Genomic DNA, 72,089 nt, shown 5'->3' with positions numbered 1-72,089 from the left:
TAGTCCAACGTAAGTTTAGAAATGTAATGGAGAAATCATGACTGCAAGATTACGGCTAGGGTAATAATTATGTTCACATGTTGGATTTCCTAGTTGTTTTAGTAAGTTATAATGAAGAAAATGATGTTATCATAAAGTAAAGAAAAACAGGTTGTAATGACTTCGAGTAAAATATGCTTTTTATGAGGTAATGATCAAAAAGAAACATAATTGAAGGCAAAACTGTACCGGAAGGAGTTCAAGACTTAGCGCTCTCGCATTAAACATGTCATATGACGGCAAACGCCTGTGCAGTAACCAATCAGAATAGGTAGGAGGGAACATAGAAAATAAAGGTACAGGTATTGACAGAGAGGCCATGTTCGGGAAGATTGGATCCATGTCTGTAAGCAAACAACAAATGTTAATATGACAGAATTTAGGTATGGCTTGTTGTTCCAGGGTCGAATGAAAAGTTCTTTTTACTAAAAATGACATAGAGTTGGGGTATCACTTCACCATATTCCGACATTGGTCAAATATTCTGCTCTTTTTTATCATTATATATGTAGCAAGTTAATCTGGATGTCGATTTATCTGTTTTTATAAGTACTGGACTGACGCTCTCTTATTCAAGGTAAAAAAAATCCCGTTATACAAAGTTGTTGCCATCTATAACATTACTGCCGAGGTACCGGAATATTGTGTTGTCTTCTTGACATATTGGTGTTCCATATCAGGTATTCACGAGGTGAGAGCTTAGTCAGCAAGTGTTTGAGTATGCAGAAAAGACTTTTTACCTGGAATAAAACGTACGTACATCCTTTCCTTCTTTTAAAAACACCGAATGAGAAGTTTACAAATGATGCCAGTTCTAGGTGTTCGTCAGTTAATAGACATTTCATCAACAGTCCATTCTGTATATAGGTTAAACTATTCACATTGTCACAGCAGTTCGGAATGCATAAATCAGTCATGACAAACAATTTGAAATTTACCAATACAACTATTTTTAGATTTGCTTATTATTAGGAGACGAAAGTAAAGCAAAACCATTTAGACTGTTATCTGACGAGATAGGTTGGTTCAGACAAGTTGTATGTTAAATAACCGCTTACTTCGAGAAAGGTTTGTTATACGTACATGCAGCCAAAATGTTCTGTCTCAATGTCAAGGTAAAAACAGGGTAAAGTGATATAAGTCGTCCTCACATTAACATCGCATATTTTACCGTTACCAAAATAAAATCGAGATCACAAGATATTAAAGTCTGGTAACACACATACGTATATTTGTTAAGAATCAAAAGTTACCATAGGTGTTCAGTTACACTGGAAGCCACACTCATTTAATGACATGTCCATAATTTTCACTACATGTTATTTTCATGTTATCCCTTCCATGGAAAATACGCCTATTTTCCCATAAACTAGTAGTTAAAATATCATTAGATATTGCCGAAATGAACGCAAAGATACAAAGTATAACAAATCGCTCCGTAGATTGGCAAAACCGAAAGGTACCTCTCTTTTTAGAATTACATTTTAATGTCGTTTGGTAAGAAATTGCTTTCAATTTGTTTAATTTTACACTACATAATAATTAATAAAGGATAATGTCAATCACATGATACCCCGTGTAAACTATTTTCTTTTATCTGGAAGTGAATTGGTTTTTTATTAACTCGTCCTGTAGAATATACTGTAAAACTCTAGCTTTATAGTACTTAACAGTGGTGACATTTTAACCTTCAATCTCCCAAGCTGGAATCAGTGTCAGTGTCCATCACGCCTTACTATCGTACATCCTACCTCTGACATTAAAGACGATCTGTAACCAATTGGTGTCAATTTCTCTCTTACATTTCCTAATGGCATTAGCGATCTTTACACGAAACAGTTATAACATCTAACAAAAGATTAGGATAGTGATGGTCAAGAAGCTGTTCTCGAGTTGTTTTAAATTATGTATGACGGTTTTTACAAAACAAAAACAAAAACCAAAAAAAGAATGCATATCAATACGAATTTTCGATTTCATCAGGTTTGGTGGTAGCATAGTGTTTTTTCACACTTCCATCATTATTTATTCTTACGTATAGAAACCTTTCAAAAGACCAGGATGATGCATTCTATTAGGAGACTACTGAATCGTCTTCTTTGTTACAGAAAATACGATATGAAATGTTAGATTTCTAATAGCATTAATTACGTAGAATTTTTAAATTACTATTGTACTTCTACAGACTGATTTTTATCAAATATCTAATGTGCTTGCTTTATAACACGAGCGTAATTACGATTTGTCAGTGACAACCCACCATTCATATAATATTTTGTTTTTCTTAAGACAACGTCTTGAGTATTGATTGAGACACATAGTTAGGAATCGTTTTGTGGAAAGAATGGACACGAGATACACGAGTATTCGAGTGAATAGTTCAATTCAAAATTTTGAATGATATATTGTCAAATACTGAAATTTAAGCGGCGGCATCATACAGTTATTTCGTCCTTTTAGGTCTCGTCGGTGATACGAAAAATTTTCATAATTCAGAGTTAGATACAGCAGAGCCAAACAATGAATTAAAGTGCATCATACAGTTATTTCGTCCTTTTAGTTGCGTCAGTGATGCTAAGGACCTAAATTTAAAGCCTAGGAGGCGGCCGAGGAGAATCTAAAGTCAAAATCTAGACGGGGATGTGCAGCATACCCATTATCAAATATATTTTGTTAATTTTATATATCAGATAATTTTAGAACAGCGTCAAATACATGTATATAATCTGAACAAACGTCGGGGATTTAAAGTCCACCAACAGTGTCTTCCAGTAAGAATTATCCGTAATACATCAACATCATAACCTAATCAATTTTCTTTGAAATATCTGGTGATCGCAATAATAACAAGTACATGTGTATATTGCCTCTGTTAAAATGAAGCCGGGCGTGAAATGCTGGGTTACGAAAAACCTCGGATATAAAAACCACGCAAAGGATCACAGTGTGAATAGCACTTTCAATTCTAAATAAAGGTAATGTGAGTTTTTGTTAAAGACAAGTTATCAAAACGCTATCAAATTATGAATAAGACTTTACGTCTTTGTTGCAGTTACGCGCAACAAGTCACTTTGATATGTTAAGACAGCAATACATATAAAATGCATAGTTTTACAGCGGGTCGTTCGGAAAATATTTTTTCCAAAAAACGAAAATGAGTTATAAATAACGTTTTACTATGTGGTAGAACACCAATTCTAGTTTTATGTGCTGATCAACACATGGAGGAAAACCAGGATTTCCTAATGAGAGCAGACCCGTATAGTCGCTGATTATATTAAATCTCCGTTACTAAAACTTCTTTATAAATCAGTCAATATAAATCTAACAGACAGGTTACTGTAGAAGAATGTTATATTCTATTCAAAACCAAGAAAAGGTTTTATCTTGTTTACGCAAGATATACACATAAATATGATTGGAGAATACTTACTTTCACGTCAAAGATATATAGGATCCAATTGTTCTGTAACGTGGTACATGATAACTGTATTTGAACCGACTTGACTTCAACTGTAATCCAGAGAGTACAACGGTCACTGTAATGTCTACATTCAGCAAAACGTCTTTGGCATGCCTGTTAAACCCCGCATGTGGCGAACCTCTTAGTGGTTCTTCCTTTGTGTTTATAAAAACACCCACGTACTTTAGTCAACTTGTGTTTGTCCAAACTTTCTCCAAGTAAAAAGTTAGGCATTAATAAATATCAAACATACACGACATGAATAAATGTAATATGACACAATCATCAAAACAAATTTTTCCGCACCAAATTGGTGACAGCGGAGAAACAGCGGCCACTAATTCCCGCAGTTAATCTCAGGCTAATAGTAGTGGGATGTCGCACACCGCTTCTCAAGCACTGGTGATAGCTTCAGCATCTGGTAATGGCGGGACGTGTTATGTTTCCGTGCACAGAGATCGGCAGCTATTGTTTAACAAGGTATACCGCGGTCGGCCAATAGCCAAGTTATCATATATGTATACATGGAGCTAACTATACATAAAGGAAACCAATTTGGGATGCATGTTAATGAAGACTTGGTCAGTTGTAAGGTTGTCGTGTTTGTAAATCCTTGGAAGTAACTGTCTTGACTTAAGGAGAATGAATGTATTCGTGCTCTTTTATAGCCCTTTTGACTTTTACACCAATTGTATTCAATCAATTAGTATCCGGTATGAATAGCTTTCCAACATTTACAATTTCTCCGTGTACATATTTCTCTACAACCGTTATTTGTTACAGGATCATAATTTAGATTTGTTTCACGACATTGGTTTCCACACATTGGCAGTCAAATATGAAAAAAAACCATTTCTCTCTTACATTTCCTAATGGCATCAGCGATCTTTACACGAAACAGTTATCACATATAACAAAAGATTAGGATAGTGATGGTCAAGAAGCTGTTCTCGAGTTGTTTTAAATTCTGTATGACGGTTTTTACAATAAAAAACAAAACAAAAAGGAAAAACAAAAAAAAATGCATTTAAATCCGAATTTTCAATTTCATCAAGTTTGATGGTAGCATAGTCTTTTTTTCACATTTTCATCAATATTTGTTCTTAGGTTCAAAAGACGAGAATGTTGCATTCCATTATCGATATCATTGGTTTATTTTTCAACAATACAGTATGACAACACCTCAAGAACAATCTCCATAATCGAACCATTTCTCCATTATTATTTTAAATTGCAAAACAAGGTAGTTTCCTTCGATACCTAACGCCTATACGCCTACATAATCGACAGTCATCCCAAACCTGACTACAATACCAGCATTTCTTTCATCGTCACTTATCACCAGCAATTACTCTTTGGATTTATGCATCTATCGCACTTTCAAATGTTATTCAGTCTAACATTGACCATTAAACTAAAGATGAAAAGATCTAGAAGTTAAGGTTGGATCAGTTGTTCCCACAGGGACAAAATATTATAAAACATGGCATCCCCCAAGTTATATAACACAAATGAAACGAGAGTGAATACCGATAAATGTGAAAATGATTTAAAATTTTCATGGAAAATAATCTGAGAAAATTATATCTATTATTGAAATAATAAAATGAGATAGTGCATATGACATAACAAGGAGACAAAACAGCATAAAGGGGCGACATTGGTATCGACTCATTATTGCCTCACTCACTACTTATTTCCCGGGTTACCAATGTTTTTATCAGAGGAATTTTACTACATGGTTATTTACACGCGAGGTCCTTATCCAACGCTCTGTAAAGGGAGCTCACACGTCTGTACCTATCTGATAATGTTATTGAACACGTAATAAAGATCACATACTCCCTTAACAAATGATGTTTATCATAAAATGTTGTATGAAGTAAAATGATGCAAGTTTTCAACGTACTGCTGGGAACAGTAGAAACGATACCGGTGTGATATGGAGGGGAACCAAAGGATTCAAACCTCCGCTGTGAATCAAACTGGCGACATCATCTCTCTGTCATTCACTCAAAGGAAACTTTGCCTTCGCAAAAGCTGATAGATTGGTATGGAGTGTAATATGTTCACCTAAGTAAGTGTTATGTGATCTGTAAGTGTTATATCAAAGTTCCAGAAGTAAGTTGAATTATTTGAAATGAACTTTCTGTCTTTAAATCCTTATAATTACTTGTCAGTACATACGCCTTCACACTATGGGTTTAACAGTAAGTAATGAAAGCAATACAATATGGTATCTTCTTCCTATTTTGCATTTCAGATAATGAATAATATTTATAATAGAGTTAAGTTCAACATCCTGGTATGTGTGGTATATTGAATAAAGGACAAACAAAATATTTTAAGGCAGATATCGATATGTACAAAACAAAAAAGGACTAATCGAATTAAACATTATACTGGTGGTTTTATGCGGATTCCAGTCTCATAACCATTTTTACAAGAACGTATCCTTGCAACATATTTCAGCTTCAATCAACTGAAAAAGTTTCCCCGTTCAGAAATGTCCACATCTATGCTTAATTGTTGATAACATTCCGTATCAGGAACCTTTATGCGTCTGATATAATCGGGGAGTGTTCTCTTCAGATTGTGACAAAATATCTGCAAGCTTTTAGAGGAAGTGCATCATGTTACAAGGCATACAACGATAAACAATGCCGTCACTTTGAACATGTGTACTTAAAGATATATCTTCCGGTAGGAGATAAACATATCTAGTTTAAACACAAGATCTTTATTTATTGCGAAAATATGTTGAGCAAACGAACACCTAACCCAACGTTCAGCTCTTAACTTCACCTATAAGAAAATCTTGACGTCATATAAACTCTACAACAATCAGATTTACTTATCGAACCATCATATTTTGGTTGGAATCTTTAAAAAAAACTACACGAAAACGTCATGTTGTGTATAATATAATTTAATGTTTATCTCTTAAAACAACTCTTTACAATTCCAACAGTTTGTTCCATTTTTACAATTTAGCTTAACCAACATTTTTTATTAATGAATGCATTGTCAAGTAGAATTATGACATGAGAAGTGGTATGTATAATCAGGAATTTTGTGTAGATATAATGTAATTACCATGTAAAATGTAAATTGGATTTATAATGATGAATCCTTTTAGAGATGTGTAAACATAACACCTTTCACTATAGAGGACTATGTAGTCACAAACAGGATACAGGTGTCGGTGTACACAAAAGCTGAGAACCAAACGTGTTACAAAGTCGGACAAGTTATGTTTTATTAAAATTGATACCATTACATGTTGCAAGAACGTTAACCCCATTAAATGTGAATCGATAGCATCGCTTCATAAAAACAAATGCTACGGCGCCTGAGATATATCAAGCACTTTATCTATATTAACAACATTGAAAAAAATAAACATAATTGCTGTTTTATTGCAACCACTTGTTTTCTTAGCGATTTTGTACGAGGGTTTTTTTTTAAATCCAACTTTCTTTCACGTGTATCGCTATATAAGAATAAACTTATCAAGCTTGTTTAAAAGTTTCAAACGATGTCACCTGGTATCACTGTCAAATCGTACTGTTTGTTTAAATAAGTAAATAAGTCATTTTAGTCCTCTTTTCCGATTACCTATGTACACATTTGTCATTTGTTGTAGTTGTTGTATTATCATATATCTGATGAATGTTGTTGATTTTTTACATCATATGGTGTAAACCATTCTGTGAAAAAATCAAGAATATACCAACATGGCAACATCAGCATAATTCAAACTCAAACTCCATAAAACTTCGGCGAAATATGAACAAAAGAAAGATTTATACGGAAACTCCTGAAAAAGTACAAGGTGAAAAGGCCAGATGTTCCGGAAGAGTAAGAGTCTTCTGCTTCATCGACGAAACTCGCCGCCACGTAAACATTGGCCAATCCCAGTGAGTATTGCCTGGTTTTCAAATGAGAACAAGGTATATAACAACGGAATCAACAGGCAAACTAACGAGCATCAAATACGTCCAGCTTCATGTCGCACAAAGAAATAGAATATTCAAAAATGAGATCATCAAGATTGGAAACTTTCTTAATAATGTTCATCAGCCTGCATCCATCTCTGAAAACTTAATTATTATCAACCTGCAGCCCTTATGTTACGACTTTCTTCACTTTCGTGATAATGGGAACAGGCCTTTGAATAGCGAATCAGCTGTGACATGTGAATAACATAGGTTGGAGATGCATGATATTGCTATTCAGAAATGGAAAATTCACGAAGAGGAAATTGAAATCACGTCTTTCTTCATTCAGCTTGATGGAAAGCAGTCCACGTTCGTGTAGACATCTACAGCTAAAGTTAAGTTCAGCGACGCGTAAGTCAAGTAAAGAACGTACAAATGGCCATCGTTCAGCTACAACTTAAGGAACACTATATTAGACTTCTTGGCACTACTGCGCCATATGGCTGCAATGACCGCTTGATATTAGTCCAGTCCTGGATGCAATAACACTAACGTTATAGCTTCATTTACTCCACAAACTAACTCATCATGTTACAGATAATCAAATGGCTGTTCCCATTACCACGTTTTTCATGCAAGAAGTCGTTAACACAGCGTTTCAAAAGACGCAGGTTGATGAAAAATATGAGGAATATGAGATAATCCTTACCCAAAATTGACTATTGAAGTATTCACGGTGATCTGTCGTAAAAATGTTTTGTTGTATAGTTATGAAAAATTCATTTTTAGCAATTAGGTCAATAGGACGAACTTTCATTTTGTAAGGTTACATGCAGGCCAAACGTCGGTATAGTATACGCAACACTGATCAAATGAACAACTTCGTTTACATTGTATAAGTTTTCGTTCATTCTATATACGGGGAGGTTTTACAGTCTTCATTCTATTATCTTCAAGAAAGATTCCGTTTATCTGTGCGATATGAAGTGCTACACGTTTGATGTTCCGTATGTGACATTCCTTACTTAATTGCATTTTGCCCTAGTTTCACGGAATTTATATATTGATTATGATTCGGTCAACATGTTAGTATATTACTTGTTGTTTTTATAACCAGTGATATCACAAGATTTAGAATTTGTTGATAGTCAATGTTTTGGTGTTTTTGTTTTGTTTTTTGTTTTTTGGGGTTTTTTTTTTCTTCCTTTTTTGTTTAAGGACAGCAGTAATTTGAGAGGTTGTTCTATAGCTGTTCTATACATGTTCTATAGATGTACACGCTGTAACGTAGTGCAGCACTCAGCTGTGTATGTCTTTCTGTGTCTATTAAAACTTCCGGCATCTACACCGTGATGCAATAAGATTTATTTATTGATCTGATGAATGTGCACTTCACAACGTGGGTCAAAAGACAGCCACCTGCAAACACTCTAAAACAATCCAGTAGTCTCATCTAAATTGAATCTATACACGTTAGGTCTAAACGCGTTGCTTTGTCAACAAGAAGGAGTTTAATGTTTATGTCGACCGTAGTAGAGGCCGATCTATAATGTCTGACTTTAAGTGTTATGAGTGAAATAGTGTGAAAAGGTAATTAACTGATTAACAGTATGATCGCCACAGATTGTGGTCAGCACAAATAATTTTCTTATTCATAAATTCTCATGTACAAATAGTACTCGAAGACTGCTTCTAATTGTCTTCAAATGAATCCACATTAGTTTGTGGTACCGCTTGAAGACCATTTGTCACTGTAAAAGGGTTAACACTGTTACTTTGTTTTGTAAAAATAAATTATTTTCAAACCAATAGTGGTAAGTCATCCATTGGTATTATTTGCAAATTGTTTATATTCTACATTGGTGTCGTGCTTCATTGTACGGACGTGATCTTGTTGTAAATTCTTGACATATATCATAATAGTATGTCTTTGACTATAACGGTCAAACGTTGTGTTATAAATATCTCATTAACTCGCAGATTCCGACGGTGCACTTTCACATATAAACTTGTTTCTAAAATGCAATACTTTTCCCTGCTAATCGGTCCTGCGAAAATATTCATATAAAACCAAACCTGCTATATCATCACGAGATCTTTGCATTTTTCTTCAGATGAATCACGTCGGGGAATGTTCTTTACAGAATTGTACACGGTCGGGACTTGATTTAACCGACAGAAAAAACCGAAAGAAAATAAAAAACGACAACAAATACATAACAAAATAAACAAAAAAGCAAAAATGCAATAATTCCGGGCTTGATCTATAAAGCTTTAACGTGTTTGAATACTATATCCAAGTTAATGGAAGACTTTCTCATTTTTGTGGACACGATTAGAACATTAAATTACTTTAACGAGGCGTGTTTTTTAATCAAAACATGAACCATATCTTTTACAAGCAGACAACTTTATACGGTCATTTTTTTAGCTTCATAAAACGAAACACACCTTTTGATGTATTGTGTCTTTAATGTACTATCGGCTTTCTTTTTGTTTTAACCTTACAATTTTCAAACATTTCAGCACCTAATAGTCCCCGCTATACGCCACTTTCAACTTTGTAGTTTAGAATTATCCCTCCTGCATCCTCAAATTGTGAGTAAAACTCGCAGATCATTCAATATTAAATGACAAACTCAAGACATGGGGTTTCAGATATGGATGCAGGCTGGTGAGTATTATTATTCCAGTCGTCATGATGATCTCATTGATAAATATTCTAATCTGAGGTCGTGTCATTGTTTATTTAGATTGACCAAGATTTACATGATGGATGTCGTCGATGAAGCAGAAGACGTTTACACTTCCTGAACACCTGGTCTAATTATCTGTGTCTTTGTTCAAATTTTGCCCTACTGTCATCGACTATGAGTTTGACTTCAGCTTTAGTTGACATGTCGGTATTTTCTTTGTTATTTTTAGTCCGAAAAGATCCGGGCTATCGAAAGGCTGAAGAGATGTTTATTCTGCTAGGCAGACAGAGTAAACTTCATTTGTTACTTTACTTGTCAAAGTCAGATATTTTTCTGTTTGTATTGCCCTGTATAACATAATAGCATTGCTTAATGTCATGAATATTAACGAATGTCCCGTTACATCATCCAACAGGAAGGATATTTACATTTAATTCCATAATGATTTCCGATGGAAAAAATTACGCTTTGGAAGGTCTTAACTAGAGTGTGTGTTGTTAAGCTCCTTTAGTCTTGTTGTCTGTTTATTACAATCTATGAGATGTGCACTAATGCTGTTGTGCCGACAACTACAGTTCGTGGCCCTCGCCATGACGGCCTGGGGTTAGTATTCCAATTTCGTGCAAAATGAAGGATCGGTTGATTAGTCAGTTAGGAAACATAATATGTCATTTGCTAAGACCTCGCCTGGTGTCCTCTTATAGATACGTGTGCGAATTCGGTATGAAACCTAATTATGGTAGTCTAATCTACCATCTATTGACCAGTGTAAATGACGGACAATTTGACCGATTAATTGACCACGAACCGTTGCTCTAATGCCGTATTCTGCTGTAGTACGAATAACATGGTTAATGTGAAGGTATTGTAAGCCTAGGAGTAATGGATGTTAAATCAGCCACACAAAGCAAATCCAGAGTCAGAAAACTACACATGGTTTCCATGGAATTAATAGCGAATGAGGTCATCACAAATACACTACTAAAATTACTTATTTATGATAAATATGCGGAGGCTGCTCAAAGAGATAAAAACTGTCGGATATATTTGTGTTCTACAAATCGGCGCCTCGGTCACAGTGTGAACTTATTTTTTACAATAGTAAAGGATATGCATGTAAGCATGTACTTTAGAGAAGTAATGGCCACTGTAACAGCTCTAACTGGAATGATATCTTCTCATGACGACCTGTAGAACTACGATTACCAACATTCCAAAATGTCATGGCGGTCAATCACCCACTGAATGTAGAAATGTCTTCTCTTCAGCTAGACATATTGTAATGTTGTAGGGCAAATGTTTATGACGAGAAATTCTTTGTGGTGTGGCAGGGAAAAGGATATATAGTTTCCCTCGCGAGGTAAATGTAGAATTGTTTGTGCTGTGGTAGCGACAAGTTTTCGTCGCGAGGTAAATGTAGACATTTTTGTGGTGTGGTAGGGACAAGGATATAAGGTTTTCCTCGCGAGGTAAATGTAGAGTTGGTAGTGGTGTGGTAGGGACAAGGATATAAGGTTTCCCTCGCGAGGTAAATGTAGAGTTGGTAGTGGTGTGGTAGGGACAAGGATATAAAGTTCCTCGCGAGGTAAATGGAGAATTGTTTGTTAGTAGGGATAATTATATCAAGTTTTCATATAGAGGTAATTGTAGAGTTGTTTGTGGTGTGGTAGGGACAAGTTTGCATATAGAGGTAATTGTAGAGTTGTTTGTGGTGTGGTAGTGACAAGTTTTCATATAGAGGTAATTGTAGATTTGTTTGTGGTGTGGTAGTGACAAGTTTTCATATAGAGGTAATTGTAGAGTTGTTTGTGGTGTGGTAGTGACAAGTTTTCATATAGAGGTAATTGTGGAGTTGTTTGTGGTGTGGTAGTGACAAGTTTGCATATAGAGGTAAATGTAGAGTTGTTTGTGGTGTGGTAGGGACAAGTTTTCATATAGAGGTAAATGTAGAGTTGTTTGTGGTGTGGTAGGGACAAGTTTTCATATAGAGGTAAATGTAGAGTTGTTTGTGGTGTGGTAGGGACAAGTTTTCATATAGAGGTAAATGTAGAGTTGTTTGTGGTGTGGTAGGGACAAGTTTTCATATAGAGGTAAATGTAGAGTTGTTTGTGGTGTGGTAGTGACAAGTTTTCATATAGAGGTAATTGTAGAGTTGTTTGTGGTGTGGTAGTGACAAGTTTTCATATAGAGGTAATTGTAGAGTTGTTTGCGGTGTGGTAGTGACAAGTTTTCATATTGAGGTAATTGTAGATTTGTTTGTGGTATGGTAGTGACAAGTTTGCATATAGAGGTAATTGTAGAGTTGTTTGTGGTGTGGTAGGGACAAGTTTGCATATAGAGGTAATTGTGGAGTTGTATGTGGTGTGGTAGTGACAAGTTTTCATATAGAGGTAATTGTAGATTTGTTTGTGGTGTGGTAGGGACAAGTTTGCATATAGAGGTAATTGTGGAGTTGTTTGTGGTGTGGTAGTGACAAGTTTTCATATAGAGGTAATTGTAGATTTGTTTGTGGTGTGGAAGGAACAGGTTTGTTGAATGATAACGGCATTGAGAGGATAAGTATATTTGCCTGTAGAAAGGAAGGTGAAGTGGTAGGGGCACTTATGTTGAAAGGATTGGCTGTCTCCTTTCGTCAGTGAGAAGGTTGTCAATTTACCATTGAATTCAAATTAATCCTTGCTTGCCCTAATGATTATTATAGAAAAGGCATCTCAGATGAAAATGAGTAAAATCCTCCTTGCTAAGTACGATGTAAGTATGATGTCATTATTACAACAAATCATTGGACATATCCACATATGTGAAGGATCCAGGACTTAGACTAGTTTCCACTTCATTCTATATGGCAGTAGCTTAATCTGTGATTTTTTTATTCTTCTGAAGTGCCATAAATTGGTCAGTTTCAAGTCACCACACTTTTGTGTTGGTGATACAACATACACCACTGGTTTGTTTTTAAACATTCCGTACACTTATAAGCTCCAGCTTGTTGAGGTTGGTGAGCACCCATTAGAGGTGCATCAAGTTATTTTAAGCCTGTTATGAAAATTAAAACATCAATCACGGCATGTTGGATTGTAGTTTTATATTTGTAGTTGACGTTGATCTGAAATTATCTGATATTTGAAAATCAAGAAATTTATTAAAATATGGGGGTAGCGCACCTCCTCATCTACATTTGGAATTTTCCTTGGCTTCAACATAGCATCACTGACGTGTCCTAGAAGGACGGAACAGCTGTATGATGCAGTTCAATTCAATGTTTGGCTCTGCTGCATGTAAGGTGCCATTCATTTGTCTTTTTTACAATCTCCAGGTGACTGTTATATTTACAGCAGACATCACCATCTGCTGTTTTATAATGGTACCACTCACCAGGCACTGGAGTCAGGTCAGGTGATCGATTCGTATTAAAGACGAATTAAAAGTTATATCTACACGAAGTTGTTCCTGTCATAGTGTTGTGTTTAAATAACAATAGTAATGTAATTTTAGTGATTAAGAAATAAAATGTGAGCTGATGTTGATTAAAGGATTGATTGAACATGATTGAGACATACTTCTGCCATCTTGGTGATGCTTCAAGTGTGAAAGTCAAGAAGGGGGATTCGAATCGACCGCAACAGATAGATATGTTTGTTGTTTTCTTCCGACCTCAAAAGAATCCAGATCAATTGTTGATGTGGTCCAGATCTGCCAACCACATGTACTATAATACAATACTTTATAAATATTTCATTCCAACCAGAATATCTCCAAAGCGCGTGCACTTTCTATGAGTGTCCCTCAAGGACATGGATACGTGCATAGTGTGGACATGTTAATAAAAAAATCGCATTTAGCGACGTTTGGGTCACATCCTAATACATATACATATACTTGGCATGTGGGCTGTGTATATGTCAGTCATGGTCTGTAAAAAATGACAATAACTCGAGATAATCTGGCCTCTCTTAAACTAATATTCGTTTGTTATGAATACAAATACGTTTATAACTTTTTTTTAGAGATCACCTTGTTTTAACCTTCCTGACTTTTTCAGGAATTTCCGTGTTCATATTTTGCAATAGTTTAATTGTTTTATTAATTTGGAATTTGGAATATAATTACGTTAACATGTTGGTATTTTCTTGATTTTTTATTATTATTATTATTTTGTGACATACACTTGTCGTACAAATATTTGTCCAATAAATATTCTTGAATAAAATTAAGAAAATTTTTTGTAACATCCGTTTTACACCTACGCTCAAACCAGATGCACACACGAGTTATATATATTCTCACAAGTACAATAATTCACACGTCGACAAAAGAGCTTTAACTACCTGGAAGACAAATATAGAAACTGATAATATACATAAAAAAACTTTCTCAAACAAATCAATTTTTCACATTGAATGTTTAATATAACACATAAACAAATATATACCAGCCTCACAAACATGCACTGAAAGCCTACATATTAATGAGTTCATGCAATATAAACTACGTAATAACCGAGTCCCTCCAACGATCTTTTCAGTTGATTGATCTCTGTTCAGTGTGTATTTCCCTCGTGTATGGTAAGACAAGATTAAAGCAGGACCAATGTCCTGGTTGATTGAAACGACTGTTGTGAATTGATATATGAAATAACCATCTGTGTTTTATAAATCATTGATGAACACGTTTCGACGAAACTTTGCTGCCAGTGGACCCGTTACTTTAACAAAGTGTACATCAGCGAAGCGCAACAGACTTTAGATGTGAAACGCCTAGTCCCATTACGGACTCCCTTTGTTTCTAATCATTACACATACATTATTCACACTGCAATTTCATTTTTTTTAAATCATCAGATATGATATCCTTTATGCTTATAACAATTTTTTCTTATGGTATTCCCAAAACCTTTTAAGTAATTGTCACATACCGCACTGTTTATCATTATTTTGGCTGGTGAACGCATGAGTCCATATCCATTCGGTACATTTCTCATCGCTGATGCACCCTTCTGTTGTCACGGCTAAATGACTGATTCAAAACATTTATAAAACAATGACTTCATAATTTCCACAGACAACGGGATACGTTTGTTTTTGTTTAACACTGTGTATTAACTGACAGGGTATATTACGCGTTTTACTAACTACATTACCCACTAAGAGTGTAACATCCCCTCTAACAAAAAAATGAATACGCGTCGGGAATATTCATAACAGCGATTTCCCTATTCCTCGTAGTTAATACACACACAGAGGAGTTTATTTGATTTGTTATTACTATGAAACAAAATTAATTTCCATATCAAAGTAAGTTACTTTCTTCTGTTTTTATGAATCATCTGAGAGGAAAAATGTTTTTTTAATATTTCAATACGATTTCAAACGATAAGAAGATGCTTCAAATTTAAATTTTGTTTTACAGGTTGTAAATCAGGCATTGTTTCACCTAATTCAATATTGGATCATTCAAACATTGGCAACGTCTCTTGGTTGTAGGCAGTTCCCGAGTCTATACATATGAATACGTGGAACCATTTCCTTTCATCCCTTTAGTAAAATAATTGATACTAATAAACACAAAAATTGCATTATCTAAAGTAATTTAAGCTGTACAGTACCATTATTATCGCTGATGTTCTGAGAGCCATTTTCCAAATTATACGTTGTCGAGACTTTAATATTGCCATCGTTGTCACTTCACGTTAATGTTACTCTTGTCTTTCAGCATCTCTTTGAGAGTACAATCATGTAGATATCCGCTGAATGTTGATGTCGTCATAACCAACTCATCAACGAAGAAATAGTCTATTTCCTTGTTGTGAACTGTAGGTGGACGAGCTCGATGCTTGCTAACAAACGTTGTAGTTTCGTTGTTGTTTATCTTGTTCTCAATTATTAACGTGACATTACGTACTTGGATTGACCAAGGTATAAATGGTTGTCGATGAAACAGAACATAGTTTCTCTATAGGAACACCTGGTCAATTCTCGATGTACTCTCCGTGTGAGTCATTTTCTGTAATTCATATTTTGTCCTAGTTTGATTTTGAGTTTGGATTACAATTGACATTTTTGTTTTTGTTTTTTTGGTTTTTTTTTCACAGACGGTAAAGTTAATTGCGCTTTCGTTTGAAAAAAAATATCACAGAATAATTATAGTTTTCAATGAGAGAGAACTACCGTTTTCAATCGAGAAATCACCATGACGAATTGACAAAGAAGTGTCGTTTTCAATGAACGAGACATCATGTTTAATTTCAATAGAAAAACCAATATGCTTTTTAGGAATGATGTTTTATAGGAAAGGCAGAAGAAGAGAGATGATTACTTTCAGCATGTATAATTACTGATTCTGCATTGCATTCAACCTTAATGTAAATCAATATTTTTCATTATATACAACATTTAAAAGATAATATGTAGTATTATTCTTAATTTGATCTGTCTCACTCAGTTAACGGAACATGGATATTAAAGTTCAGTTTTATAACTACATGTATATATTATCACACTGGAGACCATCGTTCTATTCATTCGTGTGGGCCAATCGATAAAAACGGTACTTTAACCGATTTCATTATAATACTGTAGATCGAACCTGTCTGGATTAATTGACATAAACCTTCTAACAAATGGTAAATGGATTCCGAAATCTACCTGGATAAGCCAAACAACCAAATCATCAGCTAATATCTAACACGGAAACAATAGTGCACCTGACTTTGTATGTCTTCCACATTCTTCACTTAGAGACATTGCGGAACACAACAATCGCTGTTATACTTCTTTGCACCTCATTTTAATGGATCAAGCTTGTTGTCGGAGAGATCGGATGGTTTTACTGGTCTCGTGTACGAATTCAGCGGAAAACCCACACATTAATGAGTAGCGAAGCAGTGATATCTGTTTAATCAGATTGGTGATGTGGGTCCTATTGATCAATACAAGCCCGCCTACTTCGATTTACTATCAGTATTATTTCGGTGTTTTCAATAAATCTAGCGGATATACCGTCACGGTTGAAGATCTAACGGATATTTTACAGAAACCAATAGGATTTCATCATGATCAAAGTACGTTGTATTCGCTTCCTCACTCTGTTTTAGGGAAACTTCAATACTAATACCTCTTCTGGTGACCTGTTGAAACTAGCTTTAAGACTTCATAAAATTGATGATATGTCAGGAAAAAATTCAAGAAAATACCAACATGGCGACATAATCACAATTCAATCTCAAATTCTATAAAATTAGGGCAAAATATGAACAAAAGAAAGATTTACATTGACAATCCTGAAAAGAGAAGGAAAAAGAACGGGTATTCCATAAGAGTAAACGCCTTCTGCTTCATCGACGACACCTACAATGTCAATCCAAGTACATAATGTTACGTGTTCCACTGAAAACCAGGTATACAGTAACGGAATCAATAGGCAAACTAATCAACATCAAACATGCGCATCTTCGCACAAAGGAATAGAATTTTACGCCATTCGATCTCCATACCGATATCTCCGTGTTACGTATTTGTCAGTTGATGGCATTTCGCACGACAATCGTGATATTTGGAACCAAATCAACGAATCAACTGCCGCACGTAAACACAATAGGGAGGAGATGCCGAGATAGAGCTATCTAGATGTAGACAATTTACAATAGGGAAATTAGAATCATCAAGATCATCATACAGTTTAGTGGATAGCTGTCCACGTTGTTTACGTTGTTAGAACATATCGAGATAAGTTAGTCGTGTTCTTGATTTCCCATTTTGATGGGCATATTTTCTGGTGGCATGTTTTGATAAGCTCTTCGATGAATTCAACTTCGATAAAAACAAAACCAAATCAGTCAACTGAAGGGCACAGTTATTTTCGGATAGAAGATATTACCACAACACTTGATATTGTAAACCAGAAATTGATTGTTCTGCGATTTCCCTATACCTCATTGATTTAGGAGAATTTCAAGACATTCGCTTCGATAAAGCATATTCACATGTTCTTGTCTATTTTATATCATGTTTATAAACTTCACCAGCCGTTCTGTGTATCAGTCTGCGTCAACCATTAACACTAAAAAATGTACATCTATATCATTCTGAGTCAACCATCAACATTAAATAATGTACATTTATATCAGTCTGAGTCAACCATCAACACTAAATAATGTACATCTATATCATTCTGAGTCAACCATCAACACTAAATAATGTACATCTATATCATTCTGAGTTAACCATCAACATTAAATAATGTACATCTATATCATTCTGAGTCAACCATCAACACTAAATAATGTACATCTATATCATTCTGAGTCAACCATCAACATTAAATAATGTACATCTATATACTTCTGAGTCAACCATCAACACTAAATAATGTACATCTATATACTTCTGAGTCAACCATCAACATTAAATAATGTACATCTATATACTTCTGAGTCAACCATCGACACTAAATAATGTACATCTATATCAGTCTGAGCCAACCATCAACACTAAATAATGTACATCTATATACTTCTGAGTCAACCATCAACACTAAATAATGTACATCTATGTCAGTCTGAGTCAACCATCAACACTAAATAATGTACATCTATGTCAGTCTGAGTCAACCATCAACATTAAATAATGTACATCTATATACTTCTGAGTCAACCATCAACACTAAATAATGTACATCTATATACTTCTGAGTCAACCATCAACACTAAATAATGTACATCTATATACTTCTGAGTCAACCATCAACACTAAATAATGTACATCTATATACTTCTGAGTCAACCATCAACACTAAATAATGTACATCTATATCATTCTGAGTCAACCATCAACACTAAATAATGTACATCTATATACTTCTGAGTCAACCATCAACACTAAATAATGTACATCTATATACTTCTGAGTCAACCATCAACACTAAATAATGTACATCTATATCATTCTGAGTCAACCATCAACATTAAATAATGTACATCTATATACTTCTGAGTCAACCATCAACATTAAATAATGTACATCTATATACTTCTGAGTCAACCATCAACACTAAATAATGTACATCTATATACTTCTGAGTCAACCATCAACACTAAAAAATGTACATCTATATCATTCTGAGTCAATAAGATAAGTATGCCAACCGTAACACTTCCCCATAATTTTCCTCACCTTGCATCTTTGAAAACCCAGGCGCGAAAATCGTCATAACGGGAACAGAAAATGAAATATCGAATCAACTGATGCATGTAAACATCATAGGTTCGGGATGCAGGGATATTGCTATCCGGAAATTGAAAAATCACAATAAGGAAATTGAAAGCATCAAGTTTTTTTTATACAGTTAGGTGGAAATATGTTCATGTTGCATTCGTTGTAGGAAAAGATCTAGATAAGCAGCTGATGTAGAAGATTTTATTAATGACTAGTGCCATAAATACCTTAACAAACCTGTTCTTTGTTCATATTTACCCTTGTTTGATTTTGAATTAGAATTCGGTGACATCTTGATATTTTTACTGCAGATTTGTCTCGACAACCAAAAATGCTGAGTTTGACAACACCCTGAAAATTAAACACATCCTCTTCACTTTTATTCGTTGTTGGGGGTTTATTGTTTTTGTCCCTGTGACAGGCTTTGAGTTCTGCTCCCTAGCGCAAATAAACCAATTTAAGTCTTTAAAATTGATACACGTAGTTACTTCCTCTGCGTAACATTCAGTATTATGTTAATGCAACGACAGATTTGACCGTTGTCAATATAATGTGACCTAGTTAAGTGTCCCCGTGAAAAGTTAAAATTAACCATTGGTTTCTGAAAAAAATTAATTCCTGACACTGAACAAACAAGTGTATTCATTTTTATATGCAAAGTAACTATCAACATTTCTCAACAAACCTAAAGCTATGAAAAGGTAAAGAATGTTTCTAATTTTGTCTGCTTCATTTTTTATTTTTCACAAACTTCGGCAGGATACTTCAGTGTTGTAGCACTATGAATTCGGCTTTAGTTCCTTACTGTCTCATGGGAGCTGACACAAACCTATCTTAACCTTCTGTAAACCCACACATTCAACACATGCGCTCACATCAGAAGAGAGTATTTCGCCCTAAATTATTTATAGGATGTTAAACAATATCAAACCTAAATCTTATCTGTTATACTTCTGTATAAGTCGCTATATATATATGCAAACTCATTACATCTAGCAATCCCCTCAGTGGCGGATTTGATTAATTAGTATGATAATAAAATATTGATAGCTGATTATATCTGCCTGGTACAATGTAAAACCAATCTCACAGGTAATGTGCATTTCGAAACATTCCGACCCGTGTCATTATAGGTCTTTCGAGACACCTCGATCCGTGTCCTTAAGATTTATGTTTGTTTTATGTCATCTATAAATCTTGTAAAAGGGAATGTGACATTAATACATCCTTGTTACTCTGGCGATAAACTTTTTTTATATTACAAAACAAATAAATAATCTCGCACACCCAACATATTCTACCTAAAGCATCGACTCAACATTCCATGACAAATAGTTATACTACTGGTTGGCGTTGGGACAAATACGTTTTATTCGATATGACTCTAATCCATAGAGACTATAAACAAGTGATCAATACTGAGATTGAATCTGACAAGAAAGTTCATTTAATTAAATCTAATTAAAATCAGATCGCGCGGTTGTTTGTGCAGTAACGGTGTTCATGCTGGTCTCAAAAAGGTATCTCCTGTCTGTCTTAATGAGTACGTAGATATGAAGAGAGATTTTCCAAGCTATTGTTACAATTAACAAGTTAGCCAGTTATCAGTAAGTCGTTTATATGCATTAGAAGACCTTACTTTAAGAGATTTAGGAGATAGTAAACAAGATATTTCTGAAACATTTCAACACATCTAGATTCAACCCCGATATTGAAGAAACAAGAGGGTAATGACAATAAAATGAACGACAACCCTTGAACAATTACAAGGATAAGGGTTTCTACTTTATCGACAACATCAGCTATGTAACCAAACCAAGTAAGTCGTGTCACTTTCCATCCACCAGACATATAAATTTTTTTTTTAAGACTTATACGACTGTGGTCTTCTCTTTAATAACATCCATTCAGAAAACACACAACATCCGAATTCCATAATTTGACAAAGTTTCCGATAATTTCAAGTATATGTGAATAATCTGAACCTTGCAACTTAACGTCCACCTCGCAGCGTCTACCATCTCAAGGATTAAACAAAAGACACCAAAAAATATAGAATCAGATACGGTAGACCAAAATAATGAACTGGACTACATTTTGTCCTTCTAAGACTCGTCAGCGATGATAAGGGCCCTAATTTTGAATCCTATAAGTGACTGAGAGAAAACAGTATTGATTGAGCGAGAGATACGTTGCCAACTAATATGAACGAGACAGCACAGATTGATTTTCTGAATTCTTAATGGAAGAAATAAAAGACAAATCTAGAAAACAATAATCAGTTACATTTCCTTGTTAAAGTGGTCTCCTAAATGAAGGATAAAAAGACAGGTGTTTCTCAGTAATTATGTTCTGATCATATCTACCTGGTAAAGACTTCAGAATTTCATAATTGTAAAACCAAAATCCTACTACATTTTGTTTGTTGATAATAAATGTTCGAAAACAAACATAAATATTTTCTTGTCTTTGTTACAGAACTTTTGTAATGATACCACAGATTAGTGAACACGTGAAGACGTAATGGAGAAGCAGTCAGCAGTATAACCCTTATATAACTACAACCGTAACAATATCTAGTCTATTGTCGCCAGGCTTTAATTTGTCATTCATAATAATTAAGCCCAATACTTTCCTCCATAATGGCATCAATCTCTCAAGAACAAATTGATATATTGCAACATACGTGATTTTTTTACACTGAACTGCCATATGACTTGAGTGTCGTAGTGAGAGTTGTAAGGTGAGAACAAACCCAGGGGGAACAATCCAGACGTCATTATAATTTGTCATGTAAAAGCAATCAGTGAGCACAAGAATTCGCTAACTAATAGGAAATCTCCACAATAAATTCTCGTTTGTTTCCTCCGTAGAATTAATGGAATACTTTATTATTGGGATTCCTTATACAACACGATATCAGAAACACTGACAGGAAGGAGGAGCGGGTAAAAATACAGAATGTCTCTGTATTAAGTGGTTAAACACATACAGCTACTTTAACACGTGGATAAAATAACAAAATAACTGCACAATTTAAAAATGGGGATTTAAGACTCGTTACGCATTGTTAGAGACTCTTTTGGCTCAAAAAATTCGTTTCATTTTAGATCATTCCTGGCATGATGAGTGCAATAACACAATAAAGAACGCTAAATCTGTACATGTCCGGTATCATACAGGTAGATCATCCCAGAAAGGTAACAAATTCTCCTTCCAAGATCAACTCCCATCGCCACCAACAATTCACCACTACGTCACACATAGACTCAGTCACTTAATGTGAAAGTTTGAAAGGCTTTCAAGAACCGGAAGTTGTTTGAAATTTGATATACAATAATGCAATAAACATTCAGAATTGAAACAATACAAGAGGCAACTCAATCGATTATTGATAATATTGGAAGTATTTTGTGGAATCAATTGTTAAAAACACTTGGAACTATATCATCTTTTTATCATCATGGTTTTAATGGTGATGTGGTGGTGACGTTTAATCCTCTATAATTAAATTTATTTTATTATTTGTTTGTTCGAGAAAACTTTTAATGTGCCTCTATTTATCTTCCTGTAGTGATGTCCATAAAAAACTTGCAATGACATCGTTTATACATACTTACCCATTTACACCAATCCTATACAAATCCCCATACTCATTAGTAGTGGTCATTATAGGTGAATTTATATCACTGTTCACAAATGATTCAAAACAATATTTATACATAATATAGTCAACAATGAAGCGATATTCTCCATTTTAACATTTCAGTCATATAATGAAAACTTTCATGTAGATACTATTTGTTGTTGATACTCATAGCCTTTATGATAGGGATAACTGTCATGTCCTGAAAGATTGGCAATATTTGTTGACAGCTTTGTCAGTAAAAAAAATTATACCATTAATCTACAATCAGGAAACGCGGCTAACTAGTTATTTTCTGCCGGAAAATAGCAAAGTCGATCAAGAAAGTAGATACCGTCATTTATTGCTGGAATAGCATCCATTAGGGAAATAGAATGTTTCATTGCAGAACAATTTACATCTATTACCTCTGTTAATCAGGAATACAATCTATCGAGAAAAAAACACGAACGTGATATTCATTTCAATAATTGAGTTATAACCGAATGGTATTACACCTGCATTACAGGCACAACAAACCCCAAAGGTTCTGATATCAAAACGTCAGATCTAGCGACAATAAAACAATTCGGAAACTACTAGTCAACAACGTTCTTCCTTAAACTATAAAACAAGTTATACTAATTTTTAAGTTGTTTACATCAGTACTCATTCTAACTAAACTTCTGTCTTAAATCCATCTAAACAGCAGTTCTCATTCTGACTAAGACATGTCTTATATCCAACTAAACAACAGTCCTGATTCTAACTAAAGACATGTCTTATCTCCAACATAACAACAGTCCTGATTCTAACTAAAGACATGTCTTATCTCCAACATAACAGCAGTCCTTATTCTAACTAAAGACATGTCTTAAATCCGACTAACAGCAGTCCTTATTCTAACTAAAGACATGTCTTATCTCCAACATAACAGCAGTCCTTATTCTAACTAAAGACATGTCTTATCTCCAACATAACAGCAGTCCTTATTCTGACTAAAGACATGTCTTAAATCCGACTAACAGCAGTCCTGATTCTAACTAAAGACATGTCTTATATCCAACATAACAGCAGTCCTTATTCTGACTAAAGACATGTCTTAAATCCGACTAACAGCAGTCCTGATTCTAACTAAAGACATGTCTTAAATCCGACTAACAGCAGTCCTTATTCTAACTAAAGACATGTCTTATATCCAACTAAACAACAGTCCTTATTCTAACTAAAGACATGTCTTATATCCAACTAAACAACAGTCCTTATTCTAACTAAAGACATGTCTTATATCCAACTAAACAGCAGTCCTGATTCTAACTAAAGACATGTCTTATCTCCAACTAAACAGCAGTCCTTATTCTGACTAAAGACATGTCTTAAATCCGACTAACAGCAGTCCTTATTCTAACTAAAGACATGTCTTATATCCAACTAAACAACAGTCCTTATTCTGACTAAAGACATGTCTTAAATCCGACTAACAGCAGTCCAGATTCTTACTAAAGACATGTCATATATCCAACTTACAGCAGTCCTGATTCTATCTAAACACCTGCCCTGATTCTAAGTAATTGCCTATCATAGTTTCATCTAAACACCTGCCCTGATTCTGAGAAATCGCCAATTAAGGTATGATTTAAACGCCTGCCCTGATCTTTAGTAAAAAAACCGATCCTAATTCTAACTAAACAACATAACCTATATGTAAACAATGCTGGGACTCTCAATATCTCAGTCGGTTGAGCGTTGGTCAACGCAGACTCAGGGCAATACCTGAGGTATGTGTTTTGACGCGCCATAGCCGTGGCGGTTTGTATTTCAAAAGAAGCTTGGAAACAAACCGATCTGTGTTGTCGTGTTTGTCACCTTCAGCAAGACGCTTTAACGAAATTGACTCCCGAAAATGTTTTTCGGTGAGAAACTACCCGGACCGATGAGACAGACGGTAGGTGACAGCGCGAGCCCTTTAAAGCCATAATAAAGTCAAACAAGGTCCTTAGATGTATGGTGATATGTCGGATAGTCATGGTGTAAGTACTGCTTTCTATGAGGTATACGTGGTAATCCTGTTAACACGAGAAAGGCAGGAAATCCCATCGTTCTTATAGGTCATCACAGATTGATGAGGAATCTTGTCAAATCTAAATCTCTTCACCGGAAAGGCACGACCAACAACATGTAATGATGACCAATTCTGTTTGTAACGAACATTATCATTGGCCATTAATGATGACCAGTCCTGTTTGTAACGAACATTATTATTGGCCATTAATGATGACCAATTCTGTTTGTAACGAACAATATCATTGGCCATTAATGATGACCAATCCTGTTTGTAACGAACATTATCATTGGCCTTTGTTGCATTGTTTGGATAGTGCTGACTAATATTTCAAATGACACAGGGAAGCAACAAACCCGGATGTGTGATTAAGATACAATTTGAATGTATTGATTTGAATGATTTTGTTTCCCAGTATTGAGGAACAAAAGTTTGGAGCGTGTTGTCTTACCGATTCACTGTTTGTTTATATCACAGTTTTTTGTGCTGCAGGAATGTAACACAAACTGAGACCAAATCCAGCTGTATTTGCCACTGTTGCAAAAATTAACATCAATGAGTATTGAGTCGACGTAGTAATCAGTGAGATAATGTTATTGTCACAGTTTCTTCATTATCACCATAACGCTGTTGATGAAGAGGCGACTTTTATTATTCAACACGTGTGAAATTGTCTCTGATGTTTTTCATTTTCTGGTTTTCTCGTGCCATCAATCTTATATTCAATTTTATAGTTTGCTGTGTTTATCGTACTTGTGATAATGAAGAAACTGTGACAATAACATTATCTCACTGATTACTACGTAGACTCAATACTCATTGATGTTAATTTTTGCAACAGTGGCAAATACAGCTGGATTTGGTCTCAGTTTGTGTTACAAATAGCACAAAAAACTGTGATATAAACAAACAGTGAATCGGTAAGACAACACGCTCCAAACTTTTGTTCCTCATACTGGGAAACAAAATCATTCAAATCAATACATTCAAATTGTATCTTAATCACACATCTGGGTTTGTTGCTTCCCTGTGTCATTTGAAATTTTAGTCAGCACTAGCCAAACAATGCAACAATGGACACTGATTATGTTCGTTACAAACAGGATTGGTCATCATTAATGGCCAATGATAATGTTCGTTACAAACAGGATTGGTCATCATTAATGGCCAATGATAATGTTCGTTACAAACAGGATTGGTCATCACTAATGGCCAATGATTATGTTCGTTACAAACAGAATTGGTCATCATTAATGGCCAATGATAATGTTCGTTACAAACAGAATTGGTCATCATTAATGGCCAATAATAATGTTCGTTACAAACAGGATTGGTCATTATTACATGTTGTTTAGCCGTGCCTTTCCGATGAAGAGATTTAGATTTGACAAGATTCCTCATTAATCTGTGATGACCTATAAGAACGATGGGATTTCCTGTCTTTCTCGTGTTAACAGGATTACCACGTATACCTCATAGAAAGCAGTACTTACACCATGACTATCCGACATATCACCATACCTCTGAGGACCTTGTTTGACCTTATGATGACTTTAAAGGACTCGCGCTGTCACCTACCGCATGTCTCATCGGTCCGGGAGGATTTTGTATGATTAGATAAAATTCGGAATCTAATACCTTGCCCTAATCATATATTCTTGTTCTCAGTGATCGCCCGTGTCAGTACACTGACCTTTTCCGTTAAACACAGAAAAAAACATACACTGCGGCTTGTTGAATATTACATTTACTTTCATACGTGTGAATGGTTGCCTTTCAGTCCATGATCAAAGAAAACTTATATGGAAATAATTCGTTCCGTTAGTGAAAAGGATTCCCACATTTGAATTACTCTAATGACTACGTTCTGTATTGATAACAAGGGCCACGACATACATTTGTAATACCATCGTTAGAACCAGTGGTACTTCAAGAACATGTGTATGCATTATTTGGACTTACATTGGTACATGAGCATGAAAACATCTTATTTATACAACATCGATATATCGCACTATAAAGAGGGGGAACCTTACTGTAGGAGGAAACCCGGGGAACATCCACGTAGTCAGGCAGGTGACCCCTACCTTCTCACGTGTACTCCAGGAATCCAACCCCGGACGTCAGGGTGAAAGGTGTTATCATTGCGCCACTCGACTACACATCGCACTATTTAAGATGTAAAGTTAGTCTAGTATGGAAAACTAATCACAATCCTTCTAATGATACGCATGAACCGAAGCTTATAAATAGGAATACAAATTAAGCATATCTACAATACGCATAAATCCGTAAATACACAGTATCATCAACGTGTGCACGGTTCTACTGTTCTAAAACCAACTTAGAAGTTTCGTGGAGTGAACGGCCATTATCTACTATGTCGGTTCCTATATAAACTAGGAAAAGCTGAACATTAAAAGTGTACACATGCATTGCATTCCCTGCTGTACATCTGACTAGCTGTGAATAGCCATTTGTATCACCTGATGTTTTTTAAAGGAATGACAGTTAAATGTATTTCACCTATTTAAACGTTTTGGCTTTTTTCTAACATTCTCTCCCGAATATTATTTAATCTGTATGCCACGTTTTGAATTCTTTTGAATACACACATGTACTTGACGTTCTTCTAAAATTATAAGTTACGAAACATATTAAATTATGTAGCTAGTACACCTTCCCATCTAGATTTTGACTTTTCTTTTGATGAATTTCGATTTTCCCCAGTCGCTTCATAGGTCTAAATGGAGGCTCTTGGCATCACTGACCAGTCTAGAAGAACGCAACAGCTGTAGGATGCGGTTAAATTCATTGTTTAGCTCTACTTTCTCTGATTTATATTTGTATTAAAAGGTGTTATTCACTTGTTTGTCTTCTATACTATTTTCTATAAGATTTCAGATTTGTACACAAACACATTATGCAGTTTAATTCATTGTTAGGCTCTACTGTATCTAGATTCCATTTCTCAATTTGTATTGAAACGTATTATTCACTTTTATGTCGAATTACCAAAAGACTACTTCTATAGATATAGAAATAAATCTTGGCCTTCTGATTTTCGTTTTTACGATAAGTTTATCGAAGACACAGGACACAAACACCGTTTCTGTTCTTCAATGTTACTTCCAGATATTGTGATGACATCTTGTCAATAGAAATATTAATGATTTATTAACCATGAACATACCCACCAGAATTAGAAATTACAAACACGTCCAACTCTTCTTCGTCATCCGCTTATCTCGATCTTTTCCTTCAACGAGACCAACAGCGACGTAAATGCCTGTGTGATGAACGTGATGCTTTCGATCTCCCTATTGTGAATTTTCCGTTTCTAGCTTATAAATTACAGCTTATAGTTAAGAATAGACAATCTAGCGTTTAGGGAGCACTCTCTCGTGAGCTGTATGATAAGCAGAACGATTGCCGGTGAGTATCTATTACCAGTATACGGGAACCTCCCTCACTGCATAATAAGGGGGACAACTCGTACGATCTAAACTGCTTTGTCAGTGATCTGTGACTTTTCATACCATCTTTATGAAGTTAATTTCCATTCTCTTTGTATAGTCTTATACTTGAAATGTGAAGATGAGAATTTCATTAGTCAGTATGTATGGGCTCAGCCAAAGGAACAGAGTAAACATCATAACAAGAAATGTCATACAACCCGCTTTATTCTGATTACTTCACCTCAGCTTTATCTTATCATAAAAAGGGGTAAGAATGCTGACTGGATATAGAATTAAAATGGCAAATGATTCAGATTCGAACGGAGTGTATTTTTCTGATTATCATGGGGTTTTTCACGTTTCTTTTTTTCTCGTTTCTTTTTTTCTCGTTTTTAGGGCGGGGGTGGGGGTGGGCCAGGAGGGGGTTCTACTTTTTGTTTTAAAGTACAGGTTGTCGTTTGTCCTTATCATTTGTCATTAACATGAAGCATAAATTCAATAATCATGTTATATTTGTTGATATACTTAGTCTCACAAATCAAAAATTCTGTCTACATTCGAATAACTCAAGTATGGTCATAAATGTATTTGCAGTCTACATTTCTATATGAAAACGTTCCCGCGAAATCTAAGATGATTTTAATAGAAAAGTACTAATTTTAATCTTAAGTGTAGACGCCAAAACTCACGACCAATGTGTGTTTACTAAACAACCTTCTAACCTGATGACCCGTCTCCCGACCAATTTTTGTTTACTAAACAACCTTCCAATCTGTTGTCCTTCTCTCGACCAGTGTGTGTTTATTAAACAACCTTCCAATCTGTTGTCCGTCTCTCGACCAATTTGAATTTACTAAACAACCGTCCAATCTGTTGTCCGTCTCCCGACCAATTCGTGTTTGCTAACAACCTTCCAATCTGTTGTCCGTCTCTCGACCAATTTGTGTTTACTAAACAACCTTCCAATCTGTTGTCCGTCTCCCGACCAATTCGTGTTTGCTAACAACCTTCCAATCTGTTGTCCGTCTCTCGACTAATTTGTATTTACTTAACAACCTTCCAATCTGTTGTCCGTCTCCCGACCAATTAGTGTTTACTAAACAACCTTCCAATTTCCAGACCAATTCTGAAATACTACAGAGCCTACCCATCTTTCTACCTACCTGTGTTTACTATACAACCTTATATTTACAAGACAAACTACCCATATAAGACACAAATCATAAGCAATGTGACAGGTGTTATCTATGAGAGGTTATGATACAAGCCGACATTTGACAAGCTTGATCAAATGAAGATATAATTACCAATGTAGAATTAGGACAAGTCCTGTTAGCATACACTCCTTAACATATGTTTTCTGCGCGATCGTTCATCTTCATGTGTTGCTTGTATGTAATGAATATATATTTTGCTTCCTCATTAAAATATATCAGTAGCATTTAATTATCAATTATTGACCTGTTTTCAGATGGATATGATGATTTATCAACTCAGGAAAAGAATATTACACGTTCATGTGTTTTGGGTTTTTTGGGTGGTTTTTTTTTTCTTTTAATTTGTAAAAGATCATAATACTAGAGTTATCAGTGTCATTGAATAAGATCGGTTTAGATAAATTGTTCCCGATAACGATTGTTGTGTTTTAAGTGAAAATGTATATTTCCTCTTGTTGATTAAAACTCACGTAACTACTTTGTTATAAATTGCCGTATATTGTAACAGTAACTAGACATAATGTATTTTTGTAGGTTTATTATTCGGAAATGATAATTAATATTGGTCACTCAGTATCAGCTATACATTCCCAAAGGTAACTGTTTATACTACAAAGTACACAATTTATCCTTCCTTTGCCATGATGAAGTATGCTGTTGATACCAAAAAATAACTGTATGTTCCCCCGATATATATACTGAGTACACTCTTCTACCCTTGAGGTGCACTTTACATACAAGTGCATGCTTTAGAATACATCACTATGAAATTTCAGGCTGTTACCATTTAAAAGTGCAACGTATTTCCATGGAGCTTAAAGTAATGTCGTAGATTGTACTATCCATTCCTAATGGACGTTGTGCACCTCCTTCAATACATAATCACGGTTCATTCTAAGTAAATTGTATACCATCTTACCAAACATTTCAGAAAGTAAAGTGCTGTCAAAGAAACAGACATAAATTAATATTCATATTAGGAACTCTATAACCATGCTATGTCAGCTGTACAATATATAGCCGTAAAGAAATTGTCTAGTATATATATGCCATCGGTACCTGGACGCGTGCCTCAGTATTGTCTACCTGTCACAAAAACAGTCAACATTTCTAAAAGAACAGCGATTAAACAACAGCTTAAGGTAATTGTATCAGAGACTCTTTACCGATAGACTATGTAAGTAAAGACCTACAAATACATTGTAAACTGAGTTACGTCCTTACAGTTTGCAGACCACGGTCGGAAATGATTGAGATGGCCCTTGACATTAGCATCAAAATAAAATCCTGATGAAATTCAGTCAGGAGCTTTAGTACACCTGCATTGTCATTGTAATGGATCAGGAAATTTAAAGATAACAGAATTATTCAGTCATACAGGTGAACGGCACTATTCAATAGTTATATCAAATGAGATAGAGTAAACTTCGTATATTATAATGAAACAGTTTATTACAAGACATCTGGTGTGGTGAGATGAACATAAATCCCCGACAAAACCAATGCTTTGTGTTGGTATCATTTCCCTTTAAGGAATATCCTTTGTTACTTTACGATAACAGTATGGCACCTCTAACAGAAAGTTTGAAAAACGTTTATTAATGAAAATAATTTGTCGTAAGAATTCCTGTTTGACATTTTAATCGTTTTTATTACGGATGAATGTACATATTTTAAAATATATGCATGACATTAAATAATACAATGGAACCATGACTTAACTGGGTACAGGCGATTCCACACAAAGAAAATGTTTCTTCATCTCTGCCTGGTTAAATAAAGCAAAAGAAGGTCCTATCTTCCCTGCCTGTTTTGAGGGACCACAACACCTCTGACGGTTAGCTGCTATAAATTCCCAGAGTCCTGCTGTTGCTAGTATCCTGCTTTCTAACACGCTGTCCTACCTGTCTCCCTCAAATGTCATGGCATTTCAGTCCTTTTATTTTTTATAAACTCTTTACGTAGCTGGCTGTGCCGTCATGTATTTCTATTGTCCTTCAGTGAAACCAACATGGTATGAGAACATTAGCCAAGTGAGATGGTTATCAGTACAATACATGTGCAGCGTTGCCCTAAATAATCGGAAAATTGGGTTCGAAAGACTCTGCAACAGATTACTTTTCGTTTGGTGTTATACAGTAGTGCTTACATTATCATTACAACTGACACCACATAAGATACGAAAACCTATTGAAAAGCACGCAAATACTGTTATGTTAGACGGCGTAGACTAAACACGGCCGTTACAAACAAAATGACGTCATTCTAATGTACGAATATATCAATAATGACCCTCCAATTTGGGAGCAGCACCAACTCCCATGCAGATTTATTGCCTGTGGACATGTTACTTAATAGTATGTACTATCAAAATGGTAGCTTTATTGTATAAATTGATCCGAGCTAATGTGTCCGAAAAAAATCTCTCTTACAAAACAATATCATAAAGGGAACATTACTATATCATCAACTTCTGAATATAAACTTAACATCGATTAAAGGAGCCAAAAGATACGGAAAGAAACACTGCAGTCCGAACCTCATGAGTAAGAATAAAGAGGATAAGACCATGTGTTCAGGAATGGTAAGCATCTTCTTCTTCATTATAACAACGTTCATTATTGGGCACAATTATCATGCATTTGACATTAATCATTATCTTTAACTTATTTGCACATTAATGCTATCATGACAAATGATTTTTATTTGATTTGCACGTTGATGCTATCTTGACAAATGTTTTTTATTTTACTTGATTTGCACCTTGTGTGAAAAGACTTGTAGATTATCAAAGACATTTATTGTACCATTGCCAAAGGCCGCGTGTTTTTGGATCAACGCGAGTTCTGCCTAACACTTACAGTACACCACTATGTTAATACATATCTCACTATACAGCGTAATCATATGATATAACACGACCGATACAATACCACTTAGTCGCTTCGGTGCTCTTTTTATTGTCTGTTTGGCACAGCATCCAAGAAATGTGGGACTTTGACACTTCTTTTTACAGGTGTATTTTTCAGGTTCATTGACAACACTAATAAATCGTAATAAATTGTCACTAGATATTCTCCTTTACAGGTGTTCGTTTTATACATATTTGTTATATAAAGAGTGAGAGACAGGTGACTTGTGTGAAGTTTTCTGAATAATTAGGTATAAATTTACCGACAGCAACATGCTCATTTATTGATATGATGTTGGACTTTGCACTTTTTTATATTTAATATTTTCCGTAATACTTGGTTTTTATTCTTCTTTTTTCAAGAGTCCCCGTGTATACCTTTCTGTTGCTCATATTTCACCCTGTCCTCCTTGATTTGACTCTTTATCAAGTTTCTGTTGCCATGTCTGCATGTCGGTATTTCCTTCGTCGGATTTTTGATCTGTGTTAACAATTTTAAGTGATATTATTTGTCTTGAATCTGTATAAACAATAATTTAATTTTTTTTTCTCTTAATGAAATGTGATGCATTTATATGTCAAAAGAAAATTGAGTTATTTCATAAGCAAGACATGAATGGAAGTTCCCACAAAATGCTCCATACTGTCATTATATATTCAATACAATATTTCTGCAAACTGTAATGGATTCTTAACACATGTAGGTATGTGCTACTGAATTGCAACGTTACTGAATTTTCGGTTCCGTCAAAATTCGTATCGGATAATACATACATCCGTATACAGTAGTAGTGTGTATGACTGTAGAGTTAGTTTAATAGCCCACTCTATTTTAGTTTGATTTGATTATTAGTATATTTTTGTTTTCAAATTTTCAAAGTCACGCAGACAGTAAATATGATAAATAGACAAGAAAAAGACATTGTTATAAAAGCCGACTGGGTATTTAAAATGATTAGTCATTGATTTAAATTAATTTACTGTTATTGTGTTTTCTTTCTGTAAGTATATATATATATACAATGAAGGGTAAGGGGTATGCCATATTATTTATATATCAAGAACACTCTAACGGAATAATTAGTTAGAGGACATGAGGTCAGAGTCCCATGACTGTAGTCAGTCAAAACATGTTGAGTACAAAATCGGAATACATGCCAATTAGACCTAATCACGGTGTATTACCGTGATATCAGCGTGATATCAAAACATAATGTTCATTAAACACACCAGGCTTAAGTCATTTTGTCTAGCGAAGACAACAAAATATCCATCATAACAATCCAGGCTTTAGTCATTTATGTCTAGTGAAGACAAACAATATGTTCATTAAACACACCAGGCTTAAGTCATTTCTGTATAGCGAAGATAAAACATAATGTTCAACAACACTCCAGGCTTAAGTCATTTCTGTCTAGCGAAGACAACAAAACATCCAGCATCTTATGGCCTCCTTCAAATTATTGTATCTGTTCGTGACTTCTGTTTCCAACTCAATTTTTATTTTGTTTTACTGGTGTATTATATACTACCTAATAATCATTTCTGTTATAAGGACTTATATACCCAGTGGATTCGTAAGAGCGATAGTTACATAGTGTGATACAGATAAAATTAATTCTGTATTTTTTTTTATAATTGATCACACAGATGGTCTCGAGCTTGTACTGATAAACCGTATCACTAGTGTTCTATGTCTATTGAGAGACACCTATATTCTACATTACCTATACGGCATTCAAGAATTACAATATCTCAGATAATACGTCTAAATATTTTTCTTCACATTTTGCACGCTACTTTTTTCTTATGGCCAAACAAAATGAACAGTATATTCCAATGTGACTTATTTTCTGTGTACGGGTTAAATGACTGGCATACAAATATAAACAGTGACTTTGTAGATTACATGTTTGCCGACCAATGCAGTTCTCGCTCTGGTTTATTTAAGTTTATCTACTCTAAATAATCCAAGGTAAACATTCTTTTGACTCCCACATCGGAGGGTAAATGTCGGAGAGTCCAGTACCTGTGATCTGGGTAATTTCATTTTCATTTATTTTTAGCTTTTGATTTTTTATTCTATGTTTAAAACATGTATTAAATCAATCTATCAATTAACATGATGTTTTGTAATTATTGATTTATAAATCTGTGTAACATTGTTTCATAAATAAACACACTTATATTATATTCAAGCTTACTATGCGGGTTAAGGAAGTAAAGAGGTCGATGGGGCTGGAAATGGATGGACAGCTTTTCTACTCATTACGTGAAGTATTTCTCCTCTAACTTCGGTATGTAGTCATCGACCAACACACACTCTTAAGGGCATCCAAAATTACACCATATGTGTACATAAATACTCCTTCTAAGAAGGGTTAGAATTATTACAAACTGAAATTCGCGTAAAGACTGAGGCGAGGATAACTGTCGCGCAAAGATTGAGGCGAGGATAACTGTCGCGCAAAGACTGTGGCAAGGATAACTGTCGCGCAAAGATTGAGGCGAGGATAACTGTCGCGAAAAGACCGAGGCGAGGATAACTGTCGCGAAAAGACCGAGGCGAGGATAACTGTCGCGAAAAGACTGTGGCGAGTATAACTGTCGCGAAAAGACTGTGGCGGGGATAGCTGTCGCGAAAAGACTGTGACGAGGTAAACTGTCGCGAAAAGACTGTGGCGAGGATAGCTGTCGCGAAAAGACTGTTGCGAGGTAAACTGTCGCGAAAAGACTGTGGCGAGGATAGCTGTCGCGCAAAGACTTTGGCGAGGATAACTGTCGCGAAAAGACTGTGGCGAGGATAGCTGTCGCGTAAATACTGTGGTGGGGATAACTGTCGCGTAAAGAGTGAGGCGAGGATAACTGTTACGCAAATACTGTGGCGAGGATACCTGTTACGCAAAGACTGAGGAGAGGATAACTGTCGCGAAAAGACTGAGGCGAGGATAACTGTCGCGAAAAGACCGAGGCGAGTATAACTGTCGCGAAAAGACTGTGGCGAGGTAAACTGTCGCGAAAAGACTGTGGCGAGGATAGCTGTCGCGTAAATACTGTGGTGGGGATAACTGTCGCGCAAAGATTGAGGCGAGGATAACTGTCGCGAAAAGACCGAGGCGAGTATAACTGTCGCGAAAAGACTGTGGCGAGGTAAACTGTCGCGAAAAGACTGTGGCAAGGATAACTGTCGCGAAAAAACTGTGGCGAGGATAACTGTTACGTAAAGACTGTGGCGGGGATAACTGTCGCGTAAAAACTGTGGGGAGGATAACTGTGGATGTAACGGTAATAGACTATTTTTCGGTTTTTGTACACTCTATAATTTTCCGGATTTTTTTTTATCACGGAGCCGTGTTTATTGTGATTTATGCTTTGCAAAACATGTAAAGTCAACTGACCAATTGTTCTGTTATTATCAAGCTGTATTCAACACTGAAATGCTGTATGTGTTTATTATTGATTCCCAATGACAGGATGGAGAACTTGTATAGCTCAGACAAAAGGCATGAGAATTCTGCTAAATTAAGAATACATACAGTATCCTGACAATTTTCTATCAGAGTGAGAAGACCCTAAAACGATGGAGAGTATAGATCGTGTGTGGTTAGATCAAAAACAACAGTAAAGCACCTAATCATTATATAGCGTGTGTAGAAAAACGGCTAGCTTATTATGAAGTCTACAATTATTAGCTAATTGTGAGGTGGTTCATATAGTTTTTGTGTGCTTTAGGTTTAAATATTGATGTTCTTATTGACTATACGATATTGTTTCTTCATGTGAGTCCCAATTAACGTTAATGACAATGATTCAATGTTCCCCGCCAAGTAGGATGAATGGGAACTTCTACAGAAGTTTCTCACATGATTAACAAAATAAAAATGATTTGTTAAATCCTGCCACATTAACATTCCTGTGTAGGTAAACAATCAATATTTCCGACTAAATACTGTAATTTAAACCTGGTGGGGGTGTATCACACTTGTCCATATAAAAGTTTTCGTCTGAAAGAAAAAGTAACAGGTTTAAACAAGTCGATAGCGAAAGCGTGTTTTTATGTAACAATGAGTTGATATTTAATTAATGACATTAAAAGAATGTCTTATTAAATCCTTATTTATTGGTTCGTTGAATATCTGGCTGCTTGTCCTTTCTGTAGTAAATCCTGCTTAGTGACAATGAAATATTTTGGGGTTGGTTGGTTTGCTCGGTTTGTCACCAGTTTCATATTTGTAGCAGCTGGTGAATACTTCATTGAACAACATACGGGAGGTCCGTCACATGTACTTCGGAGTAACTGGGGTTAATTTTCTTGCCCTGGGGCAAAACAGGCAGTACTCTACAATAACTGTTAGTAATCATAACGAAAACAGAATGTTTTCAATATATCATATTTAATTGGTTGGACTAGCATCAATCAGTAGGTGAAAATTAAAATCACAAATGTGCAAAATTAATAGTTATCATTTACATGTAACAATCTAATACATAACGATACATCAATAAGGCATATACAGGTACACGTATTTAATATAACACTAATTAATTGTTCTATAGATAAACAATATGATAAAGATGAAGGCATACACAAATACACGTAATTAACATAACACTAATTAATTGTCAAATAGATAAACTCTATGATAAAGATGAAGGCATACACAAGTACACGTAATTAATAGATCACTAATTAGATGTCATTTAGATAAAGAATACGATGTAAATGAAGAAATACAACACACTAATATCTGGCACTGGTATCGTCACCTGACAATAAATGTTCATCGTTCTACTCACTGGTTGACCAACGTCTAATCTTTCTAATTTGATATTAACGAATCATCACTATAAAATTAACTTCCTATTTCGTTTCATTCAAAAATAAATTCACCAGTTTGGAATAATCCGTTCGTATTGTTTACACCTTAAAACTATAGAGGCAATGCAACACAATGTGCGTATATGATTTTTTCTTTGATTATTTATTCTAGGGTGATAAAATTTTCAATCTTAAAAAATTACCATATACAAATGTATGTTCCAATAATATGAACCTATGTGTTACAACGTTGTTTAGTCTACTATGTAATCAGTTCTTAAATAATATTGCTTTAAAGCGAAAAGGCCAAAATCGCATATAGTTGTCTTTAAAATTAGGTCAAGTTGTTTCTTAAATTAGAGCAAGTTGTTTGGTCAAAATCTGGGTCAGGTTATCTGGTTAAATTTGGTCAGTTTGTCTAAACACATGATCTAGTAATGAACCGGATATGTTTTTATAAACAACACTGGTATAAACCGATTTTTTGAAAACCAAATTTAGAGGGCAAGGTATGATCATTTTATGGTTTCGTGTCTGTATGTTTTCTAAAATTTAAAATTCGATAAAGTTTACCAGATGAACATAGTTACCAGCCATATACAGCGGAACGTTTCTAAATCGATCTAAACGTAAGCCAAAAATATTAAAATGGGCCTCCAGTTCGGTCAGTGTTAATCAGAGTATTAAAAAACCACCGACAGCTCAACAAAAATGAAAACAAAGGGCGCGCCTGTGATTAGATTCTGTCATATATCACTTAGAAGGCACTTGTAGTTTTGCACACCTTGAAGTGTTACATTAAATACCGCAGGAAGCATTAGATGATATTGACATGCGTATATTTTATCTATATAAGAACTGTTAGTTTATATGTCATTTAGAAACAGAGGAACTACAACCAGACTTTACAAAATGAATTGTTATTTCAACAGTTATCATCAACAACTACAATTGTTAACGTGCCATTTTCAAGTCACTAATATGTAAGAAATAATTTTAGTTTCTTTCACAATTATTTATGTGTACCGATTGATAGAAATCCTGTATTTTCTAATAGATACTTACAAGAATCATTATGATCCCAAATCGTACACCAATTAGAGAAAATCTTTCAGTTTCTATACCGTTCTATACAAAGTCAAACACATGTATATGTATGATAACGAGGCTGTGTCACAAATAGTTATGTCGTTAACAGATACACATGAAATTCTATTGTACAGACATGAAGGGCGTGCCAATATTCCATCTATGTATATACTGGATGATGTTGACCTTACTCCACCAGTAGATATTTCATAGGTACCACAGACATTCACTGAGGACTTATTCTCCAGAGAAATATATCGGAAATAGAAACTAGAAAAATCTTTTCTTCATGAGGGAAATCAGTTACAATGATTATTTCATCCGAAAGAAATCAGCGTTAAGCTTGGATACATACCTCAGCCAAGTAATTGTACAACGGACAATATCGACTGTGTCTTGGCTACAGTAAAAACATTATTTTCGTTCTGTTCTGTCTTTTCCTGGTGTCAATAACATCCTGCACAGGAACACCTAATTTCAACAGACCATATTTGCTAAAAAGCAAATGGATCAGGAATCAACTAAAGTCGTGAATTTTTCGCTTATCCTCTTTAGAAAAAGGTTGGAATATAAATACAACTGAATCAATGTTGAGCGGCATGAACATTTTTTGTTTATAACGTAAAATATAAATTGATCTCGTGAAATAATTGACCTAAATATCTTATCTCTTATCCACACACAGAAAGGAAAAATTGGAAATCAGTCATCTCCTCTCCGTGATGTAACCATTCCCATATATGTTGATTTTCGTCTAAACTTAAAAATTTTGATTGGAAAAGTTCTGGAATGGTTTTCTTTGGCGTTTTAGTTCTCTTTAAATCCTCGTATGATTTATAGTTTTCCGCAGTCAATACTACACGCGGTTGTTTAGAATTTAACCCAGATGTAGCGACACCATCACGGTATGTAATAGTACTTCTCCTCGGTCTCAACACTTCACTTCTTCGTCTCTGGTAGTTCGTGCCCTCCACCGAATCAGTATCAGATTCGGTTTCTGTTCGAACACTTTGAAGAATAACTTTAACTTCTTCACGGAGTTTTGCCGCTTCCGGATGCTCCTCTTTTTTCATAGGAAGGAACAAACTAGATCGCGTGCGCATTTTGTCAGTATCCACACCAGACTGTCTTCCGCCTCGTGCCGGAGCCGAGCGTACATACACTCTTTTGGCTTTTTCAGATTCAGAATTCAGTTTTATAGGGATGGAGTCAAAATGTCTTTTTGACCATTTCGTGTTAACTGTATTGGTATCAAAATGGATTTGAGCACTGAGTTTAACTTTATTATCATCATATCCACAATCGTCATTCGCATAAGGTTCCTGGAACATGGCCCGGAGGTCAGTCCGGTAACGGTTATTTATAGAGTTTTTGCCCTTGTCAACCGGAAGTAGATAACTTATTCCTTTGCTTACTTTTTGACGCGTAATTGCATCCTTCAGTCTCGGCAGTGGAGGTAAATCTGGCCATTCGTACTCTAACAGTTCCACGTGATATTCCTCGTCCTCCTCCTCGATGTCATTTGACGTTCCATGTGAGACACCGTGTGAAGTCCCACGGGAGTACGGTCGCGAGGAAGTCGCCCTTGACTGGTTGGTAGATCTATTGTAGGCAGGGCTTGTTTTAGGCCGACCCTCCCTCGAATTGGATTCAAAACCTGGCATTTTCCCTTACACCATTTTTCATCCTATCGCGAAACTGACTGACTTTGACATGAGATAATGTTCTGAAAAAAACACATCAGGCATAAATATCAAGTTAGCATGTTATTATTAAAAAAAAGGTTGAAGCTGTTCATATAGCTCAAGTGCCTTAATCAAAAGATTTGATGACTATATACAACTTTAAAAATATAGAAACTTATATTCAGCACCAGAAGTGGGAAAAGGCTAAAATTGTAAAATCAATTCTAAAACGTTAAACAAGTTAGACGATTTCATGCTGTGGATGTTTGAAGCATAATTCTACCTTTTAAAAATCTTCAATAGACATTTAAATCCACAAACGGAATTAAGCCTGGATGTAAATGTGTACAATCTATATTTAAAATGTCTTTACGAATAGCTAAGTACTTCTATAGCTACAATGCGTTAGTGTATAAATTTTAGCGACAAGCCTGTGATATAAGTCATTCTGTCAACACACAGAGGACATTCTCACAGATTAAACACCGCTCTGATGGTAATTGAATTTCACCGATTTACAATTTTTGATTTGAGACGAATCCATGCGGTTAATTTGTAATGGAGAACCGATTGATATTATCGAATACTTGTATAAATCTTTATCGATCAAGGTTGATTCTGACTGAATTATACAGGGTTACAATGTAGGCGTACACCATGTCTGTCCCTCTTTATACCACATTCAATGATTTAGAAACTGCCATTCAGGTATGAAATATGATGTTTCATAATTTTATAGCCGGATAATCTCCAGTCATAGTTGCTTTGTGTGACATTGACAAACTACCATTCACAGACTTATACATAAATGTAATTTATTATAGAAATCAGTAGAGTATGTAATAATGTCTCGTATTTATCTCGATACTGGATATCAGTCGGTAACAAATGTTTCACGACACACCATCAGTGACAAATGTTTCACGACACACCATCAGTGACAAATATTTCACGACACTCCATCAATGACAAATATTTCACGACACTACATCAATGACAAACGTTTCACGACACACCATCAATTACAAACGTTTCACGACACAACATCAATGACAAATGTTTCACGACACACCATCAATGACAAACGTTTCAAAACAAGCCAAAGGAATGTCCCATTATGAACCAAAACGCAAGGGAAGACAACACAAACTGTCGAACAACACAAAGAAATAAATGTCGTAATTACACCAAAACACAAGGGAAAACAACACAGACAGACAGCCAACACTATAAAATGGCTACCATGACGACATCAATGCAGAGAGGTCGTTAGTCATGCAATCTAATACTTAGTCCTATCTGTCAGTAAGCATTCTATAAAAAGGTATCACCTTTCCAATGTTAGAGTTTAGATTACCGACACACGCTCGGTAAACAGAGCCAGGCTACTTTAAATGTGTCCTCGAGTAGGTGTAAAGTATAGTTTAAGTTGTTGTCTATATGGAAGTGAGCTTTTAAATGGAAGGAAATTCATACTGCCGTCATTATAAGGATTGAAATTTCAAACCAGAAAAAAACTGATAAAATGAAAAATAATGTTTTTATAAGAAAAAATAGATCAAATGAAATACACAAATAAGCGCAATACACTAGTCCTTTCATTTACTTTCTCATCTCATTTCCATTGTAACGATACTTTAATATTAGATTCTTTAGTCTAAGACTATTTATAGACATTGTAAATAATCGTTCATCTCGACTGTCCCTATCTTGCCAGTTATTTCATTAAAAGTATTAGTATATTCTGTAACGAAATCATTTTAACTTTGTTTTAAAAAAAGTTTTGTTTTATCGATCAAAGCGAATGTTTATTTATGCCTTCTGTTGATGGACTTATTTTTTCAGATAATAATGAATCCCATAGTTTTATAAATTAATAATTCATTGTGCTTATGTCAAAGGAAAGAACTGAAGAACATGAATGAATTAGATATTGAATAAATACGTTATCACTTTAACACGAAAATATAGCTACAGCACCTGTTTGATGTATTTAATTGATTAAGCTTTGCTAAAAGCTTGTGTAAATAACATTTTAATCAGATGCCAGTAGAAAATCAAATGTAACAATAAACACGGTGTAATTACTTCCACAATCACTTCCCTACACTACAACGTGGAGTATGGATCGCTGTATTATATGACACCCCTTTAGATACCCGAGCTAGTCGATAATCTGCTTGTTGGCTAGTTGGTGGGCTGTAATATCGATAATTGTTTGACGTTACAATGTTGATAAGGGCTTTCACACAAAACCAACAAAATAAGATTAAAGGATTATGTACCCTTTTACAATTTGATAATTGATACAATATCCGATATTTTTAGGCTGTTTCCTGTGTTTTCATCCGTGCGTAATGACTATTCCGCTCAAAACAGATTTAACACACTTGGAAAACGTTTCGCTCATGGTTGTGAAACAATAAAATATCAAACTAGTGAACTGGACAATTGTGTATAAGTAAACACAAGATCACATACTAGTACTGAGCACCGTGTGAGCTTATAAGAAGGATCTTGTATGATCGACATTTTATGAACAAGCCGCTATATCACTGATTATCCAATCTAGTGTTATCTGACAGAACTAGACAGAGATATGTAGTCACAGGTACGATGTGTGATACATGATTAATTCTGAGATCTGATTATATCATATCTATCCTAACCTCCATTAACCACTTTAAACAGCACTGACCGTTCTGGCTTTACTGTTTATCTCAAATCTGAGATAGATTTTGTGTCCACCTGGCACACTATCAGTAAAACAGAAAAAGAAACTTTCTCTCATATGATTGCTTACGTTTGAAAACATGCTTGTGTTATTGGAAAGAAAAAATGAGAGGTTGGTATTAAATATTAAATAAATAGCTTCACAGATATGACCATTTTCATGTCACGCATTTGTTTAACAGCCTTACGATATAGGTGTCAGTACTGGGATCTTGGGATGAACGATGTTTATATCTGACTACGGTATTCAAAGAGCACTTGACAGTAACGAGATATATCACAGATCAGATTGTTATATACCGCTGACGGTTTCTAGTAAAATCAATGCAACATGAAGTATAAAGACAAATAAAATTAAAACAAGCTGTAGAAACTTAAGATAATCACATCTTCAACAGACAATATATCGAGAATGTAACATAAACGTAGCAACAGGCCTTCGGAACAGACAATATTCCTCCCAAAATTGACGCGGAACTCCCAGTACCACAAGTGGCACCAGTCATCACACCAAAACAAAATGTGAAGCGGAAGTTAGATATTCCCAGTACCACAAGTGGCACCTGTCATCACACCAAAACAAAATGTGAAGCGGAAGTTAGATATTCCCAGTACCACAAGTGGCACCTGTCATCACACCAAAACAAAATGTGAAGCGGAAGTTAGATATTCCCAGTACCACAAGTGGCACCTGTCATCACACCAAAACAAAATGTGAAGCGGAAGTTAGATATTCCCAGTACCACAAGTGGCACCTGTCATCACACCAAAACAAAAGGTGAAGCGGAAGTTAGATATTCCCAGTACCACAAATGGCACCTGTCATCACACCAAAACAAAATGTGAAGCGGAAGTTAGATATTCCCAGTACCACAAATGGCACCTGTCATCACACTTTACCAAAACCAACATTGAAGCGAATCAAATATACTTCCAGTACTTGTCATCATATCAAACACCGGCAGTGTACAGTATATATTAACATACTACTAATGAAGTAAAAAATGATATATGTATGATTGCCACATGTATGTCAGTACACCTACCAACAGAATTGTCACTTAATTCCTTAATATCTTATAATTATTATGTAGTCATAGTAACAATAGAAGTATTTCTACTTAGTATGATAAATATATAACAAATATGTATACCGATAAATTCATAAACCGCGAACAAGCTGGATACAAAATAGAAACCTTAGTAAGTTCCTGTGTGTATTGATACAATAACATACTAGAAATAAAGCTATGTTTACAACACTCACCTTAATTAGCGTTGAGTATGGTAACTTCACAACGCCATGATACTACCAGTAAAACATCCACAGCTGCAGGGTACTGACTTTACCCCTAGTCAACACTAAAATCTCCAAACCAGTCTTGTTGACACTGTTTTCAATCAGAGCCGGAGAATCACATTTCTACTGAATACATTACGTTAAAGTACGTACAAAGAAGTGTCTAATGATCCATGCCGTTTAGTGGATCAAATTTCCAGTGTTATGTCGGTAAAACACACGGTATATATATATATATATATACCCTGAATAGCATGTATACACGTACCGAAGCACTCGTGTGTATACTTGTTGCTATGCTTTCTAATAAATGCTCAGACGTGAAATTCAATATTTTTTCTATCTCATTTAAAAACTATTTCTGTAATTACTCAAATTTAAATATCATATTTATTTATGAAAATACAATGCATGTTTTTGCATACACAAAGAAATCTGTGCTACGTACGAATGTGTGCTGTGACAAGTGTACAAACACATACCTAGATGTACCTGTACATGCGTTACCCATATACTGCTTCCAGGCACTAGGCACTAACGTGTTAGCATTGCCACAGAATGTCCGAGACGGTTTAAGTTAATCCTCACTATTTAACAGTAATCTGCGTAGTCTGATACTTAATCAACAAAGTGTTAACGAGTGTATCGAGTCTCTGAGGTATAGAAAGGTACCGAATCACAGTAAACAGGCGGGGAATGGGTATTAACTAAATATACACCAAAAAGTCTACACAAATGGAGATATCGACTTAATCATACAATAAATTTAACAGGAAAGGTTTACTCTGTAATTCAAATCACAAAAGCATTACAACTTTAAGTACAAGGGAGAACTGAAATATCATTTAAACTGATGTAATAGTTCTCGTTGTACTTTTTCTTTCAAAATGACATACCAACTACAAGGAGAAATCAATATGTACCGATTTAGACATATACATGGTTTACCGTACTTTACAACAGGCATTAATGTGAATTACACACTTATATACCAATAACGCAATCGAATTTAGAATAGGATACAGTAGATAGCAAGTAATAAGGAATCCTTCCAGGTCACGTCAGCGATGCTAAGGACCTAAGATAAAGAAAGGTAATCAACACACGGCGCACATTTCCAATGGAAATAAATGTTATATTAGTACAAGTAATGAGACAAGTATTGACCAAACGACAACTCAACAAGGAAAGACACAGAATGACCAAATTAAATATTTGAAAACTCTATAACAATATAGGAATTCAAGACACAGACAGACAGCACCCACACTGTAACACAAAACACAGACATAAGCCACAACGGAAGGCAAGACACAGACAGACAAGAGCCACAACGGAACAAAAGACACAAACAGACATAAGCCACAATGGAAGGCAAGACACAGACAGACATTATCCACAACGGAACACAAGACACAGACAGACATAAGCCACAACGGAAGGCAAGACACAGACAGACATTAGCCACAACGGAAGGCAAGACACAGACAGACATTAGCCACAACGGAAGGCAAGACACAGACAGACATAAGCCACAACGGAACACAAGATACAGACAGACATTAGCCACTACGGAACACAAGATACAGACAGACAATAGCCATAACGGAACACAAGACACAGACAGACAATAGCCACAACGAAGACAGGATACAGACAGACATAAGCCACAACGGAAGGCAAGATACAGACAGACATTAGCCACTACGGAACACAAGATACAGACAGACAATAGCCATAACGGAACACAAGACACAGACAGACAATAGCCACTACGGAACACAAGATACAGACAGACAATAGCCATAACGGAACACAAGATACAGACAGACAATAGCCATAACGGAACACAAGACACAGACAGACAATAGCCACTACGGAACACAAGATACAGACAGACAATAGCCACAACGGAACACAAGATACAGACAGACATAAGCCACAACGGAACACAAGATACAGACAGACATTAGCCACAACGGAACATAAGACATAGTCAGAACATATCCCTAGTCACTCCAGATCATAAAAGTTCTTTTTAAAATCTTGAACATGATTATTAGGTCTCCTCGCATGCGACGGTGCTTCAGGGTTGGTAAATTTAGTCTCTGCAGGCGCTCTGTATATGTCATGTTTTTAAAACCAGGTATCATCTTGGTAGCATGCCTCTGGACGTTTTCAATTAGATCAATATATTTGCTCACATAGTAATTCCATACACTGGAGGCATATTCTAAGTGCAATCTAATAAGTGATTTAAACAATCACAAAAACATCCAGACACGTAAAAGTTCTTCTGATAAGACCATCTATACTATTGGCTTTGTTAACATTTAACTGAATGTATGTCCTAAAATTTAGATCTTCATCCACGTTTACACCAAAATCTTTTTCACATCATACCTAAATAGTATGACGAAATGTCAATTATTTATATTACAGCACAACTTTAATTGATCTTTCATTTAAACAGTATACTATCCTAAAACAAAGTCAATTCAGCTGAGCATTTTAAACACTGATCATTTTTATAGGAAACTGTTTGGGTCCCTCATTCATATTTGAAAAAAGGTCCGTCATCTTATCTGATGCCTTCCTTGACCCGCCGCCTGTTTTTCTATCAACCATTTTGCCTTGAGTTAAATTTTCTACGTAGCATGATCTATCAGTGCCGATTTGTTTATCTTGGGCTCTAATTGTTTTCCATCCGATCTGGTAAATTCCTTGCCGTCTTGGATGTTCACAAAATCGAACCCTAAAGTGTCCATTAGTTTCTCCGATTCGATCTTGTATACATATTCGGCAACGCTTTATCCTTGGAATAAGCTAAGATGTATCGGATAGTCTTCTGGGGTTTCATGACTGTTCCAAAACCATGCTGTTTATGTTAACTCTTTTATGTAGAAAATTAATACTTGTGCTTTCATTTTATTTTTCTTCCTTGGTGATTTTTCTCTTCGCATGTATCTTCTTTCCTATACTGTATACTTTCATTGCTAGTACGATTCACACAGTTCATTCGTCTGATGAAGGTGACAGTTTCATTGAAACGTCACACATAATTTTTGACTGGTTGTGTTATAAGAAGTTGTATCAGATACCTACCAGCTTGAAGAGAGTGTTTTAATAAATACAAATTCTTGACATATGAACTAATTACGATACAAATCATGTAAACTACAGCACACTTCTAACCTTGAAATCACCTTGAAACACAGATGCTTCAATACGGTGTATGTTTGGGCGGATTAGTGGTGTTTTTTCGCATCTTCTACTTTATATCACTTGTAATTGACAAAGGAGAAACAGTTAATCGACCCCAATGTACTAGTCAAAATCTCTATAAAATCGCGGATAATTCTTTTCAATTAGTCTTATCTAAGATCACTTATAAGGACACCCAGTCATTGCAACGATTTATGACCATAATACAGAAAGACGTGGCAATATGAATGAGTCAGGGGAGATAACCGCTTGTACAGTAGTAGTTTCCCTGTCGTTTTTGTCTACAAACTTACCGCTCTTTTTAACTATTCAATTGCCTCCAAATGATTTTTTGCAAAGTTTTGTTGCAGCTGAAAGTGATTGTTAAGAACGTAACAAATCATCATAGCATTATTTATTAATTTTATGCAATATGTTTTAGTCTGTAGAACAGGTTTGGAACATCATCAAAACTCCAGTAGGGAGAATGAGGTTATATGATGGCCAGGTAACGTATCAAGCAATTAATCCAACTAAATGTTAAAAGACGTAATTTTGTATCAAGCTGTGTTTTAATAGAATTCTTCATCCCGTTTGGTGTTAGAGTGATCTCAAGTCGAGGGGAAAGATGAAGCCACAGGATTTTATAGAATTTGCTTATTTCTCGTATTTTGTCCTGCCCCTCCCGCCCCAGAGGTCGAGACGGACCGTTTACACAAATTAATTCCTTTTTACTTAAGAATGCTTTAGATCAAATTGGAACATGATTCAGCTTTCCTACAAAAGCAGAGCAATTTTTAACAATTTGGTCATTTCCCCTAATGACCCATCGTTTATACAAAATTGTATCTCCTTTACTCTGCATCGTTTGGGAAAGTTTGATCGGGGTCCAATAGTGGAAATAGAGCAAATTCTTTAAAATCATACTGCTCCTGTAGGGATGAAGCATCCTTGGGTGAAGGAACTCAATTTTGTATAAACGGCGAGTATTTGCCCCCCTGGGACTGAGCCCGATATGAAAAACAGAGAAAATTCTTTAAAATGATACTGCTCCTGTAGGGATGAAGCATCCTTGGGTGAAGGTACAGGAGGGGTACAATTGGGGAAATACAGCAGATTCATTCTAGTTGTTATTGTATAAATTGTGGGTCTCAGGCCCACTGGTACAGGAGGGGTACAATTGGGGAAATACAACAGATTAATTATAGTTGTTATTGTATAAATTGTGGGTCTCAGGCCCACTGGTACAGGAGGGGTACAATAGGGGAAATACAACAGATTAATTATAGTTGTTATTGTATAAATTGTGGGTCTCAGGCCCACTGGTACAGGAGGGGTACAATTGGGGAAATACAACAGATTAATTATAGTTGTTATTGTTCTCATTCAAGATATAATTGTTAAAAGAGGTGAGGATGGTTTACATTTTAACAGACAATTATCTGACTTTGTTGCAAGACAGGAGTTTCGCTACTGTTAAATATGTCATTTATATTTATGAGTTAGCATGTAAAAAATTGTGAAATTGTGTTCCATCTTTATTTATAAAATAATTCTGATAGTTTTTTCACTAATCACTGCAAACTTATAAAGTAAACAACATGTTTTGCTGAAATGATTTATTGATATTTAAATAATTTTATGAGTAAAATAAGTACAGCATCACATCAGACATAATAGAAACAGTGTCACTGACATGTGTTCAAACTACAAACACAAAAAGTACATATTTACATTTAATCCTGAGTGTATCTAAAACAAGTTGGCATAATCCATGGAAAAAATGGGTTTTTTTTCTACATTAAAATTTATCTTTGTCTGAAGTAAATGAAAAAATTCCACAATTTTTAAATTCCAAATGCCAAAAATGTCCAACTATATACTTTCAAAGTTCTCTTAAAGCAAATATTTCTGAATAATATTTCTTTATCAAGACGAACCTAATAGGATTAAATCATGAACAAATGTTTGTGGGGGTTGAAGTTTTTTCACTACCTCAGTCAATCGAAGGCAGCCATTTTGGATCAGGAATACATTAAACTATATCATTCCTTCTGAATCACGTGAAAATTCTCATAACCACTACATAATACTTATACTAGTGCAGCCTCTAAAGAAGGAAATGATAACACATATAAGGACAATATTTCTGATATAAGATCAGACTTTTGTAAAGTAAGCAGGAAACATTATCATACAGTCAAACCTCGTTATCTCAAACTCATACAACTCGAAGACCCTATTTAATTCGAAGTATTTCTTTGGTCCCATTTAGCTTTACACAAAACATTCAAACTCACTTAAATCCAATACTCAGTTATCTTGAAAGTTTCCCATGGTCCTGCCAAGTTCTAGATAACCAGGTTTGACTGTATATGTAATAAGCAAGTCTAAACACAGAATCTACAATTTGATGATGACCTTTGCCCCACAATTAAACAAAATGATAATGTAAACTGAAGTACAATCAGCATTTCCACTAAATGAAGTGGAATTCTTGTAGTTCAGTTCTCTTTATAAATATTTTCAACAAAGTACCTAACACATCTCTGTCAACCTGTTATAGTTCCCTTAACACCAGTACATGATGACACTATAATGTCTTGTCAATTAAAAATTTAACCTCTCTAATCAGTACGAGATATACAAATACATTTTTACTAACATTTCTTCCAATATTTGGTAAATACTTAAGATTTGTTGCCATTTGTCAGAAAACAAATTGTTTTCTCCTGGCATTACAAAGAAGTAGCCTATTATGGTTAAAATATCGTGTGACTAATGACCAAATATGGGAATAAATGTTATCACACCATGAAGTAAAATTCTAGCTTGTATAACCAGACAAATTTTGACCGATTATGGAATGACAATATAAATGGGTCACTGTAGGAATACAAACAATCCCTTATTATATAATAAATGTTACCATATGCATATTTAACAGTGATTTTATCTTGACCTATAACCCCTGACGAATATATCAACTTTAACCTATAATAAAGACTTGGTATGATACTTTGTATTGTACCCTAATGTTAAGTACCTGTAAAATTGTATAGTTTTATCTTACTTTAAGTGTCTGAAAAATTCTGTAAATAATATCATCAGAGTATTCATGTAAAAGTCGAAAAGTAATGATTATTATTAGTACATTTTCTGTATATGTCACAAGCACAGTTTATCCAGTCACAATGGGTTATATATCACCCAATCAAAGCAGTATGTTTCCTGACATCAAGGAACGTGTTGTTCTCGGGACAGAGAGACTATAATATCACAAATTATAAGGATGAAAGAAATAATAAATATCTAGATGTTTTACATATATGTCTAATAAAATCATCGAAATTTTAGGAAGATACTGAATTAAACAATAGTTAAGTTACAATTAATCTAATGCAGCCACAACCTACATCTCTTACCCAATACTATGGAATATATGTTACTGCAGTTCCTAGCATTCTCCTGATACAATATTCTGACAGCAGGTTTAATTTCCAATAATTACCTCCTTATTAATATCATAATTTCCAATAATTACCTCCTTATTAATATCATATAAGACAAAATAAGAATTCAATTTCTGATGATAAATGTATAGTTTAGCCCTTCTCCAAAATCAAATCTGCCTCTTTCTATTTGAGTTATCATTAAGAGTTACTTCCCTTAGTTTCAATTTTAAAGATTGATTACATATCTGTGTTAACTTTCAGCCATCTGACCTGGAGAAGTAGTCAAAACCTATTTTTGTTTGTTATGAAAATGAATTTTTATTTCTTTGTTGAACTTGCCTTCCTGTTCAAGAATGAAAAAATGACATAAAAACAGGGAGCAAATATATACATCAAAACAATAACTTGATAAAAATATTTAAACTTGACATTGGTCCCGTATTGTATGGTCAGTGTAATACAATTGAATGTTGTAATCAATCACAGCAATAACCAGACAATTCGTTTTGGACTTATGAAGAAGAGAACATACGGACATTTAACTGTATAATAACTGTTGATTACTAATGATAAATCTCGACCGTCTTGTTCCATAATAAAACAAGGATATATTAATCTCAAAGATAATTAAAGAATTTTGAGTTAAAAATATGGACGGCATCAATGATGAGAGGTAAGATTACAGTAGTATGTACGGTAAATAAATCTAAACCTAATAAAAAAACCAACATAGCAGTAACAATCATTATCAGGTGTGCATATACAATATATCTACATTCTCTATCCTCTTATCAAAATTCCTACATAGGGATTATTGATTGCTTTACATCAGAAAACACAACAAAAACCAATTATAAGTTGTATTGAAAGGGTCATAAAACCAAAAATTGATGGTTATTACGAGTCATGATATTGTAAAAGGAGCAGTTCAGTGTGGCCTGTACATATTGTTAAGTACGGTCTCCGTCACTCAGCTGATGGAGCATGCTTCCTTCACTCAGTTGACACAGCAGGTCGATTATCAAGCCCTTGATCCGGTTTTGAGTTCTGGGTGGAGCACTCGACAGGAATGTGTGTTTTCCCTGTTCCTTCACATTTTTTTACATGTGAAAAAACTCAATGTGACATTCAGATAAGAATATATGAATTATTCAAAATTCAAAGGTTTGTTACAACAAGTAATTTGGTTGGTTTGAATCGTAAAAAAAATTGACCAAACAGCAGACAGGTTATAAAACTTTGTAATGATATGTGATTACCTATATATCTTGCATAAGTTGTAGATTTTTCAGAAAGTTGTCTCTAAGGTGAATATAGATATGTGTAGTGAAATCCTTGGATTATGACAATGTGACATCACACAAATATATATAGAAGTTATTATGTACATATTAAATATTTACAAATACTTCAAGGCACTTCAATTATTTACACTACCCAAACCAATGAATACTTTTCTCCATTCTACAAGAATTCAGTCAGCCATTTTACAGTGCAGGAATACTCTCAAGACAAGTTTTATACAGCAACAATCCAACATAATATAAACCATATTCACAGACACATATAATAAAAAATATTCCTATCAATAACACATAAAAACATACATTGTAGCACAAAAATAAAACATCTGAAAACTCGAAAAAGATACCATATTCTGTAAAGTGAAATCATCATACACAAACCACTACACTGGTGTGGTCCCTTGTTTCGGCATTCACAACTTCAAAAATTAAACTCTATTAGTGAAGAATTTTATATCTACCATAGCTTAAAGCTAGTGCTGTAATAAGAAAGAGTATTGATCCCAGGTTCCTAGTAATACTCAAATTCGAAGCCGAGGAATAAAATCTAACCCTTTTGAAAAATCAAAAGGAATTGAAAAACAAGTTCATATATATATACTATGTGTGTATTGACAGTCATTAAAAATTTAATTTTCTGTAAAACTTTATAACAGTAACAATCAAAAGTACTAATGACGGACATAACAAAACATTGGAACACAAAATAAATCTATTGTTGTATCTTTACTTTTTATTCTCTTTAATTTTCTATAGTGAATAAATTCTAATATACCAGATTTTGCCCTGAACAATGTTTACCGATCAACATCTTAATGTTGACTGCTTACATCACAGCTGATTACCATTCCTTCCTGGTCATTACTCGACCATTTCTGCCATTATCCTTAATATCTGTCTATAATGATTCGTTTTCTTAAATATCAACAGTAGAAGGTATCACAAGCCATTTGTTGACTGGATTTTTAGTCAACATGTGTTATGTTCATCCCTTCCGCCTCAGGCAGCAGTTTAGTCCTCTAGTTAAACATAACTCATGTTGACCTCAAACCCAGTCAACAAATGTATATTGTTGCCTAGCTGTAACATAACTTATCAACACTAATTCTGATACTACAGAACATCAAATATCTACAGAAAAAAGGGGTAATTATTGACAACAATAACAAGTTTGGACCGACTGTCATTAACTGTAGTGAATACTTCAATAAACAAACCTTATACACCATTGTGATAGTGTAACAATCCAATCAACATCAACATAAGAAGGAAAATTATACCCCAGCTCTTTACCCAAATTATACCCCAGCTCTTATCTCAGATTATACCCCAGCTTTTAACTCAAATCATACCCCAGCTTTTAACTCAAATCATACCCCAGCTCTTAACTCAAATCATACCCCAGCTCTTAACTCAAATTCTACCCCAGCTCTTTGCTCAAATTATACCTCAGCTCTTATCTCATACTATACCCCAGCTCTTTACCCAAATTATACCCCAGCTTTTAACTCAAATCATACCCCAGCTTTTAACTCAAATCATACCCCAGCTCTTAACTCAAATTCTACCCCAGCTCTTAACTCAAATTCTACCCCAGCTCTTTGCTCAAATTATACCTCAGCTCTTATCTCATACTATACCCCAGCTCTTTACCCAAATTATACCCCAGCTTTTAACTCAAATCATACCCCAGCTTTTAACTCAAATCATACCCCAGCTCTTAACTCAAATTCTACCCCAGCTCTTAACTCAAATTCTACCCCAGCTCTTTGCTCAAATTATACCTCAGCTCTTATCTCATACTATACCCCAGCTCTTTACCCAAATCATACCCCAGCTTTTAACTCAAATTATACCCCAGCTTTTAACTCAAATTATACCCCAGCTTTTAACTCAAATTATACCTCAGCTCTTAACTCATACTATACCCAAGCTCATAACTCAAATTATACCTCAGCTCGTAACTCAAATTATACCTCAGCTGTTAACTCAAATTATACCCCAGCTCGTAACTCTAGAGTTATCATCATCAACATTTTTGGAGAACAAACATGTATGTATGAAGGCTAGTCATTATATGCACACACCCAGTCTTCGACCCAATATTTCAGACGCAATAATATAATTTAAAGTAAGGTAATCAGAGGCCTCAAACCTGTGACCTAGTGTTGGAGGGCTACTGATAAAAATGGTCAAATGCCTTCCCACTTGGCCACCATGGCCTTTCCAAACCTTAAACTATGTCTATTTCTGCATTTCAATTCATAAATTGAAGAAGCTGTTTTTGTTCTATTAGTTTTTTTTGTTTTTTTGTTTTTTTTTTTTCAAAATTGCTTTCATTTAATCACACTTGTCATTACATTACATTCAATATCTGCAAGTTTGCCTGTTACAAAAAGATGATCCATCAAAAATACTTCATACATTTAGACTAATGATGATTGAAATCTGAAGAGGTTTATAATTTTCTGCAATTTACTTCATAGAATTTACACAATGAATAATATACTAGCATTATTGACAAAAACCCACTACCTAAGGTAATATGTGACATAAACAACTGATATATGTAGCAAGATTAATGTATTTTAAGATATTTTCCTCAAGTCCTTAGCCCTGGCAAGAGTATGCAGTGATGAGATTAACTACAGCCTTATTTATACCTACTGATTAAGTAAACTATCAAACTTATTACATGTGTCATATTCATCCTATGGTAAGCCAAGAGGGCCAACACAAAATCAAAGTTGGGTGTCTGCAGGACATTAACATATTATATGTTAGCATTTTTACAGAATACACAATGTATATGGTGTGCTTAATAGCAGAAATGAACCTATTCTCTGACAAACATGATAACAAGAGATCCCACTGGGTTCTTGGTATCAACAAATGTTGAAAACTTAATAATATTTTTGCTTGTTCTCTAAATAATATAAAAATTGAAAAAAATCCTTTTTCAGAAATAGCAAAAATCACCTTTAACAGTCAAATCCAAGCTCATCCCCCGGTGACCACTCTTTATCTTTTCTTTTTTTATATCAGTGGCACAACTAGGGGGTAAAGGTATCTGTAGTTGAAAAATTGTAAAAGATTCTCGGGTACTTTCACAGTCAAAACGCAAAATGGCCTTAAGGGTCATCTGACTATAAATACTTATATAGGAAAGAGACCAAATAGGCCTAAAATAAATTGCTCAAGTACTCTACAGCTTACATAGAAGACATTGGTTGATTCATAAAGACATATTCTGCAACTTGAAATCATATTCTTTATACATGCACTACACAAATGACATTACTATGGGCATATTACTTGTTGAAAAAGCATGCTACAGGCCAAACATCAAGACCCTTGGCTTTTTGGTTATTGAGAAGAAGTTGCTTACACATTTAACTCCTGTCACTTTGACAAGGTGATCAAAATTGGCAGCCCTTCATTTAAACATGCTACAGGCCCAATATCAGCATCCTTGGCCTTTTGGTTATGGAGAAGAAGTCATTTAAATATTTCAACACATTTGACCCCTGTCACCTTGACAAAGTGAACCAAAATTGGTAGCCCTACATCCTAGCATGCTACAGGCCCAATATCAGCATCCTGGGCCTTTTGGTTATTGAGAAGAAGTCATTTGAATTTGAAATTTACACATGGTGCACAATGGTTAAGGACAGACAAGACACGATTGCTATAGGTCATCCTGACCCTTCAGGTCAGATGACCTAACAAAACAAATTTGGATCAAGACAAATCAACAATATCAAGAAATAATGATAATCAACTTTCATAAATCAAGGTTGCCTCTCAGCCATTTTGTTTTTGTGATCAGTCCCAAAATCAAAATGGCACAACTAGGAATCAAGAGGACCCTACATATTTAATACATTTAATACTGTACTGTACACTCTAGTAAGCATTTACTTCATTTGTCTGCTGTATATCATTGAAGCCTCTCTCCCTAGTTGTTCTAAATTCACTTACATTTACCTAATAACATTAACTTTGTGAACTATAAGTTTAAACAAATCTTCAAAACAACATCTGGTTAAGATTATGGCACAATAACATGATTTGATTAATCAGTACAACTGAAAAACATATAAACATTATCAAAAATGCTTTGTACAAATGATAACAATCAAATCTTAATAAATAAAAATATCTAAACTTTAGAAAAATGGTGTCAGTATCTCCGTGGACTGTTCCCTCTTAGTCGCGAGGATGATAAAGATGAGCAGCGAGAAGAGCCAATGTCCATTGGCAGGCTCTGTGATCCATCAACATATGCCCCACTGTTGTATTCCCTGTAGCCTGCACTCCGATCACTCCCCATATACCTTGCACTACTGTCTGTTCGCAGTGTTGTGGCCTTGACTGGTACGTTCTTCCCCGATTTCAGACTTGTTTGTTTTGGTCTGGCTCCACTAGATGTATTTACTAGAGTTTGTTTAAACTGTGGAGGAGCTCTTTGTAAACCTGACATACGAGAACTTGAACTCCCATGAGAAGCCATTATCTGTTCACTGACTTTCTTTTTTGTTACACTGCCTGACCTTGGCCTATTTTCTGAGGAATCACTGACCTTTGACCTTGCACTTGAGCTCCTTGATGAATCATATTTCCCACTGGATGTAAACTGGTCTCGTGATTTCACTGAGGACTTTTCTTCACTTCTGCCTCTTACAGAAGCTTTATCTCTAAGGGACTGGCGTGAACTTGATTCTGTAACTTTTTCACTGATATGAGAGTTACTTGCTCCTATCAAACTTCGACTACTTGTAGATCCAGAATTAGAGAGACCAGAAGATTTTCGGTCCGTCCTCTGCAAAGAACTTGATCTTCGTGCAGGAACCCGCTTTGCTTCTGTACTGCTCTTTGCACCAATGATATCATCATCCCTAGATGTCAACCTCGGACTGGGTCTTAATGTTTTTGTGTTTCGGATCGCCCCACCATGAGTCTTTGAGAGAGTTCCATAACGGTCAAGAGAGCGTGCTATTGCATTGTCCAGACCATTTTCCAACAAGGATTTAATAAGTGCAATGGAAGTGACCACTCCTTCAAGGTCATTATTGACCAGATGTACCTCTCTTAAGTGACAATTTTCCTCATTTTCACTGTGAAACATCAGCAGGCCATCCATAAAACTCTGAATGGACACGTCGAGAGGGCAACCAAATATCCCTGTAATGTATACGCATTTATATCAAACAAAATCTTCTTCATTATCCTAGACATTAAACCCCCCATCCTCTGTACCTGTAATGTTATATCCCCCCATCCTCTGTACCCTGTAATGTTATATCCCCCATCCTCTGTCCCCTGTAATGTTATATCCCCCCATCCTCTGTACCCTGTAATGTTATATCCCCCCATCCTCTGTACCCTGTAATGTTATATCCCCCCATCCTCTGTACCCTGTAATGTTATATCCCCCATCCTCTGTACCCTGTAATGTTATATCCCCCCATCCTCTGTACCCTGTAATGTTATATCCCCCCATCCTCTGTCCACTGTAATGTTATATACCCCATCCAATATCCACTGTAATGTTATATCCCCCATCCTCTGTCCCCTGTAATGTTATATCCCCAATCCTCTGTCCCCTGTAATGTTATATATCCCACCATCCTCTGTACCCTGTAATGTTATATCCCCCATCCTCTGTATGTAATGTTATATCCCCCATCCTCTACCCTGTAATGTTATCCCCCCTCTGTATCCTCTGTACCCTGTAATGTTATATCCCCCCATCGTCTGTACCCTGTAATGTTATATCCCCCATCCTCTATCCCCTTTAATGTTATATCCCAAATCCTCTGTCCCCTGTAATGTTATATCCCCCCATCGTCTGTCCCCTGTAATGTTATATCCCCAATCCTCTGTCCCCTGTAATGTTATATATCCCACCATCCTCTGTCCCCTGTAATGTTATATATCCCACCATCCTCTGTACCCTGTAATGTTATATATCCCCCCCATCCTCTGTACCCTGTAATGTTATATCCCCCATCCTCTATCCCTTGTAATCTCCTAACATGTTTTAAACACAGTAATCCAGTTACATTTTCCTGTAATGTCAAACATTGCTATGGATTCATTTTTACCAGTACTTATTTGTGTGTACCATTATTTCGGTGTTAGCCTGTTAAGCCTCATTTCCCTTGCACAACAACTGGATATTGATAGCAGAATAAAACAATGTATAACTGTAAGACATTATAATCTTTAAAATCATGGTAAACCTACGTAAGTTATGTGTACCTGACTCGTTAATCATGCCTCTGCTTCTGCTTTGGGAAAAGATGGGGATGCAATATTACTGGCATCACTAAACTACCATATATATATATATAAATGCAATATTCAGTTAATCAACCATTTGCCTCCCATATAGCCAGCCATCACCTAATACATCAGTATATTGGTTCAAATTATCATTTCATTCCTAAATGAATTTTCTGCTTCTTAACACATTTCAAGAAAACCAGTTTTAACAACAGATGATAATGATATAACAAAAATACCCCAAAATCATATATTCATTGTTTTCCATTTATATCTATCAGGTAAAAATCCTACTTAATTGAGAAAAGTCTGTTCCTTAAAATCACACAACTAATTAACAGAGTAACATACCTGCACTGATACAGGGTAATGATATAGAATCAAGCCAGATCTTCTCTGCATATCGGAAGCAATTCAGGTATGTAAGGAGTAGCTCAAATGTACATCTCCCCTTGATAGCCTCAATCCAGATGGGTCCCACAGCATGTAGTATGTAGTCCACCTCACGGTGAAGTTTCCCACCTGCCTGAGTGTGTACAACTGTTGCTGTCTCCAGCGGTCCATATTTCTTTTTCAATTCCTCACATTCTTGTTGCATGCCTGGACCTGCTGCCTTTGCGATTGCACCAGCTATGCCAGCACCATGAGCAAGGTAGCCATTTGCAGCATTGACAATGCCGGAGGTTCTCACCTCAGTAATATTACCCCTGGCAATCACTACCTTTATACTTCCTACATAAAACTCATGGGAGTCCATAACAGGATAGTCCTCAATAGCACCATTTAACTTCAGTGAGGCAGAAATTGCTTTCTCTAAGTCCAAGTCTTGAGTGGAAGCTGAGACACCGTATGACTTTTCATCTGCTTCGGTTGCTCTTGACCTTGACAAATCTGATGCCATACCATTATAAACCCCATAATGAGATGTCCCCACCGGAAGGCTACTGTACCTTTTATCAACTGACCCAGAATATTTGGTCATTTGGTCACTCGTATCCCTGCTTTTTGTCCCATTGACAGCACTATGATCATGAGTCTGTTTTACTCGGGTGTTCTCCCCTGTGCTGTGAACTTTTAGAACTTGAGTCTCGGAGTTGTTACTTCCTCTACGCACAGAAAATCCTTCTGATGAATTCCTTGAGATAGAATCTAAATTTTCTGTAATACTGTTTTGAGATGAAAAATGCTTGAACGTGTCATTTTGGTCTTGTAGCCTGTGCTTTTGGAAAGAACTTACACTCACCACTTCCGTTTCTGAGTCATCAGAATTCATTTGAACGTCATCGAGCAGTGACCTTGACTGGTGTTTTGTCACTGTGTAAGTTTTACTTCCTCGACCACCCACCTCCTGACCTGTATTTCTGGTGTTACTTTGCTGGCTTGGATGTAAAACTTCTACCTAAAATTGAAAACATCTTGGTTTAAAAAACTGAAAAATACAAAAGCTATCAATTAGAATACCTCCAAGAAAGGACAAAATAACAAGGTTAATCTATATAGGTATCAAATCTATTTCTGCTGATAATGATAAGCTATATAAAAGTGTTCAAATTCTCCACATGACAAAAATTCATGTCACCTCATCGCTATGAGTTGGATTTCTTCAATGATTTTTATCAATAATTTTTGTTGGTATCTTCCCAGATAGGTTGAGCATCACAAAGATGTTTATAATATTTACAGCTGAATGTAAGTTTACTACAACACCATGGTATAGAACCAGAACAAGATACCAATGTGAGTAAATCGAAGAAACTTCTAACTTACAATAATAACTGAGCAACTGTACCAAGTGGTAAACTATAGAATTGAAATAACATTTAATTGAAAGGTAAACTTCAGGATTTGATACAGATTGAAATGAATCATTTGAAATGTTTGGGTTTTTTTTTTATGTAATTCTGGAAATCGTGTACAGAGCAAGAGGCCTAACAGACCTGTATCACTCATTTTCTAGTTGTGTCACATTTTTGACTTCAGAGTGATCAACAGGTCAAGTTATTCTATACATTATGGGTCTTTGTTTCAATATCTTATAAACCTTTAAACATTTACTTCATGCATCCCTGAAGACTATTTACCATCTTCCCATCAGATGCTAAATACAGAGCTTGTTCAATTAGTTATTCCGAAGATGATGTTCAACACATTCAACTCCTTGAAAGTTCGCTACTCCCAGAAATTCTTTCAGGCACATTAAACACTACACTTAGCATATTCTTATGAAATATCACTGATCTTGCCACTCAACTTAAGTCAATTTAGTTTAAAATCCAAGTGCCAAGGGCACTTAAACATGTTGAATTGAAATGAAAGAATTGAGGGAAAAGAAAATCAATATAGAAAAGAAGAAAATATCTTGAAAGAATTTTAACCATGGTCAAAATACCCTTTATTCCATCTTATTGAGATGAAGAGTATCAATCTAAAGCCTTACTGTGGCTCTTACAAAGGTAATTTTGTTTGGCCAAATTTTGAATTCAGAGTGTAATTTTGAGTTTAAAAAATAAGTAGATATAATCATGACAATTTAAAACTGTTCTAAACTTAACATAATAGAAAGCCATAATTTCTCAATTTCAAATGTTATCACTGAAGTTTACACCCATTTATTGTAAGTATATATAACAGTAATGTTTGTTAACCAAGTTATTATTGTTTTTTATGAAAATCCCTGAATTTTCTGAACATTTTTATTAACTTTATTCTAATTTCCTGCTCCCTGATTACAAAACCAAGATGGTGGTTAGTTCTTCAAAAACTGACGGCTATGATGTATACAGCAGTGAGACTTTTTCTTCAAGTAAGTATATGAGGACTAATTCAATAACCAGTGTTTGTTTTTGAAGAGACGGACTCTGATTATAATGATAAATCATAGGCTTATCAGAAATACTTCTTGTCTGTAAATTAATTCCGGCTCTCACCTTTGGGAACAGATGGTCATAGGTTGATCCTTGCAGCGAGGAATAATTTTCAGAATAATCATGGGTTATAGATGTATCTGAAGGTGATGCTGAATGTCGATGTTCTGAAAAGGAGGCCAGTCTGGTGCCTCTGTCAGACCTGTAACTAGAATTACCTTCCTTGACAGCATCTGAACGAGAGTGTTCTTCTTTACTTTTTTCTGATTTATAACTAGAATGTTTTCCATCGTCAGTCTTTGAAGAGTTACCTCTTTTGTCACCTACTTTCTGTTGGTGGTATTTATGTGATGTGTACATTTCTTCGCTGTCACCTTGTTGGTGATGAGTATTTGATGATGACGATGATCTACTTGGCCACATTCTTCTGACTTCCTGTGCGATTTCATCCTCAAATGGTGTTGTGGATATCATACTGTCTGTAACATTCATGTCATCAACACTTAACTGTGAGTCTTGCATTTTTCTTCCAGAAGAATGTGGAACTGAACTTCTTTTATGGATTGTTTCTAGATCAGAATCATCACTGTCATCTTCCAGATCAGTAGATTTCCCCTGTGGACGATAGCGTGGCCGTGGCTTGTCGTCGCCATTTTCTGTGGAAAGCTGTTGTTGAAGGCGATAATGGATCTTCTCCTGACGTCCCATTGCCACGTGTATGATCTGCCATGACCTCTCAATTTGGTACCAGTTTCCCTTCAATGTATAACTGTTGTCTTTGGCATAGGAACAGATCTCGACATCTGCTAAGAACTGAAGTTCATTGGAAATGTCAGTTCCAAGGACAATGGAGGCAATATCTGGCTCTAACTTGGCTTCAATTGTTGTAAAAACCTGACAATATGAAAATCAGGCATGGATTAAATAATGAGATGTATAGAAGACATGAATGTCCCTACTCCTAAGCATATAGGTATAATATTTCATAGATTTACAGAACTTGTTGATCTTTAAGCCTTTAACCATGACCAATGACTGCCTTAAAACAATAGGGTACAAATACTTTGGAGAAAATATGAACAAGATGCACATAGGGTCTGTATCACTCACCTTGTGGCCTTGCTAAACAAATGGAAAAGGTTTCTAAAGATTTATAATCATTTCCCCATGAGGCCCCACCCATTCACCCCCAAGTTGTTTCTAAAAAAAGCCTGTTTTGCTTAAGGATGCTTCAGACCAAATATTTCAGGGGTTTCAGATACTGTACATCCTCTAGGAAGACCAATGTTTACATCAAATTTTATTATCCTGTTTAACCATCCTTGTTTAAATGAAAATAAAATTCCAACAAAGGCACTAGCTCCCTAATTAAGAGGTTGCAAGCCCTAACTTTGATACACTGCACATCCTCTTAGTATGACTATTATATACACCAGGTTTTATTTTCCTATTTTCCCTAATTTGAATGAAAGCAAAGTTATGCTCTGGACACAAAAGGTTTAACAAGGGGTCATAACATTGATTAAAAGGTTGTGGTCACTGAATTTTGTATACTGCACATAGTCTTGGTATGATCAATGTATACACTAAGTGTCATTATCCTAGTTTAATTGGAAGCAAAGCAAACACAAGATTTTAACAAAGGGTAATAACTCTGTAACTGAGGGGTTGCGGGACCTGAATTTGGCACATTGCACATCGCCTTATATATAATCAGTATGACGAAGTTTTAATCCTTGCTTAAATATAGGCAGAGTTATGCTCCAGACATAAACAGACTAAAGGCAGTTAGAGGGAACAAGCCTTGACTATCTGCTCCCCCAAAACTATTCAGGTGGTATGAAAAAGGATTGCAAGAATTTATTCTATTTTCCCTATAGGACTTCACTCCTCACGACCCAGGAGGCTGAGAACCCAATCTGATTAAAATAAAAGTCATCATTATACACTGTGTTATGAAGATATGAATCTACCATGGTACATAAAATCATTAGTGTATAATAACCATGGACACTTCTCATCAATGGTAAAGTCCAAATTGTGAAATCCCAATTTAGTGACTATAGAGTTAAAATCATTATTGTACACTTACCATAGGAGGTAGGCGTGTCAACTTAATGTTTGTACCATTCAACATGTGCTTTGAAATAGACAGGATCCTATGTACAACTGAAATAAAAAAAGAATAACATTTTCTAATAATGCAATGCCAAATATTGCTAACATATAGAATCTAGGTCTGGAACTGATAAAATAGTGACTTGGAGACAAACGAGTGGTTTTAAGTGATTCACAACAAACTATGGGCCTAGAAAATCATCTGACTACAGAGGGAATGATTACAACTTTAGTATTCACAGCACTTTAAGAAAATCAACAAGGAAAAACAACAATCAATGGAACATATTATGGAACAATTCTTAGGCAGTGTTAGGCAGAAAACATTAAACTCATGCACCCCAGAAAACTCAGTAAAGGTGTGTTGTTCCACCAAGACAATGCCCTTGTTCACAAGTCTATCATTGACATGACTGCCATTAATGATTGTGGCTTTGAATTGTCTGAGCACCACCTTATTCACCTGATCTAACTCCATCAGACTTTCATCTATATTCAAAATTGAAACAGACCATTTCTGGTATTCACTTTCAGTTCAGATTGGTTCATCGTACACACCACACTTGATCACTTACGATTAATTACCAGTTTCATTATTCTATTAAAGGTTGGCTTCTTAATTAGTGTCACCATCCTGTAGCAGTGACTTACCTGTACGTTAAAAAAGAAGCACGTTTACACAAAACATGAAAACATTTAGCTTGGTTGCGTGCATTTTCAGGAATGATAAAAACGAAACCATCAAACCAGTACTAATGGTTTGACGTAATCTGATCATCACAATTCCAAAAGAAACTAATTTTGAGCTTGTTAAGTAAAGGACTGTGATCGAGCACTTTGTCATATTTACCTGGTAGTGTTTGGACAATGAAGTGCTGAAAGTATTTTTCAATGATAAAGTCTATATCTGTGCATGGTTTGTTAAGTCTAGTGCTTGTACAATGTTTTCTGTAACAGGTAAAAACTTTCTAGTGCTGTGTTTTTCATGTTTCTTTATTCATAATTCAGTCATATTGATATGATCTGTGGCTTCATGTATCGTTTCTTGTAGCATTTCAAATTTACATTTCATGTCATTCAATAAAATATATGATGTATATGTGCTTGTTCATTTGATGATTTACAGCCATTTCAAATATCAGATTAAACAACGCTGTTTGCGTGCTATTGTAGCCCTACTTCCTTCAGGAAACTGATATCCTCAGCCTTATTAATACATTGTGTTTGAGTCTACATACGCAAGTCAAGATATTTTCCATGATCTTTTGAATTTTGAGGTAATGAGTTTCAACTGTATGTTGAATTTCTATTTGTTATTTTTAATTGTTTCGTACAAAGTATTGAAATGGAGAATTTCTACTAGAGTACTAGCTTGATGCCTGTACAAAGTTTTGAGTAATGTGTAATTATCTTGAATGGTTTAAGAGAACAGGTCTGAAAAAAATGAACTTTGTGATTTGGCCTATATGTTTCCATGGTAACAGAAAAAGTATCTAAATGGAGATCTTCCTAATAGCAAAAGATATTACTAGCTAAATAAGTGTAAAAAGTTTTGAAAATCTGAAATTTGTGATGAAGGTTATCAATTTCCATGGTACCTGTTATATACAGAAAAATTTGTGGAGTTAAGTGGAATGGTTTCCAAGTTGTAGCTCAAAAAGGAAAGTTAGCATTGATTTTTTGACTATGTTTCCATGCTAAGAGAAAAAATATTTTTTAAAAATGAAATATTGTCAATAGCAAAATGCACAACTAGGTCACTAACTTAATATATACTGAAAGTTTTGTGAAGTTGAGTTTAACGGTTTTAAAGTTATAGCCTGGAAAACCAATCAGATGGACATATGACAGATGCACACACACACACACTCACACCCTCACACATACACACACACACACCATCACACACACACACACACACACACACACACACACACACACACACACACACACACACACACACAGACGGAGCCCAAATTAATATCCCCTGTTAAGCACAAACATTATTCTGGAAGCATAAACATCTATTGCTTCATCGACAATAACAATATGTAAATCTTGATCAATCCAAGTAAGTAATTTCATGTGCCCAAATGAGAACACAATAAACAACAACAGACCCACATGACATACTAATGAGTGTCTGAATTCATATCCCGCAAGGAAGTAAAATATTTAGAAAAGAAGACATCTTGCATGAAAATCATGATATTAAGAACAAGTCTTTAAATACCAAATCAACTTTATCAAGTAAATAGCATAGGCTGGAGATTCCCAAATCTTAAAATACATTCAGAACATGCCTGCTGTATTTCAAGATTGTCCTATTCAAAACAATAAAAAGAATATATAACTCAGAATAAATATAATTTGGTTTTAATTTGGAACATTTGAAGCATAAAATATTGAGAAAGGTGACATGTTTTCCAAAAAATATGTACATCTGCAATATTTCTTATCCATTTTATGTGGTTTTCATTGTCTTTTATATCACTGGGTAATAACATAAACTAACTAAACCCAAACATACTTACTCTCATTGTCCTTAAATAAAATGACGGCGTCATTTTCCAACAAGGGGAAGTAAATCTTGCGGATATCCCCACCGCCATTCTTTGGATTTCTGAAGTACATCATCAGAGCCTTCTCATCTGTCAGATGCTTATCAAGCCCCTTTACCCGAATCCCTGACTGCCCATCCATCTTGACTTTTGATTATTTCACAGAGGCTAGGTTAATGCTTTTATGATCACATAACCTGAGAGAAATACAACAGAGACATGTATCTGATCATACTAACATAGATCATTTCACCTGGTATGGTAGGATATTGCAAATCTTACAACTGATCAATGTAGCAAAACTAGGGAGCATCATATTGAAGTTAATACATTACTACAACAATACAACTCTAGTGTATTGTTTAAAAAGGATGCTAAATATGACACTAACTTACTGCCTGCACAGTGTGTAATAACAGAAGCCTATATACATGTATAACCTTGTCCATTGAAATAAAGAATACAACAAAAGCTTACAGTCCCTAAACTATGTAGAATATAACAGAGGGTTTCTACATCTAAAAGAGGAAGCATATGACAGGAGCTTCCTGTCCCTAAAGGATGTAGAATATGACAGGAGCTTCCTGTGGAACACGACAGCAGCTTAACTGTCCCAAAAGGATGTTAGAACATGTCAGCTTATTGTTCCTTAAGGATGCAGAATATGTTGGGAACCTATAGCTGCTGCCCCTAAAGGATGCAAAATATGACAGCAGTTAACTGTTCCTAAATTTAAGGAAGCAAAATTTGACAGGATTTTTTCTTCCTAAATGATGTATAAAATGACAACCGCTTTCAATTTTTGTTGTCCCTAAAGGAAGCAGAAATAAATGCAGTGAGTTGCTGTGTCTAGTAAGGAGTATTAAATATGGTTTCTGTCATTCAGATGCCAGACCATGTATCATTGGCTCAGTTGAAGACCGAACTAAATTCATGTCAAGGCACCTGTCAGAAATGTCTTTTCCCCTGTTCTATGAAAGCTTAGAGTTTTAAGCACTTTGTTTATGTCTTGTACATCACATAGACTTGGCACAAATTCCCAAACCATATGATGTATTTATAATGAAATCATAACAATTTCATGGTTGAGTGCTGTGTTCAAAGCTTCCACACCTTAAAAAATTCATAGAATAAATTGGAAGTGTAGAGCCAACGTCTATGACCAGGTAGGTGTTTTCTTCAGTGGGGTACTTCCCTTGAACATGGATACCTAGAGGTATGCAGGACGATTGACAAAATATATAAACATAAGAAGGGTAAAAGTTAAACTGTATTGTCAACTGATTTCGCCTCCGGTTGAGATTTCACCAAGACCTGACTACACACTAACTGGTGACACTAGAAATTTGTTGCGATTGATTCCTTACCATTCTTAAAAAATCCACAATATAAATAACTGAAAATTCATTCAAAGTATCAAATTTCAGAAATACTGATACAAATATTTAAAGAAAATTTGAAACTGATTTGATTTTTCGGCCTTGGGAAGTAAGTTATTTATCATAATCCTGGGTTTTGGACAAGGTGCCGGGACCAGGTGAGCCATACACCAATCTTTGTTGACAAAAAGAAGACTGGATATCATAGGCATCATAAAAGGAAATTATGTGTACTGAATACTGCCACAAGTTAAGATCTGGCAACATTGCGTAGTTATTGGGGTAACCACTAGAGACGAAAGCATGTTTCAACTGGACAGGGAAATGTCTACCTTGTCATTTCTATATGTATTTTCGAATATGTCAGATCATAACTTTGTCAATTATCGGCCAATCTCGTTTATTAAACACTCAATGGAAAGATAAATTGGCCATAGTAACGTTACACTCGTGAATAAGTAAAATTCCAACCGTTTTTAAAAAGTTAAATGCTTTCATAATCAGATAGTGATCTGTCAATGTCATAACAGATAGGAATCAGCACCAGCAGGTGCCCGTTTCATTCACAATGCAAACGAAAGAAAGATATCTCGGTCGTCAACTTATAGCAATATATTCTTTGTGATACTCGCCATCATAAAGAAATAATTATACACAGTTTCTTACCAAATCTTAGATGAAGGAGTATTTTCATCGTATGAAAACTTCAAAACGAAAGTTGAAACTTGATTGGTGAAAAATAATAACAAGAAGAGTTCCTTTCAAGATAAGACAACTCTTGAATTCTTGGTGTTGGGGGGAAATCTGGGAAAAATGATGGGGTATTTCCTTATTCTGTGTTGTCTTTGTTAGATGAATTTAGGCTATTTCATTTCGTTATATACAGATAACAAACTTTCTATATTAAATTCATATATTTTAACACGGTATGATATTGAGGGCTATTATTTGGAGCGTCTCTAGCAACAGATCTATCACGTCAATAAAAAGTTTGTCTGTCACGCACTGTTGCAGAGCAAATATGCTCTACCCGGTCATACATGACTGCCCATACAGCAGCATACATAACTAACAACGACATTTGCAAGGCCTTTACACCAGTGGCATTTACAGTGGTCAACTCGTGCTTCGGATTTCTGGCGTTATATTGACGAGATAGAGCAACATTGATTATACAAGGTATACACGATTTTGATTCAAGAGTTGGCAGTAAAATATGTGTGCTGGTCTTTCCTCCATTCATGATTATTTAATGCAGAATAAGTTGTATACGTATAGTAGGCTAAATATGTTAAAATTTGGCTAATAAGCCATGTAAATCTGAGATTAAAGTAATATAAAAATTATATTTCACAAATATCCTGGCAGATGAAGGGCTACCCTGACACAGAAGTCTCAGGGATACCCTAGCACAGATGCTGGCAAGTGAAATGTAAAAGTTGAAAGTGTACAGGTTTCCTTACTGGCCTCGGCTAGTGAGAACTTAATTCCCTTAAGACATGCACGAGAGTGTGACCCAGCTACAGACCGAAGGGTCACTAGTTCGAACCCCAGGAGTGGCAGGGTGATTTTCATTGCTCCTTCCTATTACAGATTTAGTGCCATTTACTAATCCAAGGGTAGAAGCTATAGGAGACTGGGATGCTTCCTTGGAGATATTGGTTGATGTTGTTTTCTACCATCATTCACAAGCTTGTCAACCATTCTACTTGTTAAAGATTTCTATGTCAACCGCTATGGTATGATTTCTGTGTCAACCCCTAAGCTATGACAAATAGCATGTGTACTGGAAGTGAACCAGAAATACTTCCACACCCGTCGTCTGCTACATGTATGTTAACAAATACACATGTTCAAATTTACCAATAGCTCAAAACCATGTTTGATATAGGAGACACTGTCAGCATAGGATCTAAAGGCAGGAAGGGCAAGATTATTGACAGTTTTCGCCCTATAGGAACTTATATGATGTATAAAGTCCACATGACTGACACTGTCTAAATAGTTAGTGCAGCAAAGCATGAACTTGTGAAGGGAATGCCCGATGAGGATTTCCAATTTTAGAAAAAGTGTGATGGGAGAAAAATAATCATCAGCTCCGGATTAGACAACCAAGAATATAACCCTCCAGGTTGGAGATTTCTCTGTCACACCCTCAAGGTGGGGGAAGATTCTATTAGTCTTTGGGGTCAAAGACTGTGAAGGAGAGAATAATGTAGATTTGAGAGTACAGGTTGCCTTATTAAGCTCGGCTAATGTGATATTTCCCATTTCTTCCCAAACCATTTCATCCCTTTTTTTTAATACGCCCCTATTTCACCGCAAAGTAGCAACCATATTGCCCCAAAATTTGAAATTTTCAGATCGCCCAAAAAGTTACTAACCCAAAAAGAAAACCATAATATATAATGACGTTTATGATGCACACTTGTAAGCTCATGTAATTCCATGGTGACATGTCAATTCCTTTCAATAGCTATGACATTGATTATTATCACACACTTCGAAATGATTATGTATCAAATAAGCCTACATATGAAAGATTCCTGGAATGGTGTGGAAAGACATGGGGATCACCTGCCCGACAAGTGGGTTTTCTCTAGGTTCTCCGATTTCCTCCTAAAGTAAGACCAAGTCTTTGCATGCTTCCAAACATGCCAACAAGACTGACTAGTATAAGTTGAAGTAATAACTTGTTTTGCAATGATTGGAAAGTTAATAAGATTTAAGTTAATATTTGAAATATACTTAAATCAAGACCACTAGCAGAGAGAAGTATATAACACAAACATGTATGCAGCAAAATAAAACAGTATGAAAATGAATGATAACATCATAATACAGAGTCGATTTATTAGTCTTTTTTCTTACAGTAAGTTTTCTTTGCTACTTTCAGCGTGCTTAAGGACAAATATGGTGGATCCTACTGTAGCCAGACGAACAATGTCACGCTACAGATTGTATTTGGCAGGGGCAGTACTGATAATAGTAGCTGTCATCTCCTACTACTTCATGAATGCAGCACCTAATAAGCTCTCTAAAAATTCAAAGTCACATCTGAAATATCCTAAAAAAACAAAACTATGGAATCAGAACAAATTTGTTTCCAACAGTAATTTCCAATCACAGAAAGCTGAGAAAACACTGTACCAAGGCAAGCTATCAAAGCAGCTGACAGACAGCCATCATCCTGCCGAGATTTCACAGCCATCGGAAACAGCAGCAAATAACATTCCAGTTACCCCATTTATGAAAACTCAATTCAGTCATGATGTAAATGATGCATTGCCAATGAAGACCTCCAGACAAGGCATGAAAATGAAACAGAATCGGTTTGGAGTATGGAGGATTACAAATGAGTCTCGTTTCTATGGACCTGTGAGTGACTATCCAGATTTTTTCCATGGTATGAAGCGCCTTGTTCACCTTGATTTAAAAGGAGCACCACCAAACAAGTTGTATCTCCAGAAACTTTTCCCATTATTTAAAACTTTCGGTGCAACAGGTATTATCTTAGAATATGAAGATATGTTTCCCTATAAAGGCCGATTTTCTGCTATTTCAGCTAGGAACTGCTACACAGAAGAAGATGTAAAGGATATAATCAAATATGCTGCACTGAGTGAATTGGAAATTATTCCTCTCATCCCAACTTTTGGTCATCTTGAGTTTCTATTAAAACATGAACAGTTCCGAAATTTGCGTGATGTAGACTCATCTCCCTTGGTGATAACACCAGCTTTGGATGCAACGTACGTAATTCTCAGTGAGTTGATAAAACAGGTGATGAGACTACACAACACATCTGCCTACTTCCACATAGGTGCTGGTGAGGTCACAAATCTTGGGGTCGGCTTATCTGCATCACTTATAAACAAAGGAAAAACAAGAGATGATATTGTACTAGATCATGTAACCAAAGTTGGTCGCATTGTCAAGGAGAAGTTTAATAAACAGTCCATCATGTGGGATGATATGTTACGGAGCATGGATGCCAAGAGACTCCAGGTAGGTGTTGTAGACAAGCATCAGAACATTTATAAATGTGAACTTGAATTGTATTGGAGCACTTTTGAGATTATTGCAAAAGATATCATCTGTACATTGTCATGTCAAAGTGATGGAGGTTAAATTCACTGACCAAGACAAATTTTGGATAATTACTCAGGTTTCAGTTCTCAGAATTTAAATAGGCATTGTAAGCATCTTTCATTTTAGATTGAATCATGTTATCAGTTTTGATATATATAAAACATAATTGTATGTTTCAGTTGAGACACTTTCACAAATTTAATATATAGGTTCCCTTTGTTGTGACAATAGAATTTTGAGACTGATTCAGAAAACAACTGGCTGACAGGCAGCCATCTTGGATTTTGACTGTTGAAGTTTTTTATAACTATTTTTCATCTTATCTTTTAACACATGTCAATTAAGTGTGAACCTTGAAGGAATTTTGATTGTTTGGGATGCCTTTTTATGTTTTCTCCCTAGATAAGCATTGATATTTGTTACCATAAAATTGAAGTTCAATCAGCTTGAAATAAAATTAAAGGAAAAGTTTACTAAAGTTAAATTTTTAACCCTTTTGGCGCTGTAGGCAACTAAAGTCGACATGCAGACAGGCCGCCGTAGGCGACTTTGGTAGACAGTTTTTATATCTTTA

General features: G+C 35.3%; 3 protein-coding genes across 3 annotated transcripts in view; 1 reads left to right on the top strand and 2 right to left on the bottom strand.

Annotated features, from left to right (window-relative positions):
* Positions 1–39,203: 39,203 nt before the first annotated feature.
* LOC132556548 (uncharacterized) lies at positions 39,204–40,196 on the bottom strand. Its single transcript, XM_060220959.1, has one exon. It carries the CDS (start codon positions 40,194–40,196, stop codon positions 39,204–39,206), a length of 993 nt encoding a protein of 330 aa, XP_060076942.1.
* A 16,200-nt stretch (positions 40,197–56,396) lies between these two features.
* LOC132556574 (uncharacterized) lies at positions 56,397–66,186 on the bottom strand. Its single transcript, XM_060220987.1, has 5 exons — positions 66,018–66,186; positions 63,458–63,534; positions 61,429–62,259; positions 58,853–59,900; positions 56,397–57,397 (listed from the first exon to the last, which is right to left on the bottom strand). The coding sequence occupies exons 1-5, from the start codon at positions 66,184–66,186 to the stop codon at positions 56,397–56,399; spliced, it is 3,126 nt and encodes a 1,041-aa protein (XP_060076970.1).
* Positions 66,187–70,336: 4,150 nt separating this feature from the next.
* LOC132556550 (hexosaminidase D-like) overlaps positions 70,337–72,089 on the top strand; it is a 4,287-nt gene continuing 2,534 nt past the window's right edge. Inside the window, exon 1 of the mRNA XM_060220961.1 lies at positions 70,337–71,431. Within this exon, the coding sequence (XP_060076944.1) occupies positions 70,337–71,431 (1,095 nt within the window). The remainder of the gene's footprint in view (positions 71,432–72,089) is intronic.

The sequence above is a fragment of the Ylistrum balloti genome, unplaced genomic scaffold (assembly GCF_031769215.1).
Source record: "Ylistrum balloti isolate Yb309-2 unplaced genomic scaffold, AGI_CSIRO_Ybal_v1 Utg370578, whole genome shotgun sequence".
Classification (NCBI taxonomy): domain Eukaryota; kingdom Metazoa; phylum Mollusca; class Bivalvia; order Pectinida; family Pectinidae; genus Ylistrum; species Ylistrum balloti.
The sequence above is the reverse complement of the archived record's forward strand: the minus strand, read 5'-3'. Positions and strand labels throughout refer to the sequence as shown.

Bases quoted from the DNA above. Each gene is read 5' to 3' on its own strand.
- LOC132556548 (XM_060220959.1), bottom strand. From the start codon at position 40,196: ATGCCAGGTTTTGAATCCAATTCGAGGGAGGGTCGGCCTAAAACAAGC.
- LOC132556574 (XM_060220987.1), bottom strand. From the start codon at position 66,186: ATGGATGGGCAGTCAGGGATTCGGGTAAAGGGGCTTGATAAGCATCTG. The intron at 63,535-66,017 runs GTAAGTATGTTT...TTTTTATTTCAG, and splicing joins TTTATTTAAGGACAATGAGA to TTGTACATAGGATCCTGTCT. The intron at 62,260-63,457 runs GTAAGTGTACAA...TCATATTGTCAG, and splicing joins TGACACGCCTACCTCCTATG to GTTTTTACAACAATTGAAGC.